Source organism: Miniopterus natalensis, chromosome 17 (assembly GCF_054644295.1).
Source record: "Miniopterus natalensis isolate mMinNat1 chromosome 17, mMinNat1.hap1, whole genome shotgun sequence".
Classification (NCBI taxonomy): domain Eukaryota; kingdom Metazoa; phylum Chordata; class Mammalia; order Chiroptera; family Miniopteridae; genus Miniopterus; species Miniopterus natalensis.
This window is the reverse complement of record NC_142097.1, coordinates 22,250,926-22,320,698: the sequence shown is the minus strand read 5'-3', so window position 1 is coordinate 22,320,698 and position 69,773 is coordinate 22,250,926. Positions and strand designations below refer to the sequence as shown.

General features: G+C 49.3%; 4 protein-coding genes across 4 annotated transcripts; 1 reads left to right on the top strand and 3 right to left on the bottom strand.

The window, feature by feature from the left end:
- Positions 1-12,624: 12,624 nt before the first annotated feature.
- On the bottom strand, positions 12,625-17,467 carry SOST (sclerostin). Its single transcript, XM_087826580.1, has 2 exons — positions 17,188-17,467; positions 12,625-14,565 (listed from the first exon to the last, which is right to left on the bottom strand). The coding sequence occupies exons 1-2, from the start codon at positions 17,405-17,407 to the stop codon at positions 14,144-14,146; spliced, it is 642 nt and encodes a 213-aa protein (XP_087682706.1). The 5' UTR covers positions 17,408-17,467; the 3' UTR covers positions 12,625-14,143.
- A 5,101-nt stretch (positions 17,468-22,568) lies between these two features.
- Positions 22,569-32,984, bottom strand: DUSP3 (dual specificity phosphatase 3). Its single transcript, XM_087826078.1, has 3 exons — positions 32,802-32,984; positions 29,558-29,784; positions 22,569-26,277 (listed from the first exon to the last, which is right to left on the bottom strand). The coding sequence occupies exons 1-3, from the start codon at positions 32,924-32,926 to the stop codon at positions 26,072-26,074; spliced, it is 558 nt and encodes a 185-aa protein (XP_087682204.1). The 5' UTR covers positions 32,927-32,984; the 3' UTR covers positions 22,569-26,071.
- A 1,412-nt stretch (positions 32,985-34,396) lies between these two features.
- CFAP97D1 (CFAP97 domain containing 1) lies at positions 34,397-37,366 on the top strand. Its single transcript, XM_016202119.2, has 5 exons — positions 34,397-34,553; positions 35,098-35,168; positions 35,457-35,575; positions 36,523-36,646; positions 37,150-37,366. The coding sequence occupies exons 1-5, from the start codon at positions 34,430-34,432 to the stop codon at positions 37,204-37,206; spliced, it is 495 nt and encodes a 164-aa protein (XP_016057605.2). The 5' UTR covers positions 34,397-34,429; the 3' UTR covers positions 37,207-37,366.
- A 4,119-nt stretch (positions 37,367-41,485) lies between these two features.
- MPP3 (MAGUK p55 scaffold protein 3) lies at positions 41,486-66,261 on the bottom strand. The gene is made up of 19 exons (XM_087826077.1): positions 66,234-66,261; positions 65,039-65,101; positions 64,656-64,774; positions 64,323-64,400; positions 63,089-63,169; positions 62,730-62,867; positions 59,574-59,655; positions 58,356-58,441; positions 56,932-57,006; positions 53,951-54,147; positions 52,265-52,329; positions 51,020-51,040; positions 50,403-50,444; positions 49,177-49,341; positions 48,992-49,072; positions 46,543-46,636; positions 46,256-46,364; positions 44,757-44,879; positions 41,486-42,433 (listed from the first exon to the last, which is right to left on the bottom strand). Exons 2-19 carry the CDS (start codon positions 65,061-65,063, stop codon positions 42,257-42,259), a joined length of 1,758 nt encoding a protein of 585 aa, XP_087682203.1. The 5' UTR covers positions 65,064-65,101; positions 66,234-66,261; the 3' UTR covers positions 41,486-42,256.
- Between the last annotated feature and the right edge of the window lie 3,512 nt (positions 66,262-69,773).

The window sequence follows — 69,773 nt, the reverse complement described above, 5'->3', positions numbered from 1 at the left end:
CACATAGGTTTACAGTTGAGAGTGTGCGAAACACAGAGTTGATTCCTGTATTATTATTTCTTAATTCTTGTGTTAACTTCCATTCTAACAACGGTAAACCTGCTTTTGCCCCACCCTGTATATTGGTGGGGTTGGAGCCACCCCCAGGTAGGCCAGCCAAAGAGCTGCAGAAAACGCTCGCTCCTGGGAGCAGAAGGTCAGCGGGTTCTTCCAGCTGCAGAATTCAGGTAAGAGGCTTGGATGCACCCAGCCCAGCCTTCTCTTTAAAGCACAAGGGGTGTGGGAGCAGGACCGGGTACAGCTTCCCTTTGGGGGTTTGGAGAGCCTTCCTGTGCCCTCCAGCTTGCATATTTCCAGCAACAGCTAAACACTGGCAATTGTATTTCAGCATTTCTTGAACACCCCTGGGCCCTGGGCACTCTGCTGTGTGCTCCCCTCACTGGATCTGATCCGGCTGTCACTGGAACCCTGCACGGGGTGATGACATCTCTGGGCCCAGCGAGCAGCGCCTCGAGGTTCAGATGGATTTTGCAAGACAAAAACCTAAATCTATTTTGCGGCTGCCAATACACATTCTGACTTCACCACATCCGCGGTCATTCCAACCACAAACACAAAAGGTGCCATAAATTTTTTTCCATGCGGTATTTGATTGTTTCTGGCACCATTCATTTCTTGATAAGTCAGCCAGTCAAAATAGCCAGTCCAGGGCTGGCACGATCCCAAGAGCCCATCCTCCGCCTTTGAATTACTGAAGTGTTAGGTCTTAATTGTTTGCAGCTGTTCCTTCTCATGATCTCTTTTTCCATTGACTTTGATGAGAGAAAAAATCGAGAGAAATACTAACGAAAAAGTTTAATTGCACTCAAGGAAACAGCAGTCTTTTTTCTTTTTTCAGGAGGGTGGTTGCTAGGGGCTTAGAGAAATGGAGAGTTAATTTTTAATAGGTGTAGAGTTTCAGTTTTGCAAGATAAAAGGAGTTTTGGGGATGGCTGGCAATTGCGGTTGCACAACAGTGTGAATGTACTTAATGCCTTTGAACTCTACACTGAAAAATGATTGGGATGGTAAATTTTATTTTATATGCATTTGACTATAAGTTAAAAAAAATTAAATCGATGGACGAGGCACATATGGGTTTGTAGAAGCTTTTTAAAAATAATTTTAAATAATCTTTGAGATGCACAAAGAATATGCTGTCCTTGGTTCAAAATAAGTCACAAGAAAGCATCTTTAAGTGAAGCTCCAGAACTGTGATGGTACTTTCTAGAACTTCACTTTCAGGGTTACATTCTTGTCTGTTTCCCAAGGTGTATCTGCTTAAAGTGTGGTTTCCAGGTGGGCAGCATTAGCCTCACCAGGGCTTTTGCTAAAATATCTTTGGCCCACCCTTCACCTACTGAATCAGACTCTCTGGGGTGAGGGTGGGGGGTAGGGGGGGGTCCAGGAATCTGTGTTTTAACAGCTCTCCAGGGGATGAGCTATGGTCACCAAATTTGAGAAGCACTGCCCTGGAGCAGGGGCAGCGAACTTTTCCTGCTGAGAGTCAGACAATTGATTGAGTCAGATGGTAAATATTTTGGGCTTTGTGGGCCAAGAAGCAAATTTGAGAATGTTATATAGGTACTTAGGATAAACAAATGTTCACAAAGTGGTTACTGACAAAATTTTAAATGTAATCATAATATTTGGGACAATTTTTTGTTACACAAGCTTACTAATGAAAATAATGGATTTTTTTTTATATAACATTTCGCTTCATTGCATTCATAAAATTGATTGCAAATGTTCATCTGTAAAACCATTCCTAGCTTACAGGCTGTAAAAAAAAAAAAAAAAAAAAAAGGGCAGAGGGCTGGATTGGCCCCCAGGCCAAACTCTGGCAACCCCATCCCAGCACAAGCAACCTCCATTGTTCTAGCAGCGTGGCTAGTAGGGAGCAGTTGCCTTTGCCTCCACCCTGGCTTTTCTTTGATCTATTACCTCTCTCCTGTTTCATGCAGTTCCTCTCACCCCAGCCATCAGTGGGAGAGAGCAGGGGCTGCAGAAACCCTCTGATGATGGGGCCCGAGTTAATTCCTGCCACAAGGATCACACTGTGATGTCCATCTCGGCCTTGTGGGATTTTTGAGAATCACACTCCATCTACCCTGCTCTAACATGCAAAGACAGCCTTTGCCATTTCCATTTATCGATTCAGTTTGGCAACATCTAGTAATGACCTTTAAATCCTGTGCAAATGTATTTGAAGTGGCCCCCAGGGATTAAAAACCTGGATGTTCTCTCCCCAGCAACAGCACCGCGGCCCCTCAGATTTTCCGTTCTGCTTGCTATTAAACATTTATCTATTGCATATTTTTATGCACCAGAAAGGGGCCCCTCTCTCAGCCTGTTTGGGCCATGGGACTGTAAAGTGGTGCTTATCTTCTGGAAGGCAATCAGGCACCACAGAAACAGCCCCCTTCTGAAAAAATAAGTAATCCTAAATACAGAAAACTCTGTTTGGGCAACGACGTTGAATGCCCAAAAGTAGATACAGGCTCAATCCAGCACCAACAAGCACCACTCAGGATGTAGTGCTTTCGGTTGGGTTGCCTTCCAGAGAGCAGTTCCATGACGCCAAACAACCTCCATGTGCCTCGGTCTCCCTTTCCTCCCCCTTCCTTTTCTAACATTCCTCTCTTCGAAAACCAGCTTCATCCACTTTGATCAGGAGCCAGCAAACCTGGGTTGTCCTTGTGACCCTTGTGCCCAAGGCAGGTACAGGCTCCCTGCCCTGCCTTCCCCACCCTCTGAGTGGAGCACCCTTGACATAATCAGCGTCCCTGGTTAGGGTGGATTCTCGGCGTTTCGCTCTGATGAGTTGATGTTCGAAGGCTCCGTATCCAGTGGGGGTGAAGACAGAGAGGGGAAAGGGGCTGGCTGGGCTGGGTCCACGGGGCAGGAGCCTGGCCCCAGGATAGGACATAGCACTCTAATGGGTGTGTCAGAAGACGACAGACAACCCTTAAGGAAACGGTGACCCATCATCTCAATGGCCCGGGCAGCCTTTAGGAATAATGGTCATGAAGACTCTGCAGCAACATGGAAAATGCTATGTCATCAGGCAGAAGATATAACTTGATGGACCTGCAGGTAGGGGGGGTGGAGAAGAGGCTGGAGAAATTGAGTGGGGCTGGTTTGGGTGTGTTACCTTGGTTAATCTGGGACTAACGCTTTCCAGAAGCCCCTTTTCCTTATGGGTTTGGGGTAGAGTTGGTGGAAAGAGAAATTTACAGGAGACTTGGAAAATGAAAGTGAAGCAACATCATGACTCCCAGGGGGGGCTGTCACTGTCTGATGCTGTGAGGGACAGAGGCAGAGGTGTCCTGCCTGTTGGCCTTGCTGAGCAATGGCTCCCTACAGACCTCCCCATGAGCTCCCTCTTGGCTCCTTTTGGGCAGCTGGCTGCACTTGGTATCTCAAATGTCTCTACAAGTTCTGACTGGTCACCTATGGCAAGACTTGTCAATGACACTTTCTTTGATCATCTAAATCCCCTTTTAGAATGTCATTTCCCCAGCTCCTCCCACATTTGGGTAGGTGTAATGCCCATAATAAACCCCTATTCTCATATACACTGCTTCCCTGGCTAGACCCTGGTCGATATGGTCCTTATCGTGAGTCCCTTTGGAAAAGCAGGAAAAACCTTCTCAATGAGCATCTCCCCCAAAACACACACACACACACACACACACACACACACACACACACACACACACACACACCACGGCTCCCTTGGGGTAAACCTCTTAATAGCCAGGAGGACTGGAGAAAGAGAGGTCCTCGCATACTCAAATGTTAAGAGAGCTGTGCCCGCCTTCAGATCACCTGCCAGAAGGAGGGGATGGTGGGTCCAGACCTTCAGTAGAGTGGGGTTTCTCCAGGCTTCAGGGCCTCTCTAGAAGTCTTAGAGAGCTATCTATCCTATGGCTAATACTTCTGGATCACAGTCAAGAAAATCAGACCACAGGATGCCTGGGCCTCCACCTTTCCCAGGGGCCTCAAGTTCAAATCAGTTTCCTTTGTGGAGAACTCAGTCCTCCTGGCTGGGATCCTGAGGTGTAGTTGGTTGAATTTATATCCTTAAAGTCTGGCTGCTCTTGCATGTCCAAGTCCCAGGGTTTTCAAATCAGGGTCTTCTCTACAGCCCTGAGCATGACAGCCAGTCCCTGTCCTCATGAAGTTCCCAGTCTTCCAACAGACAGCAAAGTGACCATTAAAGGGCACTTTGCCAAGGGCAATATGAGGGACACTGCAGTCTGCCATGAGAATGCAGGGAAGGGTCCTAACGCATGCCAGAAGCTCAGAGGAGCTTTCCAGGAGGAAGTGATGTAAGCCAAAGGCAAAAGTAGCAGATGATGCAGGAAAGGCTTTTAGGTGAGGGACCAGCTGCATAAAGGCAGAGGTGTGAGAGAACATGGGACTTGGGGGAACCGAGAGGTGCCCAGGGAGGCACCTGGGAGGTTGCCGGACAGTGGGAAGAGAAGAAGCTAGAAAGCCGGGAAGTCTGATCAGGTCTAGCCAGGGGCCTGGTTGAGGTGACGTCTCACCACCCTGAAGCCACAGGAAGCAGAAAAGGGGCAATATCAGATCCCACTCGTACAGGAAGACTGGCTTGGAGGTGAGTCCAGGGGCCAGAAGGACCTCAAAGACCAGGACAGGGGAGAGAGTGGTTGAACCAAGGGGCAGCACTGGGGAGAAATGAATGGATTCAAGAGACATTAGGCAGATTGAAGACAGTAGAAACCACTCAGGTGGTGGCTGGTAAGTTGAATGCAAGGGATGGGGGGGCAGGAAAAGTCATGGGGGATTCCAGGTGTCTGGCTAGAACCCCTGCAAGGGTTGGAGGCACCCAGCTGGCCACTGAGCAGAAGCAGCCATGTGACTGGGCCCCATACTGACCTCAAAGTGACTGGTTGGTCTCCCCAGACAGCACAAAAGGAGCAGGGAAACATGAAATGGATTCTATGAACAGTGTCGCTTATAAAATGAAGTCTCTAATGAAGGCGTGACTGCTGGAAAAGAGGCACAAAGTGACTGAGGGAAGGAAAGCAGCTTGTGCGTAAAGAAACAAGGAACAACCTTGGCTGGTGTCGCTCAGTGGTTAGAGCATCGGCCCGCACACCAAAGGGGCTCAGGTTTGATTCTGGGTCAAGGCCACCCACCTGGGTTGGAGGTTTGATCCCCAGTCCCAGTTGGGGTGTGTGCAGGAGGCAACCAATCCATGTGTCTCTCTCACATCCATGTTTCTCTCTCTCTCCTTACCCCCCTCCCTCCCTTCCACTCTCTCTGAAGATCAATGGAAAAATTATCCTTGAGTGAGGATTAACCAAAAAATAAAAATAAAAATAAACAAGGAAAGGGAGCTCAGAATGTTTTTCCAGGTCTGGGGGCTCTTTCCCTCTCTCCAGGACAAGGGCTGCGGGCCCACCAAAGCTCTAACGTACTTGGGATCTGGTATTTAAAAGCCACGTGTTCAATGGTCGTGTTAACAGAGGTGGCAGAGGGAGTGTGCCGCGGCTCACGTGCCCCTCGCTGGTTCACTCACTCAGCAGGCATTTGCTGAGTACCTGCTATGTGCCACACTCTGTGGCCTCCCCACTGAGCACACTGTGGGGACAGGGGTAGGCCCGCTCAGTCCCTGACTAATAGAGCTTATGACCGGGCAGCAGGAGCAGGCATGACATGGGACCAACACAACGTGACAAATCTGACAAGGGGTGGGAAAGAGAATAGCGGGGTCCTTATCAGGTGGGGTGGTCGCAGAAGGCCTCTGAAGAGGTGCCATTTGAGCTGAAATTGGAGGGCAGGGAATTCTGGACGAGCGGTCAGGCAGCGGAACAGCATTGCCGTAAGTGCGAACCCCGTGCTTTCGAGGAACGAAAGGAGAGACAGCGTGGGTGAAGGGGGGAGCCAGAGCCGGGGGGGGGGGGGGGGACACGGATGGGAGACCAGGCTGGAGAGGAGGTGAGGGCTGACTGTGCAGAAATTGAGATATTTTGGCAAAGCCCAGACCAAGTGGTTCCTTGGGGCCCCTGCCACCCCAGGTTTCTCTGACATTTTAAACAGCCACCCTGACTCTGTCTGTCGGTGAAAGGCTCGGCCAGCGTCTGTTTCCATCTCCAGCTCCCCTTTAAGAAGAGGGGGCACCCAGGCTCTCATCAGAACAGGTGACCCAGAAGATGCCCCTTGATGCCCTGCAAACTGTCCAGCAATATTTTTAGAAAATGTTCCCTTTTAGATTCAACTTCTCTCAGCCAAATTATCTGGGGGAAAATAAGTCCCTACAAATAGCGATCATTGGCGAACGAGGAGAGTCATTATCTTAAATTGAGGCTGGTTTCTAAGAAAAAAGAAAAAGAAAAAACGCCCGTTCCGCTGGGCCAAAAGCTCACCCCCACACACCCCCAGCGCATACGTGAGGCCAGTGGCTGCGCCACCCTCCCCGCGACTGCGACTATGGGGCTCAAGAGGGCCCCTTGCAGGGGAAGGAAACGGCAGAGAGGAAGGAAGGCAAGAGATTAGAGAAGCTGACAGATGTAAATAGCCTCAGAGGAGCCACGCTGTCCCGGCGCTCCTCCCCAGGGAGCCCTTTGTACCAAGGAATCTGGTTGCCTGAATGAAAAATGATATCATTTATTTCTTTAGTCAGAGCTGAGCTGTTTTCTTCAGACATAGAAATAACCTAACACCACAACACCAAATTGGTGGCCAAGTGATAGAGGTATCTGTAATTTGGGCGCTTGACAATGTTCTGGGTAAACAACCATGGACTTGGTTTCTTGGGAGGGGCCCTTCTCCCCTCCAACGCCCGTTGCAGAGCTACAGAGGGACTTGAATGAATGAAAGAAATGCTTTTGAAAAGGTCCCAGAGCCCTTGCCTGCTGCTGAGCTAGAGAGAAGTTGGGACTTCTCATTCCTGCAGCTCAAATCACTCTCCACTGGCCATTAATTCAACAAGTAGTTCTTGAGCGCTGACTCTGGCCGAGCCTGTGCAAAGGCACCGGGGTTACAAATGTGCAAAGGCTGGGGGCCTTGCTCTCAACAGACTCACAATCCGGGGGGGACAGAGTCAAATTGGTAGCCCCTGTACTGCAGTATGCACATGGCTCGCAGCGGTCTACTCCCACGGAAGGGGCAGTGTTTGAGGTGAGACTTGAAGATGAAGAGGGCTTCCCAGACCAGAGGAGTAGGAGGAGGGTGTCCTGGGCAGATGAAATAGAATGCACAAAAGCAGAGGCTTGCAACTACCTGGGCCTTTTGGAAATTAAAAGAAATACAATATTGTAGAGAATAAAGTGCTAAGGAGGCCACTGGCTGAATGTATGCCTGACATTATATCCTTGTAAACAAAAGAGTTTAGAGTTTATCCTTCAGGTAATAGGGAGCCATGGAGGAATTTTGAGCAGGGAAGTGACATGATTAGATTTTTGTATTAGAACATTCACTCCTTTCTGTCTTGAAGAAACTCTTTCATATGTCATATTAGGAGACTAATGCAGGCAACTTCCTTATAGCATTGCTTGTGATAGTGAAAACATTGGAAACAAACTAAATGCCCACCAGTAGAAAAATGAAATAATAAATAAGGGTCTGGTGATGAAATATAATAGGGTTCAATAGTAAAAAATAATCCAACCTGGCTAGATCTTAAAGGCATAATTTTGAGTAAGAAAAGGTAAGTTTCAGAATATGTATAGTATGACAAATTGTATGTAAATTTAAAATCACACATGTTTGTGTATTGGTTATAAATAATATATGTAGAAAAGTATAGAAATGTGGATTGTTGCTTCTGGAGAGGGAGGAAAAGGCATGGGGAAGGGAAGAAATACAAAGAGAATTTTATCTATAATGTTCTATTTGTTTTTATAAAAAAGAAATAATGCAGCAAAAATGCTAAAACATTAAATTTCCTGCATTTAAACATTTTCGTTTGTTAGCCCTGGACAGTTTTTCTCAGTGGTTAGAGGGTCAGCCCTTGGACTGAAGGGTCTCGGGTTCAATTCCAGTCAAGGGCGTGTACCTCGGCTGCAGGCTCAAGTGTGGGATGCAACCAATGGATGTGTCTCTCACATCGATGTTTCTCTCTCTCTTCTCTCTTTCTCTCTCCCTTCCATGCTCTCTGAAAAGCAATGGAAAAAAATATCTCTGGTGAGGATTAAAAAATAATAATAATAAATAAAATAAATTTGTTTTTTAAAAGACAGAAAAGCCTATCTACTAGTGCTGGAGAGAATGGAGGTGGGGGGGGACTGCGAGAAGGAACCCACACAGCTCCTCCTGGATGGAACAGAGCTGGAAGAAGGTCTTGGGTGACCCCCAGAGGGTAATGCTAACAGAAAATGCCCCACCTGCTTGGGCTGCTTTTGGCCTCTGGGTAGAGCTGAGGTGCAGTCCTGGCCTCTTGTCTGGTGTCCCTGGAGGACTTGGAGCTCGGTCTGTCCAGAACTGGCCACATTTCTGATCTGGCTTGACTTCTAGATCGCAGCACTCTTCACAGTCCCTGGATGCCACCTGCTAACCAAGAGGCAGAAACAGGAGGCTTTTAGAATACTAGGGAATGTTTGGCACTGTATACTCAGAGTAAAGATGGTGTGTGTGCACACACGTGTGACTGCATGTGTAAAGTCAAAGAACGGCATGAAAGCCAGTCTGCTAGAAGGGGGTTTGCAGTAGATGCCATGACTAGAGTCTGCTTCACACTTCAGAGAAGTAAAAACAAATCTTTTCAGAAGGAATTCATTCCTACACTCCTTCTTATCCACACCTCAACCCCCTGACCTAGAGAATAAATGTGTATACTTCAACAAATATTTATGTGATCAGACTAAAGCCACTGCCAGGAAGCACACCAACACGTTTGTGTGTGTACTTTCCTGGGCCAAGCTAATCCTTGCTTTTACGCCAGCTTGGATTCTCTGGGCATCCAGCAAAGGAGAACTGTGGACTTTTCTGCAATTACATACAAATTTCATAATGTATGTGTGTCTTAGAAGGAATGCACCTGTCCAATGGGCACAGCCTTACTTAAGCAACTCTGTCATGCACTTTAAGAATCAAGGTGTGCATATCTACATAATTAATAATATGCAAGTTATTCTTCTCCGGGGGCCACGTGGTCTTTAACATACAGAGCCAGAACAAAAAGACATACCCTTTCTTACACACACCTCCCCACTATAATTATAATCACCATGCTGGCTTCCAGATCAGGGTTTGGTAGCCTTGGCATAAAGACACCTGAAACACACCCAAGGCAATTAGTGGTGTCCTTTCACCACCCCGTACATACTTTCCTGGCCTTTGCACTTGCTGTTCCCCCTCCTGGGATATGCATCCCCCAGGTTCTGTGTGGCTCAGTCCCTCACTGCATGTAGGTCTCGGGTTAAATGCCACCTCCTCAGAGAGGTCTGGCCTAGCTCTCTATCTGCTGACCAGCTTTATTTAGCTTTGCACAACTTTGCATCCCTGGGCATTATGCTCTGCATTTCTTTATCTGTCTGACATCTGTCTCCCTGCTGGCACAGACCGTGAGCTTCATGAGGCTCCATAACCACAACCACACTCTTGGAGCCTCGGGCAGAGCCTGGCACACAGCTGGCACTCTGTCAATACTAGTGGAACGATGAATGCTCATGCATCTTTTCCTCTCCAAGTCCACACTCTTTCCTCCGACTTCCTCTCCTGCCCCCACCCTTCCTGCCTCCACTTTAAGCCTCCTGGCAGGAAGATGAGGGTTGTGGTCTGGACTCTTCTCCTTCATCTCCCATTCCTGCTCTCCCTCATGGCTACTTATCTCCCACCTGCAGCTGCCCACTGCCAGCTCTGGCCCTCTTGGAGTGCAGGACCCAAGCTCAGGCACCCCAGATGATTGTAGGAAAATTGGGAATTTGGCAGGCGGGAGGTTGTAAGGAAGGCGAGGCTCAGTCTCCAAAGCAGCCCTGTCAGGCTCACGAAGAGCAGAATATCATTCGGGCCACCTTTCAGCACCCACAGCCCAGCTCCTGTCTTTCCCGTGGGAGTCAATGCCACCATTCTGGGGGCTCAGCCCCTCCCTCCTTTCACTCTGTGCGTCCCCTCTCCTGCCCTGACTGACAGCATCCAACTCTACCCCCCACCCACCTCCTCTCCTTCCTGGCCCCTGCTGCTTCCTTGTGTAATAAACTTGGATAGCGAGCGCCAGCCACATGCCAGGTCCCATGCCAGCACCGCCCCACCCCTGCTCGGGCCCCCTTGCTGCTCTCCTTCCCCTGCCTCTTCGCTCTGCCCCTCTGCATCCTGGCAGCTCAGCAGGACCCCACCCCTGCCTTGCTCCTCTGAAGCCCCCAGGCCTCTGACCTTCAACACCCCAGGGGGAAATGATCACAGACTCCACAGCGCCGCCTTGTGCCCTCATTTTCCACTTGACTCCCCAAGATTATAAGTTGCTTGAGGGCAGGAGCTGCATCTTATCCTCCGAGACCCAGTAGAAGCTGATCCAGGCAAACAGCCTCTTTTCACAGACATCCGATCTTCCCTTCCCTCCTCCCACCACCATCCATACATACTGGTCCATTCTATCCACTTAATCTCCCGAGAGAAGAGATCCTGAATGGATGGAACAACTGCAACCACAATGCCTGTGAGGTGCCCCCTGTACGCTGGGTACTGGGGCTACCCTGGTGGGCAGCGGCAGGCCAGAGTCCCTGCTTTCCAGAACGTGTGCTCCCAGCAGCAGCGCCCCGCCCCTCCCAGCTGAGCCTGTTGTCTGTTCCGTTTCTGATCGGCGCCAGGCTCATAGACCCCATGTAGGTAGAATATAACTTTCCATAAATAACCCCTAGCCCGACCTACAATTTAGCCTTTGAGTTTTTTTCCCTTCGTGGTGAGGGGATTGTAGCCTGGGCTGATCCCTCCTGGATCTCCGGGTCCCAGAAAGCAGCCTCTAGGTATATCTGGTGTGAGACATTGCTTGGAATTCCTGGTCCCCCGCGCTGCCTGTTGCACAGTGAGGACTCAGTACATGTGGAGGAATGGTGGACTGAGTCTTGTCCACCATGACAGCCACACATCTGTAGCCCCAGGGCCTTTGCTTGGGCTGCACCTTCCACCTAGAATGTCTGTGCTCCCTTCTCCACCTGGTGAACCTCTAAGTGGCACCCACCTCTGTGACACTTTCCTTAACCTTTATCCTTTGTCCCCACCACAGAGCCAATTACTCCTGTCTTTGGTCCCATAACACTTTGTACAGAACAGTGTGACCTGATCATTTGCCCACATGCCCATCAGGCTCTGAGCAGCTTCAGTGAGTGTCAGGGCAGGGAAGTGAGCTCATGTCCAGCTGTGGGGAAAACATTTAACCACTTGGTGCTCAGTTTCCTCAGATTCAAACACAAACATGGCTCCAGAGCCCGTGTTTCACCCACTGGACCACACTGCCTCCGGGAGCTGGATAATGTATCCATTTCCTGCCCGCTCTTGTGTTCTGGGCTCTGGGGCACTTCTCACAAGGCATAGATTCCCTGCAGGGCCCCACCTAGGCCTCCTTGGGCCTGGAGGCATCAACACACACTGACACCTAGCACAGACTTGTTGATGGTGATATGGATTTGAGAGGGTTCATTGGGAGTTAAAGTGAAAAGTCACCAGGGAGGACCCCAGCTCACTTTGTGGGATAAGGAGGGGTCTCAGGGTGGGGTTACCCCAAGATGAGCTTGACTTGATTTAAAGCTTTGCATTTGATTGTCCCTCCTTATGGCAACTGAAGAGTATTTCTTGAGTCTCAGGTAGCATCCGGCACTATGAGAGAAGTGCAAGACATTGTCCCTGCATACATCTTCACTAGAGAGGCATAAAATTCCTGTTTGGGAAACAGCTGGGCTGAGCTCCCTGTGAGCTGGTCCTGAATGATACGTGGCTTTGTGTCTATCCCGGTACTAAGCAGGGCGTGGCCAGATGAAACAAGTGGTCCACGAATGGATTCAAATGAAAGACATAGAATCAGGAACAAAAGTAGTGGCTTGGACAAAAGGGCCTGGACATCTGAGGAGAGAGAGATCAGTGGGGATTGGAACAGTGGGGATTGGAAGGTTCAGAGAAGAGATGACAAAGAACATGAACCCTAAAGAAAGAGCAGGAGTTGTTGGGGGGGGCAAACTAAGGAGGTGGGGATCGTCAGTACAGCATGTGCCACTTGGAGTCATTAAGGAAGCTTAGTGAAGTGGGGGATGGGAGTCAAGCTGGTGAAAGCCTTTTATGTCAGACTGAGAAGCCTGGACTTGATCCTTGGGCAAGGAGGAGCTGTTAAGGAATTTTGAGCAAAGCTGTGATGCCACGAGAACAGTGTTTTTGGATCAGTATGAAGGTCTCCCTGCTCCAGGGAGACCAGGCTGAGGTTATGACAACGGGCGGAGTGAAAGGAGGAGGTCCAGGTTTGGAAAGGAAGGGATGAACATGACTTTTCAAAGGAAGGACATAATTGCCACAAGGGCCACCATAGTGCAGTCAAAGGTGTCACAGTGACCAAGAGAAGGATGTTAACTTTGACAGAAATGACTGTGTGTGGCTGACAAATTGAGACCACATCCTCTCGGTAACGACTCATTGTCTTTATTAACAATGCCTCTGGATTTGGAAAGAACAGACTGTATTTCATAAAAGCAATATTAACGTTGTCATTCTCTACAAGAAAAACTTCTGCATAAATAACTTAAGTGAGAAAATAAATATGTAACTTAACTCTTTTTAAAAACCATAACTTTCATTCTTGTGGACAAATCTCACATGAAAGATTGCAAAAAATGACCAGCCCAGCAGGCTTTCACATGGCATGTGCTTCTGATGAAAAACAAAAATTAACAATTATAAACTACACAGAAAGTAAGAGGTGTCTGAAAATGATTTTCAAAAAGTTCTTTGGATGGCAGCTATTAGGCTTTGCAATTTCTCAGCATATGTACAGCACTTGTAATTTCCCCCCAATATTATTTTAATGTAAGATATGCCATCACAGGAAATAGTAAAGAGCCATTTTCTAGACAGAAATGTGTCTGTGAGTGGTAGGCAGGAGGAGGTGACCAGGAATGGTGGCTGCTCCCTTAGGCCTGCAGGCTGTGTCCTGGGACCTTGAGCTTCTCTGTAGATGGTGACTTTAAAGTACGGCCATGGGGGGGGGGGGGCTGCTCTTTGGGAATATGGGGGGGTGATTTCTGCCCCTCCCACCAGCCTTGGGACCTTCTTCTCTACCCCAATTGATGGTATTTCTGCATCCTTTGAGGTGGAGGGAGAGAGGTAGCCAAACATCTGGGGAGGCCAGGCTGGGAAACAGCTCAGCATCTTTCAGGAGTTTGGCAGCCACACGTGGACTCCTTTCCCTTGCCTGTTTTTCATCTTTGGCTGTCAGATCAGAAAATTACAACTCTGAATTCTAGACATGACCATGGCAGTGATTCAATCCAACCTCTCTCTCGCCGCTCATTCGAAACGCACCCAAGTCCTTGGAATCATTTGGCAGTAGATTCCTTGAGACTCTAATCCCAACCCCGTCTGCATTTTACAAATAGGAAGTCAAGGTCCAGAAAGAGAGAAGTGTTGTCCAAGGTCACCCAGCAAGTTAGCGGCAGAGCCAGGACTAGAAACCCTGTCTAGGGGCCGAGTCCTGTGCTCTTGGCACAGCATGACACTACACTTTATGACGGGGCGGAGAGGTGGATGGGGATCTTACCGAACTTTCGTAACCAGTCCCCAGGCTTTTCTCGCTCCCCACGGCTCCCTAAACCCCCAGGCGGGGAAATGCTTCCTTTTCTGCCTGCTCCGAAGTGGGACCTGCAAAGGTAGGCCGCCCGGGTGGGCGGGGCTGCGTGGCTCAGTGTCTGTGACTCTCAGCTCCCTCCCCTGCCCTGCGGGACCCCGTCGGCGGCGGGCGGGGAGTGTGGGGCTTGGCTGGCACCCGGGATCGCAGGGCCCGGCTACCTCCTGCGAAGCCAGACGGGTCGAGCCCCTGCGCCGGGCTGCAGGCATTTAAAATGAAATACAAACGATCAAACCGCGCGCAGAGGGCAGGAACCGGGGGCGCCCGATTCGGGGGCGCCCGCTGGGGAGGCGCGGCGGGCGGGTGGCTCTAGTAGGCGTTCTCCAGCTCGGCTTGGTTGGCTTTGGCGCCCCGGGCGCGGGGCCGCGGCTTCCGGCCCTTCTGCGGCCGCGCGGCCTCGGGCCCGAAGTCCTTGAGCTCGGACTGGTTGTGGAAGCGGGTGAGGCGCTTGCACTTGCACGAAGCCACCAGGCGCACCTTGCGCGCGCGCGGCGCCGCGCCGCCGGGGCACAGCAGCTGCACCCGCTGCGCGCGGTAGCGGTCGGGGATGCAGCGGAAGTCGGGCCCGTTGGGGCGCCACCACTTGCCGCGGCCGATGGCGTTGGGCTGCAGGCGCGCGGGGCCGCACTGGCCCGAGCACACCAGCTCGGTGACCGGCTTGGCGCTGCGGCAGGGCCCGTCGGTCACGTAGCGGGTGAAGTGCAGCTCGCGGCAGCTGTATTCCGACGCATCTGCTGGGAGAGGTGCGCGTGAGGGCGGCAGCCGGGCCGAGCCCCCCGCCCCGTCTGGCCGGCTCCACCCACGCCAGCCCGCCTTTCCCAAACCTGCCTCTCTCCAGGCGCTTTTGCCCCTGTGCATCTGTTATGGAAAAGGCCCAGCTGGTAGAAGGATCTCGCCCTAAAACTTTGGAGCCAAGTGTTTTGGTTGGGTTGTTTTGCAAAGGTTCAAATACCAGCTCCATTGCTGTGTGATCCTGAGCAAGCTACTTAACCTCTCTGTGCTTCCTATCTGTAAAATGGATTGTCCTGAGGATTCTGCAAGTTAATCCATTATATATATAACGCAGGGGACACCGCCGGGTGCACAGTAAAAGCTGGAAGTGTTGACCGTTATGTGTTACTATTATTTCTCTCCAAAGGGGACCTCTTTGCCGGACTTAAGTCACACCTATGTCACGCCTTGTATGCAAGGTTGATACTAGCCACAATTTGCATGTCTCTGTCTTCTCCCAAATTCCTTTTCCAGACACTGGGGAGGGGTGGGGAGGGGATGATGGAGCGAGGAGGGGGGTTAATTGAAGGTAATAAATCCAGGCAGCTGCTACAGAGGAGAGGGGTGGAAGGGGAGGTGGAGAGGAGGAGCAGTCATTAGACTTGAAAGGAGCCAAAGGCAGCATGTCCAGCCCCCTCATTATCACAGAGCACTGAAGCCCAGAGAGGGAAAAGCACTTGCCCGAAAGGCAGAGCTGAATCTTCTGACTTCACTTCCCTGGAGCCCCAGCACTTGGCTCCCACGTGGATGGAAGCTGTGTGCCCAAGCTGGGTTTGGAGTTTCGATATGGGGGGCAAAGGGCTGCTTTGTACTATAGTTACTTCCCTACCAGAGAGGGACCAAGGTCTGACTGAAAACCTACAGGTTCAGCTGCCACAAACATTTATTAAGCACCTGCTGTGTACCAGGCACTCTGCTAGGCACATCTCTTATTTGTGCCATTTGAGTAGAAGACACCTGATGGCGGCGCAGGTTTGCTTTCTGGGTGGGGGTAGATTGGGCTCTGAGGCCTGACTTGGTCCACTGAATTCACTTTGATGACATCTCCTACTGTGGGCTTAAATGGGTGTGAGCTTTTAAAATAGCTGGTCCTCATGTGAGCACCTGTCCACCCCCAAGGGTCTCATGGGGACCATTCCCATGTGACACAAAGGGATGAAAATTAGTCCTAAGATGAAAACCAGAGAGGGGGCAGAGAAGGCCAGGCAGCCACCCCCAGACACCGGAGAGCAAGCACAGCAGGGGCGATGTGGGGTTTGCCTCCCTCCTGTGGCTGGCCTTCTGGTTTCTGGGTTGGTTTGGCATCATCACCCCTGCTCCAGGGCTGCAGGGGTGGTGTGTGGGGGTGGTTTATTTGCCCAGGGAAGGAGGCTTTGGGGCTTTCCAAGAATAGTACCCCAAGGTCAGGCAGTTCCTCTACAAAAGGTGACTTTGTTTTGAGCAAGTGGCTTCCTTGGGGCTTGTGACCTCTCAAGGTTGCCCAGGGAAGTGAACACCTCATACCTGGGTCCCCTACAGCCCAGTGGTTGTGAGGCAGGGAGGGATACAGGAGCCTGGGCAGTGGGCTCCTCTCCCACCGGGCCAAAGGGGGGTGAGGCCCTCACTCTGAAGTGTCATCCCAGCCCCAGCCCCCAGCCATTCCTGCCAGCTGCAAAGCCAGCTGTGCACAGTGCCCCCCAGGCTTCTCTGTGCAGACCTGACCAGGAACCCAGGTGTACCCTCCACTGGGGCCATTGACAGTTACTAGGGTCAGGCTCCTCCCCAGGAATGAGGCAAGGCTGGGTCTGAGGTGGGGACTCAGGGTGGATGCTGGGCTTCCCTGCACAGAGGATGCTGATGCTGCCTTCCCTCCAGGGCCTGGGCCCAGCTACCACCACGCCAGAGGCTAAAACTGTGCCAGCTCACTGGGCAGGCCATGGGCAGGGGGAGCTGATGAGGTGCCTCTCTGCCATGACTTCCCCACTGTTTGGTCGGATTTGTTCTGGTTTTTGGTCCCCAGGACCCCACCCATAATCCCCCACCAGGCTGTCTCGGAATTGGATCAACCTGCGTTCAAATCTCAGCTCTCCTACTCACTATGACTACTTAACTTCTGGAACCTCTGTTTCTTCACCTTCAAACTGGGAGTTCACCTCCTGGGGCTCCCACGTGGTGGGTCCCTGGGCATAGTACATGCCCAGACCACCTAGAGCATCTGGCCTCCTGTAAGTGCTCATAGACGTGAGACTCCCTTGCCTTGTCCCTTTCCCAGGGGTGCTAGCAGCTCGACCTGGCTCCTGAATCTCCGGAGGGGATTCCTTGAAAGCTCCTTTCCCAGCCCTGAGCCCTCACCACCTCCATGCTGCCCCAGGTCCTCTGCCAACCCCCTGCCAGCCTCAAGTCCTTGCACTGGGATTCCAGTGGCATGTTATCCACTGGGCTACAGTGGCATGTTATCCATTCTTCCCCTGCCTCCAGGCAAGACTGTCCCTCCACCCCTTGCTGGCAGCACCTGAGGGTCTACCCCAGTCTTCAACAGGCCCCAAAGGGAACCCTCCCATCAGAGGACCCTTATGCCAATGGTGCTCTCTTCCACCCCGTACCTTTGGTCTCAAAGGGGTGGTGCGGAGGTCTCCCTCCGTTCTCCGCCCGGTTCATGGTCTTGTTGTTCTCCAGCTCTGGAGGGGGCTCGGGGTACTCGCCCAGCTCGGGGATGATCTCTGTGGCATCGTTCTTGAAGGCCTGCCACCCCTGGGCCTCCACTGCACGGAAGGCTGCGTGCACCAGCAGGCAAACGAGACACAGGGCAAGAGAGAGCTGCATGGTGCCAGCTGGAGGAGGGCACCTGGCCTTCCAGTAGCACAGGCTCTAGTCCCCAGCCCAGACACGTTTGCCTTTTTAAAGCCCCCTCTGCCTCGTGCCAGCCAATGACAGGCTGGGGCAGGGCTGGTCCCATGCTTCCCCCAGCCCAGGGGGAGGGAAGGGGAGTGCTCAGAGCAAGCCCTCTCCAAAGACTTCTCCTCAAGCGCAGCAAACTCCCAAATTGCTGCCTGTGCTCCCAGGTGACCAGAGAGAGGGGCGTGTGAGGCCGCCTGCTCTCCAGCACCTCCCATGTGCAGGCGGCTGTGGTGTTCAGACATCAAAATGAGCCCCGGCTCTTAATCTCTACCTCCCTTGGGCTTTCTCAAAACAAACTCTGGACCAGCTTAACAAAGGAAACTGCAGCTCTGAGCCCTCCACAGGGCTGAGCCAACTGATCCCATTTCTCAGGCCAAGTTCATTTGTCACCCCAACAAATGGCCCTACCCCTACAGGTGTCAATTTGGCCCCCATAGACCCAGACAGAAGCAGAAGGATGCTTTTTAAGAAATCTCATTGGTACCAGTTCCACGAGGCTCAGCATTGATTATCCTGGCCAAGAAAGCCCCTCTTGGCATCTTCTCGAAGGCAAGAGAGGAAACTGAGGGCCACCCGCTTGGGCAAGGGGGCGGGGATTCTGGTTACAAGGCTAGGATGAGCAAGTTAACAGGCGCTGGAGATGGAGCTCAAGGAGGAACCTCAGCTCATGCCCCTCAGAGATCCTACACACGGGGACAGGCACTTTCTGGCCAGGACACTCACTGTGGCTTCCTGGCTGATGTTCTAAAAGCAGTTATTTCCCTAGCCAGGCTGTGGGTAGGAGTGGAGAGCCCAAAATCCCTTAGCAACAGCCAAGGCCAAGGTTTTTAGTGCTGATACTTTTTTCCCTTGTCTCCCAGACCCATTACGTTTTTCAAAACCAGCTTTGAGTCCTATATGGAAAATCTTATTGGCGCATACCACGGGCTGCATTCCATGAAGCACCGCAGGTCCAGCCAGCCACAAAGAAACCAAAAGGAATTGCTGCCTCGGCCCCGGAGCAGAATGAGGGGCCTGGGAGGGGCAGAGGCCTGGGGGAGGAAGGTTCACACCTGAGGTGCAGGAAAAGAAAGGAGGGCCAGCGGAAGCTTTCATTGCCGAGGAATTGAGGAGGCAGCCGCTCCTGGCCCTGAAGGAGGCTGAGAAGAGGGCTGCGGCCCAGGTCCCCTCGGTATTTTCACTGGGCAATGAATCAGCGCGCCCCACCTGCAGAGCCTCTGTGAGGCCTCTGCCACCTGCCTCGACTTGTAAGCCACGGTGTCCATCTGCGGCCGTCTGTCCCTCCTCTTTCCATCATCCATCACTCAACACATGAATGCAGCTGCTCTGACAGTTTTACAAGCCAGACAGAAGCCCCTGCAGGAAGGGCCCTCTCCGATACCGCTTCCTTCGTCTTTCCTTCGGGGCAGACAAAAACAGCTGTGGCCATTGTTGGGGGTGATCTATCTCTCCCAACAGAGCCTGTGTGTTGTGAGAAGCTGGTCCTTCATGCCCCCTCCCCCTGTCTGTGACCCTCCGGCCTCGTTTTCCCTTGCTCTGGAATGTGGACCATTAACCCTGTTGTGGCCAGACAACTGCCTTCTTGCCCAGGACTTCGGAGAGGGCCATTCTGATGCCAGAAGTCCTTGAGCTGGCGGGACTGAAGCTGGAGCCCCACCTGCTGTTGGGAGCTGCAGGCCTATCCGAGGGAATCCGAGATGTGGGACCATCCTTGGAACACTTCTGCCACCTGCTGGAGGTGGAAGGAGAAGCCAGCTCCTGGAGGACGGCAAAGGTCAGGATTTTATTTATTTCATTATTTTATTTAGTACTAATGTTTAAAAAAAGAGATGGAAGAATCCAATGGACTTGAATCTCTAAATTATCTCCAAACCTTTGAATTATTGTCTGCCAGTGTAGAGTCATGCTTTCCACAGGCTGGCTGAGACAGCCTGGCTATGATGCCGTCAGCTGTGTTAATCCGCACCTGAGGGCAAGCTTACTTTTTTATTGGTTAATACTCATTCAAAGATATTTTTTCCATTGATTTTTATAGACAGTGGAAGGGAGGGAAGGAGAGAGGGAGAGAGAGAGAGAGAGAGAGAGAGAGAGAGAGAGAGAGAGAGATGAGAGAGACACATCGTTTGCCTCACACTTGTGCCCCATCCAGGGCCCAGGATCAAACCTGCAACCCAGGTACGTGCCCTTAACTGGGAGTCGAACCCAAGACCCTTCAGTGTGTGGGCTGATGCTCTAACCACTGAGCTACACCAGCCATTGATTGTAGAGGTGGGGCAGAGAGAAAGATAGAAACATCAATATGAGAGAGAATATCAATTGGTTGCCTTTTTAAAAAATATATCTTTATTGATTTCAGAGAGAGGGAGGGAGAGGGAGAGAGAAACATCAATGATGCATTGATCGGCTGCCTCCTGCAGGCCCCCTACTGGGGATCGAGCCCACAACCTGGGCAGGTGCCCTGACCGGGAGTCGAACCTCGATCTCCTGGATCCTAGGTCAGTGCTCAACTGCTGAGTCACGCCCAGCCGGGCAATTGGTTGCCTTTTGTATGTGCCCTGACTGGGGATCAAACCCACATCATCTTTGTATATGAGACAACGTTCCGACCAAGCCACACCAGCCAGGGCACCGGCTGCTTTTTTACTTAATGATAATTCACCTTTATATTTACCCAGTCCACAAGCTTGTCATTCAGAGCAAGACAATGCTCCAGGCATTGGCTTACTTCTGTTCTGAGTAGTTTAGGTTATAGCCAATGTTCCCCTATCCTCGGTAGGGATGCTATGAACATCCTGTAAAAATTTTCAAATTAAACTTTTAATTTTGGGGTCCTTGTAAATTTACATGCACTTGTAAGGAATACTACAGAGACAATTCCATGTGCCCAGTTTCTCTCAATGGTAACTTCTTTCAAAGAGGGGCTCTTCATCCGTGCACTTGGAGATTCCTTCCCCTTCGGAGCCTAGTTGCACAGCCCTCCACTCTGCCTTCTCCTTTTCAGCATCTCCTTCCCTCTTCTTTTTTCCTTCCTTCCTCTCAGGGTGGCTGCCCAAGTGCTCTCTACACTAAGAACGTTAAACTGGAAGGTCATCTAGATTATGGGCTTTCAAACTGTTTCTCAAAACCCTAGGCTTCCACAGAGATGTCTCATGGGTTTAAAAAGATATACACTATAGCCCAGCCAGGTGGCTCAGCTGGTTGGAGTGACATCTGGTGCACCAAAAGGTTGTGGGTTCAATTTCCGGTCAGGGCACATACCTAGGTTGTGGGTTCGATCCCCTATCAGGGTGCGTATGGGAGGCAACCAATTGATGTTTCTCTTGAACATCGATGTTGCTCTCCATCTCTCTCCCTTCTTCTCTAAAATCAATTTTAAAAATAGCCGTGGGTGAGAATTAGAAATATATATATACATTTTATTTAAAAATAGAATAAAAATATTAAAAGCATTCGCTTATAATGAACTGGAGCCCACCCATTTATTGTGTTGCCTCTGGTTAACTCATTTTAGTGTACACTCAGAAATGGAATCTCTGCACACTTGAACTTCTCATAAATGGGTCATCAATTGAGGAGCTATGGCTCAGAGACTATCTTTTTAAAAATTAGGCTTGGCCATGCCCATACCCATAAAATTACACCAGTGAGCACAGGACGCTCTGCCTTAGCTCTGAGTTTTAGAATGTACTTGACACTGTGCCATCACAACCGACGTAGACATTAACCGGATACCAAGCAGATTCCAAAACTGCAGTTATCTATAAGTCTCATTTCAACATTCTGTGCTTACTAAAGCAGCCTGGATCTTTAAAATAAGACTATACAGAAATCACATCCATACATTAGGCAGTACATCCATACACAATGGAATGCTGTGCAGCTGTTAAAATGAATGGGACTATAAGAAATAATGGGTAAGCCTGGCTGGCGTGGCTCTGGTTGAGCATCGACCTAGGATCCAGGAGATCGAGGTTCGATTCCCGGTTAGGGCCCATGCCTGGGTTTTGGGCTCCATCCCCAGCCGGGGGCGTGCAAGAGGCAGCCGATCAATGACTCTCTCATTGATGTTTCTATCTCTCTCTATCCCTCTCCCTTCCTCTCTCTGAAATCAATACAGACTTTTAAAAAAAAGAAAAAGAAATAATGTGTAAAATATATTAAGCAAAAAAGGCAAAGTGCAGAACATTTTCCATTCACGAGGAAAAGGATATCTATATACACACATGTATATATGTGTGTGTGTGCTTACATAGGCATGAGATTTTCTAGAAGGATATACTTAACAGTGGCTTCCTCTGAGGAGAGGGGTTGAAGGTTTGGGGTAGGAGATTCACTTTGCATTATAAGCCTTTTGTATTGTTTGAATATATTACTATATATATACAGTATTACCTATTTAATGAAAATGTTTTTAAAATTATACTTAAAAAACTTTTACATCTTAGTACTCTGCCTTAAGATTTTGTGTAAAAACATGTTACCACGAAGCTCAGAATATGAGTTAGTCTAAGCGCCTCTAAGTGAAGACTAGAGAGGCTCTTTTCCTGCCCAGCCTATCTGGGAAAAAAGGCAGCCAACTCCAAGTTTTTTTATTCCAAGGAAAAGGCAGTGCTCATCGTGGCAGAGATCATGGTAATGGTGGAATTTAAAGCATGTGGGGTCAGGGATGTGTTTTGGGACTGCCCATTTGTAGGATAACAAATCCTAAAATGGCACCCAGTCATCTTCATGTGAGGCTACCTTGAGGCTGTCACCCCAGTCCGTCTACTTTCTTAGAACCATCAGTCTTACCTCCCTCATTTGGAGTGGATCATTGCACTCAAGAATATTCCAGTCAATTATACCTCAATAAAGCTGAAAAATTTTTTTAAATTAAATAAATAAAAGAGATTTGCTAACACAGGAAGTTTCTGATACTGGAGGGGTGTTCAGCAAATATCTACTGTATAAACATAATCATCATGGAACCTATGACTAGCTCAGGAGGGCTCATTTTTAGATGATTCTTTTTAAAAGTTAGAAAAAGCAAACACAAAAAGCTAAGCGTAAACACAATCAGCTGTGATAAGGAGCAAAAAAAAGACCATTTCTTGGTAATATAAGACATTTATTTTGGTTACAGTATTAGTATTTTAACACTGATTTGTGATGTAACAGACATTAAACTTATTTTTTAAAAAATTTCATCCTTCCCCTTTTCTGTCAAAAAAAAATAAATCACACTTTCACAATCAAATTACCCTAAAAGCTAACAGGAGGTAAGTTACACTTCCAACCAATCTACTCTCTCAACCGGAGATGGTCTCTAATTCTAATCAGGATAAAATCTTGCCTTGGAAGGACCATCATTGTTGGCTCTTCAGTGATACTTGACACCAGTTTTATGACAGAAAATTTCCTGCGAGAAGCTTATATTTTTATTATAAGATCAGTGCTTATTTTGATTAAAACATTAGCATCTTAACGTTAATTTGTGACACAAAAGGCACCAGCATTCATTTTCGAATCATCCATCACCATGAGTGGGACACAGCGCCACCTGCTGGTCATCACGTTGTTACATACCCTCTGACTTCAGGTGGTGGTCAATTCCAAGTGGGGATTCTCCGAGAATCCTACAATGTCAGAGCCAAAGGGACCTTAGACGCCTTCTAAATGAGTCCCCTTGTTTGGTAGATGGTGATTTCTGCTCTCCAGATAACTCAGAGTGGCAGGGAAACAAACCAGCCTGTGGTATGTGTACTGCGTTAGAATACTGAAGAAACGCTTGGTGCTCTAATTTGGGGGTCTAATAGTCAAAGAAAGGGATCAGGTCAGGGGAGGGAGTGAGGGCACCCTGAGTTCCTATTCCATCACTTCCCAGGGGTAAAGCTGTCCAGAAACAGCTTCCCCTCAGCGCTGGGCATGTGCTGACTCTTACACAATAGAATATGACTTTATTTACTCAAAGAACGAGGAGCTAAATCTTGTGAAGTAAATATGGGGCTTCTGAGACTACAGACTATCTAGAAATCCCAAGTTATCAGCATAAAAGTAGTCCCAAAGAAAAGGCAGTAGTTCTCCCACTGACCTTTTCTCCTTCATAACCCCCCCCCCCAAAAAAAAAACCACACGGGTCTTCAAGAGCTCCTGAGTAGCTGTGGCTGTCCCGGGGACCACTGGCTGGGCACGGGAGGGGAGCCCTGGCCCCATATCCTGAGCCTCTTCCAGAGTGGAGCAGAAAGCTCCGGCTTAGGGATGCTACGCTTCCTGAAAGAAGAGTCACACATTCTAACCCCATCTTTTACTTCCTTTTCCTGGAGCAGGGATGGGTTTGTGCCAACTTTCTCTCACCCGCATCCAGACCTCCCTCGGTACCACAGCCTGAATCGTTGTACCCTGACACAAAGCTAACCGGCCCTTGTACGCATGGGTGGGGTCAAGGGCAGGTGCAGCGTGCCTGGACTCCCCCGGGCTCATTTCTTGAGGAGGAATCATGTGTAGTGTGAAAGAATCCAGCTTCAGGAAGCAGCAAACCTGAAATAGTGCCTCAACTCTGCCTTGAGCTGGGCAACCCTGGGGGTCACACCCTTAATCAATCTGAACCCCAGCTCCTTTCTTTCTTTTTTTAAAGGTAACAATACACGACTATCTACCAGCTAGGGTTATTGTAAGGATCAAGTTAGATTAAGTGGGAGGGTTATCTGAAAACCGTGAGGTACAGTTTAGAGGATGGTCATTTCACTTAGGTGGCTCTATCTGGGCAGCGAGTATCTGAAAAAGAAGACAGATCCTAGTTTGTTCAGGGCTGCTGTGGTCACAGAGAAAGGGGCCGTCCGGGCTGCACAGTGCCGCCCCTGCTAAGATAGAGACTGTTCCACCGGCGAGTGAGTTCCGAAGGCACGCCTGCTTCTCCCTGTCCTGGACCAAAGCTCCTGGTCAACTGAAAAAGGCACATTCCGCACCTCGACGTGTTTAAATTTAAATTTAAAACAATTTAAAATATTCAACAAAAGTCCCTGATATTTCATTTCTGGTAAGACTCCTTTGCAAATCCTTGCAAGTGATCCTACCACAAATTCAGGATTCTGAGAGCTTGATACACCCACCAGAACAACTCCCGACACATATTTGGTGCTTTAAAAAAAAAAAAAAAAAAAAAGCTTAATTCCACAAACTTCTATCAGACACCTATGAGCTAGGTGTCGGGGGCATGGCTGAGGACCACCTCTCTGCCACTAGGGAACCTGAAGACGATAGCACTGTATCACTTCCCATGATGATAATCATGCAAAGTCCTAACAAGACTGTGTTGAATATAAAATCCTATATTGACAAATGTGCGTACACATGTGGGAGCTCGTGCATTCCGACACCATCCTAAAAAAAGTTGTTTCTTTTTGTTTGTTTGTTTGCTCTGCCACCAATAAAGGCTCCATTTGGACACTCCGTCATGTTTCATTTCTACCTGGCTGAGTCACTTTTGCTCCCAAGGGCCCAGGGTCTTTTCTGGCACCAGAGAGCCCTAAGAACTGCCTGTGCGTGGGCAGGGTGTAAGCCTGGGGCCGCTCGTCGCCCTGCTCGTGGTCCTCTGGCTGTGTTTCTGAGACACACACCCCCCTACACACACCCACACGCGCGCTGTAATTGGCCAACTTCCTCCTCCTGTTCTTGGAATAGCAATGGAGACAAAAAGCAGCCAGCACGAGTGGCTTGGGCTCGCCAACGCTATAATTCAGGACAAAACCCTTGTAATTCTCTAAATGGTGGGGTTTTTAAATAGGCTGGACTTCAACACCCTGTTTTCTAAAAAAGAAAAATAAACCGTGCCCAAGGCATCGCTCTTCTAACAAACCAAGTGACTAAGAACAGTCCCAGGGAAATAGTCCAGTGGATTTGGAATGCAAGCCTTACAAAGGTTCACATTTTAGAAACTACTGATTCAGGAGAGACTTCCAGGGGAATCTGTTTGCCCACCTGAGGGCCTCTTTGTTTAGGTATCTTTAATCCTAAAGAAATAATTAAAATGTGGTCTCTTCGTAGGAATTCCACCTACTAACAACTGATGGCTACCCCATGCCAGCTTCAGACTTCATGGAGTGCCTCTGCCTATGAGCAGGGTGTGAGTGGCTGTGAGGAGCCAGGGGGAACAGACATGGAGAGAGGGGGGCCCGAGTTTGCATAGTTCCTTTACAAGGCTCAAGGTGCTGCAGTCCCAACTCCGGAGAGGACTCAGGGATAAGGAGCGGGGGAAGTTAGGAAGGCCCCTGTGAGCGTCTCAGGCCTCACACTTCCACAGGCCTTCTGCCCTGGGTCATCCAGAAGCATGCATGTCACAGGTCTTCCCCATCTGCAACCCCACCTCAGGGAGAGGACACCATTAATTACAGGCACAGGACACACCAGGGAGCAAGAATGTCCTCCTTAGCAAGCTTTTTTATATGCTCCTCAGGGGGAAAGTGGCCCAGGGCTGTGTTGGGACAGATTTGTGGGCAAGTGCCTGGTGATGCTGGGAGCAGGGTACACTGTGTTTCCTAAACATGGCAGCTGGGGACACCTCAACCAGGGCCTCCCCTGTCCAGCCTCTAGAGCAGAGGCAGTGGGGGTGCCCTAGAGTTTCAACTTCCCCTCCTTGACTAGTCTGTCATTGAGTTGGCAGAGTTGGGCCAGGAAACCGTCATTGGGGCCGATCTCACGGTTCTGCCTCACGATGCTCAGGGCAGACTTGACATCCATCTTCTGACGCATCATGAGGTACGCGATAACTAGAGTTGGGGAGCGGCTGTAACCTTCACGGCAGTGGACCAGCACACGGCCTGTAAGAAATGGGGTGACATGGTGAGCTGGGGCCATTCAGTCACACCATGACTCTAGTCAAAACTCACCCAACAAATGCAAATGACAAATACAATGCAAGGCCATTCTGTACCCACCAGGATGGCTAAAATGAGAAACAGGAAACACAAAACGTCAGTGAGGATACAGAGCAGCCAGGACTCTGACAGTGGCTGGGAGGGGGTGCACACCAAGCTGGCACACCACTTTGAGAAACTGAAGCAGGATCTACTCAAGCTGAACCCATGCATCCCCTACGGCCCAGCAATTCCACCCCAGATCCATACCCAGCAGGAATGCGCACCCAGTCACCAAAGGACATGCTTCAGAGCGTTTACAGGCAGCACTATCCATAATAGTCCCAATATGGGGACTCCCAAAGGCTCATCAACAGCACAATGAATAAATAACAAGAACGTACAATCTACAAGTTATCAGCAACAACAGGGATGAAACGCACCAATAGGATGAATATGGCTCCATGGAGCAGGAGAGCAGGCAAACTGATCTATGCTGTTAGAAGTCTAGATAGTGGTAAAGAATTGGGAGCAGAGGGATTTGAGATTGAGCACATGGTGGGCTTTCTGGGGTGCTGGTCATGTTTTGTTTCTTGATCTGGGGGCTGGTACATGGGTGTTTGCAGTGCACTGGTTTACACACTTGTGATATGCCCACTTCTCTATGTGAATCTTGTATTTCAATCCAAAGCAAAACATGGAAACAACCCAAATGCCCATCAGCAGGTGAATGGATAAACAAACTATGGTACATCCATATGACCAAATACCACTCAGCACCGAAAAAGATGAACCACTGATATGCGCAACAATACGGATGAAATGTGAGTGAAGGAAGCCAGACCAAAAAGGCATGCATGCTGTGAAATTCCATCTACATAAACTCTACTGAAGGTACCGGGGTCTAGTGATAGGAAGCAGATCAGTGGTTGCTTAGGAATGGAGGGCGCAAGGGAGAGGTCACAAAGGGACAGAGGAAAATTCGAGGGGTGACGGATATGCTCACTATCTTGGTTGTGGTGATGGTTTCACAAGTATATACATATGTCAAAACTTGCCAAATTGTACTATGTGTAGTTTATTAAATGTCAGTTAAACCTCAACAAAGCAGTTAAAAAATAAAAGGAACCAAACCGTCAAATGGAAAAACAAACCAAGACGGAAAAATCACACACACAAATACACCATCTTATGGCTCATGAGACCCTGCAGCATCTGGCCCCCACCTGACATCATCTCCTCCTCTCCCTCTTCTGTTCCTATCACCCTTTCCCCAAAACACAGCTCTGTTTTCCCAACGCCTCCCAAAGCAAGAAGGAGGAGTCTTCCACTTTCCTGCCCATTCTCTCTCCGGCCAGTGTACCCTAAAGTACTTAAAGTGGGGCTTTCCCTGCCCCTGCCCTGGCCACGGGACCCTCTGCAGAATAGCTGCCTCACCACCTGGAACACACTCAGCATACCCAGGGCTCACAGAGCCAATGGGAAAGGGGAAGGTTCAAAGCCCATCCTTCCAGGCCACAGCCAAATGCTACCTCCTCTGTGAAGCCTCCCTTGATCGTCAGGGCTGGAAGTGATTGTTCCCTCCTGGGCGCCGCTGGCTGTCCCTGCATCTCTCCAAAGTGATGGGCCCCTGGCTCCCCTGAGCCCTGCACACTGTGGAAGGCCAGTGAATCTCTGTTGATTCACTTGGCCAATCAACCTTAGCAGCATTTACACTTGGCATTAGAACCCATGGAATTCATTTTTGTCACTCATTCAGTAATCACTTCAAGTGTTCCTGCTATGTGCCCCACGCTACATCAGTTCTGGAAAGACAGACAAGAGACACAGTGGACCCAGCCCGAGGGCAGGCTTCATGGAGGAGAGGACAGTAGGTCCAGTGCTAAAGCTCACAGTGGGGTTTGCCAGAGGACAGTGTTGGGAGAGTCAGAGAGAGCTTTCCAGACTGATAACCTAGACCATGTGCGCTAAGGCAGGAGGTCACAAAAAGGTAGGGTATGTTCCTAGTTGTATGGAAAGAGGAAACAAAGTCAGCTCTAAGTTTCCTGAATAAATGATCAACCCATATACAAGAGTAACATCCGTCCCCTTAACTGGGATCCTGTTCTTATCTACACAGGAGCTCAGAACAGCTGGAGTGGAGGGGGTAACACATACTTGACCATGAGGACCACAAAAGACCTGACAGTAAAGTCTGCAGATTCTCCAGGCGCTAAAGCTTCCCTCCTGGGCCCCGAACATGAGATGCCCAGAGTCTAATAAACTCTGTTCACTGGCGGTCATTTCAGTGGGGAGGCTGCTGGCACAAGAAGCATCAGTGTAGCAGAGAGCAGGCCAGCATCGGGGGGACAGGGCTGATCACACCTCAGGTTTGGGGTGAGGAGGAAGGAAGAGGCTAGAGGCAGCGTGAAGGTAAAGGCAGCTGCTGAGAGAAGCTAAAAGCAGAAAGGGCACGTGGCCCAGCCTGCCCAGCGGGTATCTGCCCTGGCCTTCTAGGATTTCTCTCCAGCACGCCTTGCCCAGCTGCCAGCGCCTCAGCAGGTCTGCTTCAGTCTTACGTTTGGGAGCTGCAGGAAGCATTTAAAACCTGATGGGAAGATTTGGCTGTGGGCTATAGTTTGCTGACACCCAGCCTAAGCCAATCATGGCTGCCCCATTCCCCTTGCTAGGTACTCGTATCACCCAACTCTCGCCAGTGAGATGTGAGGAGAATTCCACTGGAGGATTTCTGGGGAATGTTTTACTTGCTCTTAAAAAATTAGAGAAACATGAGGGAGAGGTGGCTGCTGCATCTTTTGCTCAGAATGGTAACCAGAATGCTGCAGCCATCTGGGGACCATCAGGAAGTGGCCAACACTGAGGGTGGCAGAAGAGAGAGGGAAAGCACCTAGTGTGATGCCACCATTGAGCTGCTGAATCAACCAGCCTGCAGCTCCTTCACCTCAGGGCTTTTTATCATGGAAAATAAATCTTCCTTACTGAAGCTCTTCGAATTGGGGGATGGCGCTGGAAATGAACCCTCAGTCTAAGTCAAATTAAACACACGGGCCCCGAGGCTGAGGCTGCACAAAAGGTTTGGATATCTTGTGTAACGTGGGGCCACCTGACAGGCAGCCAGAGAGAGACTCAGAGCTCTCAGTCATTCACCACAGGAGACAGGAAACAACAGGTTTGCCAAGAAAAAGTCTAATCAAAGCTGCCTCCCTTTGTTTCCTGGCGGGGCGGGGCGGGTCGGGTCCCTTACCGTTCTTTTGAGCCAAGGCCTGGTCGATGAAGTCTGCAGCCCTTTCAAAGTAGGCGCTAAGGTTGAACTCCTGCGTGTCGTTGGCCTTGATGCCCAGGTAGATGATGCCAGAGTCCTTGTAGAAGTTGGCATTGGTGTTGACGTGCATGAAGGACCTGCCCTCAGCAGCGTTCAGGACGTGGGTGATGCCCAGTTTCTGCAGCTTAGGGATGTCTTGAGCCACAGACCTGGACAAGGGACAGCAGCAGGGGATACTTAACTGACCAACTAACTGGCAGCCCCAGGGGAAGGAAGAAGAGCCTAAGCCTCTTGGCAAAGAGAGAAACCCTCCATGCTCTGGCCCCTGCCAGAGCTTCTCCTCATATGATGACCCTCGTGGCTCTCCCCAGCTATATCTAATTACCAGTAGCTGCCCCAAATAGACTGGGCGGTTTCATGCCTGAGCTGTTCCTTCTGCCTAGAACGCCCTTCTCCATGGACATGCACCCTCTCGTTTTCCACCACCCTCTGCAGGATTTCCTGATTTCCTCCATTCCATTCGGCACCATGCTCCCTATCCTGTGGTGGTGGTATAGCCAAGTGGCTAAGAATGGGCTCTGGAGCCAGGCTGCCTGAGTCTGAATCCAGCCTTGCCACTTACCAGCCAAGCAAGGTTGAGCAAGTCACTTAACCTTTCCGTGACTCAGTTTCCCTGTCTGTAAAATGGGGATGATAACAGTACTTAGCCCCTGGGATTTGTGAGTATTAAATAAGCTATTCTATAGACAGAGCAAGACACTGAGTCAGCGCTACTATTGTAACACTTGATTATGCTCATTTGTTTAATGTCCAGGCTATGACCTCTGTGACCAAGGAACCATAACTGCTTCAGGTCTGTATGCCCAGCACCTGCTATGGTACCTGGCACAGAGTAGGTGCTGAATGGATATGTGGTAAATCAGTGAAGAAGAATAAAATCAGCATGTCCCAGGCAGCCTCCTTCCTTGGATTATAAAGTACATCAGCCCCTTCCCATCCCCCAGAGGGATCCTTCCTACCACAGTCCACTAGCCACATTGCTGACACTCTCTTGGGTGAGTAAACACTTTGGGAGCAATGGCCCCAATAGGACTACGAGGGTTACAACACGTGTGATCTGAATAGTCAAAGGGCTCCTTTATTTCATCTCACAACAACATCCCAATTCAAACAGCCGTTTATACATTACAAAACGTCTTGTCCTACATGATCTTGTTTGCCTGTCACAGCATCAGTCCTGTGAGGAAGAACAGAACTTAAACTCTGGCCTGACAGGACAGTAGCAGGGTGCGCATGTGCTCATATGGGCTGCTGAGTGGCAGAGCTGGGAAGAGACCTCCTTTCTCTGGCACCAGCTGCACTGCTCTGTCTTCCCCCTCAGTCTGCCTCTCATGCCCACCCCACTGCAAATCCCGACACCCAGAAAATGTGGCTCATCTCTTTCCTCTGAGCCCTGACCAGGAGCCCTGATTTTGTTAAGGGGCACCTGATGGGTGGGGTAGCACTAAGTATTCAGTCAATGCTCTCTGCTGGGTGCCCCACACACCTCTGGCTAAGTCAAGGTCAGATTTGCTTAGAGGGCAAGGAATGTGTTTTCTACAGTGGCTGTCAGCACTTGCCACTCTGGCTACAACCAGATGTTGACAGTCTTAGTTTCCGCTTGGGAAGTGGTGACAGCTGAATGTGCCAAACTGCCCAAGAGATCAGGGTTTCCAAGGGTGCCAAGGCTGCTTGCTGCTTGGGTGGCTGGAGAGGAGGTTATCCGCAGAACTTTGCAATTACTAAGGCCTTTGGCTGTGATCCTAGGACTCCGTTTTATCTATCCCTACTCACATCACTTCATGCAATGGTAAAGCAGTGGCTCATTAAAAACAAATAATAAAATAACTTTGAAGTCACTTCCATTCATCTCCCTTCCCTAATACTAATTCACCATTCAATAAGTTTACTATTATCATTACTATCACTACTATGAATGAACATTGTACACTGCCTGACACATAGGTACTCAATATAATGAATGAATGATAGAATGAATGAGACAGTCCCCTATGAGGCTGGGACCTGCCTTATGGACCCCTTCAAGCTCCAAGATGACCCCCATTTCTGTGGCAGTCCTTGGCAGAGTAAACAGCAGGTCCTAGTCCAGGACCAGGGGATACAGACATGAGCAAGACATTGACCCTGTCCTAGCAATCCTTCAACCACTTGCTTGGTTGCCACTATCTCTTCCCGTGTAAAACAAGAGAAGCGGGTAATTCTGGGTTTCTAAAATGCAGCCCCTGGGCCCATGGATCTCAGGGCATTGGCAATTGGGTCCTTGGGGTCTTATGAAAGTCCAACCTGAGTCCTCCCAAGGCTGTACAGACTTGGTAATCTATTCTTTACATTTGGGCTGGCATATCAGCATCTCTCAGAATGGTTAACACTGGGTCTCCCCTGCTGCTGAGAATTTCTTACTAGTAACTTGACTATCAGAAAATGGGAAAACCAATTATTTAAGAACTTGTAAGTGATAAATAGTGCATTTCCTGGTACTGAGAAGGTGGAAAGCCCTTTCTACGTGATGGCTCAGGTCCTTATGGGGTTTATCATCGGATCAATCTAGAATCCATGTAAATCAAACCCTATCTGGAAGGCGGGAGGAGCGAGGAAACCCTGGCCCAGCTCTCTGGTTCCCCCTCATTTGGGGTATTTCGATTCCCGGGTCTGGACTTGCCCGGCGGGTTAAAGTTCCACGCCCGAGTTGTGACGTTAGCTCGTTGCCATGGCAGCGAAGGCAGACATTCCGCGGTGACCTCACTGCAGAACCAGGCAGCTGTCACATGACGCGCCGGCCGGAGAAGCGCCGGGCGACAGAGGGCCACCTGTTTAGTGAACATGGTAGCCCCGACCCCGCCCAAGGCCGAGTCCCTACCGGGGGGCGGTTGCGAGCCGGACGTGGCGCTGGCCGAGCCCCCGGGCTCCGCGCACCCCCGGAAAAGAAAGACCACGCGGCCGCGGGAGGGAACGAGCTCCTCCGCCCCCCGCACGGGAGTGGGCGGCGACTCCAGCCCCCGCCCAGCCCCCGCCCAGCCCCCGCTCAGTCCCCGCCGCAGCGCGAAAGGGGCGATCACGCGCCGGCTCCCCCAACCCGCGACTGCCGACGCCCCCTCCCCAGCTCCCGGGTGGGCGGTGCGCCCCGGGGAGGGCCCGGCGGGGCTGGGACTCCGGAGAGGCGACTCACGCGTTGCCCACGAAGATCCTGGGGGTGACCTCGTTGCAGGGCTGGCTCGGGAGGCTGTAGCAGCCGCTGCCGTCCGAGAGCAGGTCGTTCAGATCCTGCACCGACAGCTCGAACGGGCCCGACATGGCGGCGGCCGGGCCCTGCACGCCGGGCGGCAACCGGCGAGGGGAGAGCGGCCTGGTCAGCTGGGCGGGAGCTCGGGCGCCGGCCCCGCCCCGCCCAGCCCCGCCCCGGAGGCGGGGCACCCGGGCCGCTCGCGCCCGGCTACCGGGAAGGACGCGCGCCGCCCCGCGCCGAGCGAGCGTCCGGAAGACTCCGGGCCCGTCCCCAGGGGCGGAAATGCCGCCCCCCGGAGCTTCGGCGGCGGGGGGCCGGGTCCTCCCCACCCCCCAGACCAGGCGGTTCCGGTATCGTCATAAACTGGGACGTGCAGTAACTTCATCGGATCACATGCGCGGCACGATGAATGTTCCTACACCCGAGTGTCGCTGATTTTTGTCAGATTCCAGGGACACCGGGGTTCCGCTTGTGAGCTCCCCCCTCCTGCCGCGGACCAGCCGCGCTGGCATCACCCAGGAGCGTGCAGAGCGCCAGGCCCTCTGAAGGGCAGTGTGCATGGTGCAGGCCCTCCCAAGTCTGAGAAGCCCAACTCGGGGACGCATTTTTTTCAGCGTTCATTGAGTCAGCCTGGTGCTTAAATAAAGGCTTGGGCTCTGTGCAACCAGGTTTGGCATTCTGATCCTGGGGAATTAATTTCTCTGAGCCTCTTTGCTGGGAGAGAAAACGGGAGGAGGGATAATACTACTACTTCAAACTCCTAGGGCTGTTTGGAAGATTAAATGTGACATTTAAGGAAAGAGTCCAGCACTAATACTGAGCACCGAATAGGTGTTAGTTCTCTCTGTCCATCAGCAAACGTGTGGAGCACCCCCTAGGTGCCACACTCTGGGCTAAGGTGGAGACGAATCCATCTCCTTGCCAGCCCGCTATGAGCCGCAGAACGTCAGCAACTGATTGTTCACGGATCTCACTAGGAGCAAAAGACACGGTCTCTGTCCTCTACCCACTGCCATGAAAATGGCAGATTCAACCACCCATCCACAGGCCCCTCCAAAAAGCAAGTGTGATCCTGGGAATTCAGGAAACCCACATTCTGAGCCCGGCCCTGCTACCAACTTGGATCTTGAGCAGCCTGGCTGCTGCTCAGGACTTCAGTTTCCTCACCTGCTAAGTGAAGAAATTGGATCATGGCTCACCTCCCCTAAAAGCTTATGGACTCACACTTTTAAGGGAAACCAAGACTAATTTATAGCCTAAGGCTGCCTTTCTCCACCCCACCCCCACCCCGCCCCCAGCACACCAAACCTCTTTCTCCTCCTGCCGGTGGCAACTGCCCTCCAGGCAGGTGAGAGCGCTTCCAACTTGCTCACTCCTCATCTCGACTTGAGCCATGGTTAGCTTTCAAAAGAGAAGCCCAAGGACAACCAGCAGCTCTGCTGCTGCTCCTTCACTGAGACCCGTCCCTGATGTCACAACTGGGTGACTATGACAACCCATCATGGAGACAGCTAAGTACCTCACAGAGGGGCCTAGCTGCCTCATTTCTGAAGTGAGCCTAGGAGGAAAAGATGAACAATTCCTTGGATTATCTAGCCTACCCTGTAATCGTCTCTAATCACAGGCAGAGCACAAACTTCAGGAAGAAACTGGACTTTGGCCACTACGTATCTCACAAGAATAGGGTACAAATAGGTATGTGGGCACTTTGGGTTGGACACTGCCACCGGGAGTTCAGGAAGGGTCCACCTTAGAGATATTGACAGTAAACCAGACCAGTACAGGGCTCTGCGATGATGTGGCCTTATCTGCCGAGTTGGGTCAAGAGGACATTAGCATCAGTGACAAAATTTATCTTCCACCAGGGAGTTTATTTGATAGAAATGCTCATTTAAATTATTTAAAGCCAAAGTAAGCTAGAAAGGGAATGGGACGTCAGCACGCAATAGACAAGCTAGTCCTATTGAGAAAGGGCGGGAGAGAGGCTCTGTCATGGGATTCAAAGGACATTTATCTCTGTAAATTTTAATTTTTCTAGCCCTTACCATCCGTTTATTTCTGCTCAAAACTCTTCAAAGATGTCAGTTTGGGAAATTAAACTAAAATTCCTAAACTGGACTAAGGTCAGAATTCAAAATCATAATGTTTATTCATCAGGGTCACTGTCTAGAATGTGAGATTTTCTAAGGCTACTAAGAGGACACCTCTGACATAAAATTGCTCTCTTATCCTTCTTTAGTGAAACCTGCTGTTGATACCAAACCTCCAATGGCGCACACACATCACATTTTAAAACTGAGCAAACTACAGGTATTTGTTCTTGCCACCTGCAGATGTGCCTTACTGATTCTTGTCTGTGTCCTAGAGATCCAGTTTACCAGAGTCTTCCAAATACCCACCTAACCAAAAGATCCGTTAATTCTCCCCCTCCCCACACACATCACCGCTCCCCCCCCCCCCCCCCCCCCGTTCCTTCAGCTCTGCTCCCAGTCTCCGCTGTGGTCCTCAGTTTGCCCTTTCCCACAACCCCAGAGGAGAGCAATGCTGGAGCACAGAGTGGTGATGGTGTCACCATGGAGGGGCGGGCTTTCTCACCAGGGCGAGCAAAAGAGAATCAACAAAATCGAGTATGAAAACAAGCAACTGTGCCAGAAAATCGCCAATGCCCATCGTGGCCCAGCCAAGGTGGATTGCTGGAACGAATACTTTTCCAAGAGGTAGTGTTTTTTCTCTTCACGTCATTTTTGGAAAGTCAAAAATGACTCTCCCCTTGTTCAGTTTTAGTGCAAGGGTCCCCTGAGCGGGAGGAGTACTGAAGGGAAGTCATCTTGAGGAATAACCAGAGGTGAGGTTGAGAATGAAAACTACCAAAAAATGGGGAACGTGCCCAGCATTAAAGAGCTTTTGTATCATCTACGAGACTGATTGCAGAGTCCCATTCAGAGTTTGTCACAGGAAAGCAATACATACTTTTGTAAATTGGTGACCATAGCTGGAGCTATGACACAGCATTTTTAACAATCAGTTCCACAAATATTTCCTGAGCTGCTACATACTCAGCGCTGGGATACAGAGATCAAATAAGATACATACTTCCTAATCTCAAAGAACTCGGGTCTGATAGGGGAGACATTCATATAAATAATAATGCACAGAAGCGTATGCAAGAGAATTGTGTGTGCATGTGTGTGCGTGTGTGCGTGTGTGTGTGTAGGAAGTGTCAAGATGGCCTTTCCTATATCCTTGTATATCTGAAATTGACTTGAAAGCTGAGGTAAGTGAGGTGAAACAAAACTTGTCACCAGCCATTTGAGATTTATCCATAGGCAAGACCTCATCGTAGAAATCAGACATTCTCAATTCTAGTTTCACATAATTCCTAAAGGGCTTTTACAAAATGCCACTTTTTACAAGCCGCACCCCAGACCAATCAGCTAGAATCTTCTAGTGACCAGCAGGGCCGAGAACCACTGGTCCAAGCCTGCCGATGCTATGCCCATTGCCCAGCTGCAGTCCCGTCAGGAAGCATGCGGGGCTCAGCAGGGCCAGCTGGCTCCCAGCGCCCAGGCAGCCTGCGTTTATGACATCATCGCCTCATTGCCCCCATCCCATCCAGGGGCAGAATTTTCTTTTTCACCCATCTCAGGGGGTTGTGTTTTTTCAGCTTAAACAGGGAAACGAGGAACCGGGACCTATTGAGAATCACTGTGGAAAACCAGGGCATTCTGAAGAGGCTTGATGATCGCAAACCCCACTATGACCGCAAGTCGTCTGAGACAGACTGGCAGGCACGTGGGAACTCTGGGCTATTCCTGTGCGTGCACAGGGTTTGTGTTCGGATTAGAGTCCGTCTCAGAAGGGACCCATAAGCAGCTGAGGGCGAGAGAATGAGAAATGCAATAATAAATAATGATCCGTAAGAGAAAAACCACCCAAAGCAAACCACCCAGGAACTAAGGACATCTCCTTGGTAGCAAAGCCATTATGCATCAGTTTCAGGAAAATACCTGCTAGCATCTTCCTTCATCCCGCACTTCATTCAGAAAGGCTGAATGTCCAAGCAAAGGAGATAAAGGGTACACAATCCAGGCGGTGGTTAACATGCTTTATTTAGGAATGGCCCTTCAAGAAGGAAAAAAAGAAAAAAAAGCCATATGCAGTATTTTTAAAACCTCTACTCCATGGCTTTGATCTGTAAGCTTTTTCTAGCCATCCTTAGAATCTAAAACTTCAGCTTTTGCACCAGCACCCTGGCTTTGACAAAAACCTTTCTGATTTTTTTCCCTTCAAGAATTCAAGACGCTATATCAGAAACACAACAAAGTATCTTCTCTCCCGAGATGAATAGGTATGTCTTACTATAGAACACGGTGATCACCCTTGATTCCAAAGCCCTGAGAACTGTATGGAGAGTGAGGGGCCCAGTTAACAGGTGAATTTGCTCTTCTGTATCTATTGGTCATCCATCCAGGGAACTTAGAGCTCTGTCTTTGTTTTCTCTCCGTTTAAGTAGGAAATGCCTGTCTTTTGTCATCAGTTTTGAGGCTTAACATGAGTCTAAGGGGAAGTGATTTGTTCCAAGAAGATATAAACAGGAGGTCTCGTGGCTTTAATGTTGTGCCAAAGTTACATTACAGGTCTCTGTCACTATTCAAAAGTACTGTTGTGTTGGTATTTTGTATTATTGAACATCATTAATAATGACTAAGTTTGGTTTCTGACCCCCTCCCCCGGAGAGGGATAAATGGACACTCAGGCTTTCCAAAGAATAGCTCTGTATAATTGATGTTCCTCTGTTTCTCTCCCTGAAAACAAGGTCACTCACTACGGAACAGACACAAGAAAAGGCCCTAGGATTTCTTAGCTGCTTAAAATCTCAAGACACTCCTAAGTGGTTGAATGCTCAATCTTAGGGATGCTACAATAAAGCTTGAAACATGAAATGAGTAAGTTACATTTAAGGTACCCAATGGCTTTAAGTCTCATCCCAAAATGGAGACGGGATGGGGCAGGCTGAAGAAAAGAGGCTACAAGCATTTTTATTCAGGGCTATGAAAAGTTTTAATGAGAGAGAGAGCTTTTTAAGACATACACCATCACCACCATTCTGGGAGGAAGAAAAAGTGGGGTGAGATGACCCAGCCACAAGATCAGCTCTGTCAAAATGGAAAACAAAAGCACACAATGAAATTAAGGTTCAGACAACACAGAGAATAAGTGCCATTAGTTCCTCTGTGAGTACGCGGGATTGGAAAAGAAGGCTTCGTTGATGTTTTCATGTTCCACGTTCATTTATAGGGAGCAGCAACAGTGAAAATGTCAGAAACATATCAAACCATATGGCAAGACAATGTTGCATGACTTCTATGTCTGGTCGTGCTGGTTCTGAGCCTGACTTAATTTTGAAGCACAGTAAATCTTAAATATTCTCATTATAAATAAACTTTTTTATTTTAAAATAATTTAATTCATAGCAAGTTACAGATAAATGTATGGGATGGGGGTTGGGGCCAGGGCTCCTCCTGCACCCTTCACTCAACTTCCCCCAATGTTAGCATCTTGTGTAACTATAGTACACCACCAAACCAGGGACTTGGCATTGGTACAATGAATAGAACATATTCACATTTCACCAGCTACAAACACACACATTTGTGTGTGGGGGGCTCTATGCAATTTTATCACTTATGTACCTTTGTGTAACTACAACCACATTCAAGATAGTTAACTGTACCATTATCAAAAGACTCAATTGTAGCACCCCTTTTGGCCACAGCCACCCTCTTCCTCTCATCCCTAACCCCTAGCAATCACTAATCTGTTTTCCATCTCTATCATTATGTTATTTCTTGAGTGTTACATCAATGGGATTATGCAGTGTGTACCCACTTTTGAGACTGGCTTTTCCACTCCGTATAATTTCCTTGAGGTTCATCCAAGTTGTGTGTACCAATAATTCATTCTTTTTTATTGCTGACTAATATTCCATGGTATGGATGTACCACAGTTTATTTAACCATTCACCCATTGAAAGACATTGGGTAGTTTTTAGTGTTTTGACTATTATGAATAAAGCTTCTGTGAACATTTGTACACAATGTTTCTGCATGAAAATACGTTTGATTTCTCTGGGATAAATGTCCAAGAGTGCAATTGCTGGGTTGTATGTTAAATCCATTTAAAAAGGAACTACAAAATGATTTCCAGAGTAGCTATATCATTTTACATTCCCACCAACAATGGATGAATGATCCAGTTTTTTCACATTCTCACCAGCATTTGATATTATCACTCTTGTTATTTCAGTCATTTTAATATGTGTGTAGTGACATCTCATGCGGTTTTAACTTGCATTTCTCTAATTAAGTTGAACGTTATTCATATGCTTATTTACCATCTGTCTATCCTCTTTCCTGAAATGTCTACATATCTTTCTAATTAGATTGTTCCTTTTTGAAATATAGAATTTTGAAAGTTCTTTTTATATTCTAGAGACAAGCCCTTTTTTGGATGTGATTTGCAAAATATTTTCTCACAGTCTGTAATTTGTCTTTTTGTCATCTTAACAAAGTCTTTCACAGAGCAAAGTATTTTAATTTTGATGACATCCAATTTATCGATGAAAGTATTCTGGATCTTGACTGTATCAATGTCGATGTCCTGGTGGTGCTTCGTGCTATAGTTTTCACACATGGTAAACTGGGTAAGAGGTACACGGGATCTATCTGTATTACTTCTCACACACATGTAAATCTACAATTATCTCAATATAAAAAGTTTAAAGAAAAAATCAGTATGTCCAAATATAAACTCATTACTGAACTGGTTCCAGTTAATCTCAGTTTGAGGACCACCATTCTTCTAGACATCCAGGTGAGAAACCTGTTACTCATCCTTTATTTCACTCTTTCTCTTTCATGCCTTCCCCTTCCTTACATATTTTCAAGCTTCCAGTTCTATTTCTCAGTCTCTGTGTGTGTTACTGTCCATATTTCAGGAACTTGTGATTTACAACTGGTATTATTAATGCAAAAATATGTCTCTATCACTTTCTAATTTAACACCTTCTGTCACTTGCCATTCTTTCCAGAATGAGCCATACTTTTAAATATAGCACACAAAGTATGTTAATATGCCACCCCCCCATGATCCTGTTCCTCTTGTCTTTGCAGCCTTCATCAAAATAAATTTTTAGTTTCAAGCAACAGAAACTGACTTGCCTGCTTTAACATTATATTTTCAAATACATACATTTTTAAGATATGTGGCCCATCAAAATTTTGCTCCTACTTATCAGTGCCACATCATTTATGCCACCAAATGCAGGATCCCACATCCAAAAAATGACAGCAATTGTCAATTTATTTAATAACTACAGGCTAGCATACACACAAAGCCCATTCTTGAGTCATACAGTTCTGAACCAATAGGCGTTTTCTATCTGGTGGAGTTAATACGGATCAATTTCTTCTTCTAGTTTGTCCTGCCCTTTGAATTCAGTTTCAAATCACTCACTCCAAGGGGCAGCCTCCCCTCCTGCCCTGGCTCTACGTGGGACAGCTCAAGATTAATTTCACTTGATAAGAACCCAGTACTCCGTAAGTGCAAAGAAGTCCTCACCCTTTTGCTAGAAGGGTCTAAAGAACGTGATCCCATTAAGTGAACCTACCAGGTTAGTGAGACGGAAAGTTGCAAATGTGTCCTTGTGTAATAAGGTAAAATGGAAATTTCTAAATGGGCAGCAGGTCTTCACCCTTAACCTGGTCTCCTCATGAGGAAAAGACCTTGACATTTGCACGTGTAAGAGCCTCTTTTCAGTATTAGAAGCTACAGCCACACTGCATATTACTGTAAATTCTAGCTGTGAACACATTCCTCATAAGTCAGTTATTTAACAGGTAGCCTCAATGATGGAACCACAGAAAGAATGGAGTAGTGTGGGATAGTGGTTAATGGCCATCTCTGGGATTAGGGAGACAGGGCTCAAATACTACAGCTCTGCCACTGACTTAAAGCTGTGTGAGCTTGAACGTGTTATTTAAACTTTCTAAGCCTTGTTTTTCTTATAAAGGAGATGATAGACTCCTACGTTACAGGCTGGAGTATTTGTCAAAGTAATGGGCCTAAAGGCCTTAGCATAGCTCCCGGCACAGAATAAAAACTTACATACACTGGCTATTAATAAGAAATAAAATTCTCTTAGCAGCTAAGATATCTCACAAACCCTGTATGACAAACCGTTTTGCTCAGAGACAACGCATTAGGCCCACACTCGGAGTCAATATAATTTGATTTGCACAGTCAGGACTGACGTATCATGGTTCAGACACAGTTTGGACAAGAGGGATCATCTGGTTTCCCATGATCTAGCACGACAGGAGCCCCTGGCATCTGAAGGTAGGGACGGGCAAGAACCAGGACAGCTGTCAGTAACGAGAGGGACAGGTGGTGGAATAGAACAAATCAAAGCAAGGACTCAGTTGTAGGAGTTTGTGGGTATTTAGAAAGGAACAAGAAGCCTTACCTTCCTCAAAAGTCCCTGAAAACACCCCTATACCAGAACAGTACAGTAATTCATGATGACGGTGAAGTACGCCTCTTCCACAGACGTTCATGTATGCTCACTACTTAAGAAGGCAGCCAAGCCGGTGTTGCTCAGTGGTTGAGCATCAACCCATGATCAGGAGGTCACAGTTCGATTCCCGGTCAGGGCACATGCCCGGGTTGTGGGCTCGATTCCCAGCAGGGGCCATGCAGGAGGCAGCCGATCAATGACACTCATTATTGATGTTTTTCTCTCTCTCTCCCTCTCCATTCTTATCTCTGAAATCAATAAAAAAATATTTTTAAAAAATAAATAAAATTTAAAAAAAGAAGGGAGAGAACCAGTTTTCCAGTGCCAGACAAGCACTCACCATCAACAAAGTGAAACTATTTTGATGCTTGAAGACAGGGGAACATCAGTTGCATGGGAAAATTCCCTTGGGTTAAAACAACTCAACTTCCAACAGAGCTGGATATATGAAATGTCACCCTCTTCATAAAGCTCACATCCCTGCAAATCGGTACTCTATAAATTCACCACCCCCTCCCCCAAAAGACAGTGGCTACTTAACTTTGGTACAAAGAATCAGGGTCAACTTGCCTGTGATACTTTAATGAATGAAATGTGTTATTTTGTGATATGCCCCCTTTCAACTCATGTTTTCTGCTCCAGAGGGGTGCAGTGGAAAACAACAGACAAAACCCAACGAACAGCACTTCCCACATATACTCTTCTTGATGATGCAGTTAATGGAAAATTCTGCCTCTCTCCACCCTTGCGATTCCTTGATGGTAACATGGCTGGACTAGGTGGTCTTTCAGGTCCCTTCCAACCTGGATGTTCTCGGACCCAGTTACCTGACCCAGCTAACAGGAACCCAGTGAGTGTCCTTGCTCAGCCTCTCGACGAGCCCCCTGAGCTGGCTGCATGCGCTCTGGAGGTCCTGCCTCACCAGCACGGCGTCCACCAGGTGCCCGTAGTGCTGGTCTATGAAGGCGGCAGAGGCCGACATCTCTCGCTGCTCTTCATCCTGCAAGGAAAGGGGCAGCTACGGAGCAACAGGGCGGTTCACCCCCAAATAAGAACCCTACAGCCTGCGTCTTGGGCCATGTTCCAACCTCTGATTTTGCAGTGATGACTGTGGTCCATGAATAATCTGTGTACACACACAACAGAGTGGAATGACAATATCCTATCAAACTTCCAAGGAAGTTAACGGGCAGTAGACAAAGTCATTGTTCAGTCATTCATTCATTCAAAAATATCTACTCAGGACCTGTTAACTGCAAGCCGTGACATGAAGTGCTTTGGGGGGGCGGGTGGGGGGGAAGGGAGGAAGGATGCTGATTCTATATCTGTGTCAATATCACACTTCCTGTTCAAAGGTATTTCCAAAGGAGTGGTACCATTGTGTTGCACGGCAATTGGTTAAATAATTACAGGAACGATCTATAAATAACAACAATATAAAAGTTTAAAAAAAAAGGGGAAAGCATTTCTGGAATCAACTGGCGGGGGGAAGAAGGTTAATAAAGAGCTCTAATGCCCTCTGAAGACTCTTACATTCATGCTATAGAACTCTGTTCTTTTCATATCCTCATACCAGGGCCAAACACTAGCACAGGGGACAAAGTAGAGTTACTCAAGAAAGTGCTGGGCCCTGACCGGTTTGGCTCAGTGGTTAGAGCACTGGCCGGAGGACTGAAGGGTCTCGGGTTCGATTCCAGGTCAAGGGCACGTACCTGGGTTGCAGGTTCAATCCCAGGCCCCAGTTGGTGCCCACGCGGGAGGCAACCAATCGATGTGTCTCTTTCACATAGATATTTCTCTCTCTCCCCGCTCCCTCCCCTCCACTCTCTCTGAAAAGCAATGGAAAAAATATTCTCGGGGACCTGAAAATTAACAAAAATAAAAACTAAAAAAGTACTGGGACAACACTGGTCAAATTCCCCATTTCCTTAGGGTACCCACTTTCTTTAATCAGGTTGTCCTCCTGACACCTTACACTAAGCTATAGATAGCCAGCCAGTGATCCCTTCTTTGCCAAACCCACACGTTTGCTCCTTCATTCAAAAAACCTCTAATAAGTAGAATTTAAAGCAGATAGTTGACTAACAGCTTGGTTTGGGGAAGAAAGTGGAAGATCCACTCTAAGTAAAATTGCAAAACAAAGTTTGTCACTGGCCTTCACCCACCTCTTCTTCATCTCTTTCCAGTCCTGTGTTGCCTTCTCTCCTCTGCTTCTAGGGGCTCAGTGTTTGGATACTGACACAGGGGGGTGAGCTGTCCTCCCCAAAAGAGACCCATCTTCCAAAACAGTCCCTCCCCTCGCCCTCACCAATCAAAACCTGACTTACTTCAGTGAGAGCACCAGCAGCTTCAGAAGATATGTTCTAAAGGGCTGGGAAACAGTGTTTACATGTGACCACAAGGACGGCTGAGGCCGAAGAGAAGGGTGAGATCATCCCTTATCCTTACTTCTTTCCCCCAGGAGGTCAAAAACTAGATGAAATTGGGAGAAGCTTCCCAATTCTATATTGGATCTTGCAGGGCTCCCCTGGGACTGAAAAGAACTTCACAGGTTCCCAGTGCTGCCCCTGATCTTCAACCCCACCTCCCCCAGCCCTCACACACCCCTTATAGACCTGTCTGCTCCTTTTGGAGCTTCCCCTCCTCCAGGACCCCCGTCGTTCATCCTGGAAGCATTTAGCTATTTGAGAAATTACAGAAGGAACATTTTTGCCACTAAGTACCTCGATCATCTTAATAAATATTTGCATCTTGAAAGAACTTAAATCTCTAATGGAGTAAAATGCGTGACATTTGTTTTGCAGCCACAAATCCCCTGCATCCTTTCCCTGGCCTGTAAAGGTGGACCGTTCAACCATCTGCAGCTTCAGCAAGAGAGTCACAGATCTGAAACAGCAGGCACGTGGGAAAGACTCCCCTCATGCCGCCAGTTGCCCCCACGTTGGATTAGCTCACTGGATCTGAACTTGGTTTCCATTAAAGTGTCAATTTAAAACTACTTGGGTTTGGCTTAGGAGTTCAGCAGATTTGTGTGGTTTGGCACACTCAGATCAGGTCCCTGATAGATGTCTGTCCCTATTTTCAGGGAGGGTGTTTCTGTGCGGGAATGGAGGGTGGTGTGGAACCCAGGCAAAGCCACCCCTGTCTCAATTGGGAGGCACTTCCGGCTGCCCCACCTTGAGCCTTCTGGTCACTTGACCAAGTAAGTCTGACCAGTAGGCAAAGTGGGAAGATGGTCTTCTGCAGGAGGTACGAGCACTGTTCTCTAATGGTAACAGGCGCAGTTAGGCCTTTAGAAAAGAAACGATCAATGTTAAACTTACAAGTAGGGCTGCTGTGTCCTCACAAGCTGGGGACGTGGGTGGCATCTTCCCCTTTTCCTGAATTGCAGGCTTTACAAATATAACATAGGGCTTGAACTCTGAGGTCCTCAGCTGTCTCAGTGCCTGAGGGAAAAAGTTCAGGAATATTATATACTTTGAAAATATTTTACTGTGAAACAGACTTTCGAATGCTCAATAATGGCATGCTTCATCAAGTGACCTCGATGGTAAAGGTTCTGATTGCCTGGTCATCTGACAATGAACTTCAACTGGGGAGACCAACCGCTCATTTTCCTGCTCTCCACTTTGACTCTGGGCTCAGCTGGGCCCTGAAGGCCTACTCGCCGAGAAGGGAGGTTCCATAGCCTCCGCTCCAACAGTTGCCATCTCTCTTGGCTCTGACCCCACGAGCTCTAATTAACCTTCTGATGCCCTTCTCTACTTGCCCAGTCCTGATGGATGAGCCAGCAGGATTCGATGTGTATCTATTTAGTCACCAATTTGGACTACACTAATGCAGAGTGCATGCCATCGCACAAGCCTCCTCATGATATTCAAAGAACAAAAGGTTTGCAAAGCAAATGAAGAGACCAAGAACTCGAAACAAACTGTACAGGCTTTAGGAGGTTTTCACTATGCAAATCGTCCTGTTAGTGGCATTTTATCTTAAGGGCCTCTATTTGGAAACACTGGTATTAAACTCCTATGTGGACAATCTGCAGCCAAAACAATAAAATCACTTTCCAAATAAAATCTTGACATTTACACTTTTAATTTTGACTACCAACTTCCAGTAAGTCCAAATTACTGAGGGTTTTCCTTATATATATAATGTGCTTTTTGGAATCTGTTTCAAGCAAACTTCTATGAAATAAAGCTTATAGCTTATATCATAAAATTAGAGTTCTTTTCTATAGAGGAGTAAAAAATCCCCAAGCTGAAGTCAAAGCTTAGAAGTGTTTCTCAAAGACAAAGTTAAAAAGATGGGTAAGCCCCTGCCGAGTACACAGTTTTTGAAGCACTTCACAGGGTCATGTCTCCTTCCCTTTTCCCCTTTCAAACTACTCTCCTGACTGCCTCCCTCAGTGGTTCCTAAGCCACTGATTTCACTTGTCCTGATCAAGGAGGAGGTGCCCTGACACCACTGAGCCCCAACTTCCACCTGGGCACTGACATCTAATTCCCTGTCCCATCAGAATTGGCCAGTCAGCGCCACCACCAACTTGCATGACTTACTCCACGCAGAGATTCCATCCTGGGTCTCTGGCTGCCAAGAGGGTCCATGAGCTCCCTACAATTTTAATGCAGTTTTTGTGTACAGAGGTGCATATTTTGGGGTGCAAAGCTTTCATTAGATTCTCAAAGAGAGACCCCAGGAAATTTCAGTATCCAGTGCTCTACACTAAAAATTCCTTAGACTGAGGTTCAAATATTCTGTAAAATGTACAATCCCCTAGTTTATAAATTCCATTAACAAAACAACTGGCCCAGGAACTCACATCTGGCTCCACGTCCACCAAGCAAACTTTGTTTTTGGCCATCACAGCCTGAATGGCGTCCAAGCTGGTTCCATAGAGATATTCCTTATATTCACCATGCTCCAGGAACCTAAAACAACACCGAAGGAGAAAAGGCCTTTAGTTCCTGAGCTTGCCTGAATTAGCAAGGAATACAAGCGGACTTCCCACCATGACTTCTCTCCCACCCCTCTGCCTTTCCTGGAAGCCCTCCCAGGGGGTCCAGTGGAACATTGGACAGTTGCAAAGAGCCACAACTGCACACGAACCTGTTGTGATGTATGTCGGCTTCAAATGCTTGCTTCGAGACAAAGTGATATTCCACCCCCTCCTTCTCATGGCTCTTTCGGGGCCTCGTGGTATCTTTTAAAGAAAGAACAAGAAGAACCAGGCAAAGAGATGTCATATCACGGTGAGGACAGCAGCCCTTATTCAGAGCTCACTGCTGATCTGTATATAAACCGTCTTCCATTCATCCCATGTTCCTGTGTCAGGCACAGTGCCCTTTCCAGGCACATCGCTGATTCACACAACTCTCTGACGCAGGCAAAAGGAGGCCTCCCACTGTGCAGGGGAAGAAACTGAGGAGTGCAGAGAGGTGACACGGTGCCAATGACCCAGACCGGCAGGTAGCAGAGCCAAGGTCTGAACTTTCTGTTTCGTGCCAAGCGTCTGCCCTTACCACCCTGCCAGCCTGCCTCATTGATGCTGTGGCTTTTAAAGATCGCCGAGGAGAGTCCTAGTCCTAAACATTCATTAGTCCCTAGCCCTAATTGCTTTTTAAGAGCAGAGGCCACAGACACAGATGACCCTGCTGAATGCTTTTAATTCTTTATTCAATTATATCTCATTTTGAGAGAGAAGGAGACATGAAGACAGTCCCTTTATGGATGAGATGTGCTTCAGCAGAGCTGGCTCTCACATGATTTTACAGCACAGAGTGTTTTCTGATGGATTTCCATAATAGCAGTGAAATGATGTTCCCCGAGAACACTCCTGGGGAGAACCAGGTCCTCCGCGGAACAAGCGCACACGCGGAGCAACACGCCGCTTCCCCCAGAGCGTCCCAAAAGGAAAGACGGGGTCTGGGAGGACAGCGTTTTCTGCCCTTGGGGGCCACGCAGGGACATGCTCTGTATTCTTCATGTGGCATCTTTGGCCAAACTCTGGCAGAGCCGCTCAGGTCACTTTTCTGACCATGTTATTTCCTTGCTCTAAAACTTTTATTCACCCACTGATTACATTCTAAAGGCCTCAGATGAGTGTATGACACCCTCGTGATCTGCCCAGCCTCCAACTCCGCTTCATTTCCTCCACACCAGCTTCCCCAGTCCCTAACACTGTTGTGCCAGTCACACCTTCATCCCTGCGCACGTGTTGCTCCTTCCTTTCCTCTCTGCCTAGAAAACTCCTATTTACCCTTCAAAACCCAGCAAAAAGGTCACTACCTCTGGGAAGCCTTCACTGACATCCCAAGTTCCTAAATGCAGGGGGGAAAGTCACCTATCTGTGTGGTACCTGGAAGCAGGTAGGACTGACCATCCAGGTACCCTTCCCCCAAGGGACTGACCTGAGGGTTTGAAAGGGTCAATGTGTGAGCAAATTCCACATGCCCTGTTTCAGTCCATCCTCTCAGCCTGAAAGGCCATGGCCCCCTGAAATCTGCCAGGCCCAGGTGTGTTACCCGAATGGCATCCCCATCCTTGTCATTTTGGGTTGGGCTCCGGAAGACAATTCTGACAACCCATAGACTGGGCTATGGGCCCCAAGGCCCAAGGGAGTGGCTTTGTAGCTGTCCTTCCTCAGAACCTTCTGGAAAGGTCCCATTACTGCCACCACAGCATTCCTTCTAGGAGGCCACCAGGTGCCCACACTGTATCCCACTGAGGCCAGAGGGATGGACAGAGAGTCCCACAGAAAGGAAAGGGACAGCCAGGAAGAGGCAGGCTGTCATGAAGCCTGGGTAAGAATGTGACTGGGGCAGGCTGCCTGGATTTGAATCTTGGCTCCACCACTTACCAACTGTGTGACATTGGGCAAGTTACTTAACCGCTCTGAGCCTCAGCGTCTTCCCCTGCATGTGGAATGATAACCCGTCTTCTCAGTGGCACTGGGAAGGCTGGCCAAGTAACTCACAGGAGAGCTCCTGGTATGGCTCCTAGCACTCTTCTTTCTCCTGTTCCTCACCACATTCAGAACGAGGACCTCCTGCCTGCTGGATTTCAGCATCCGTGGCTGCCTCTAGACTCAGGAGGCACCCCGACGGCCCAGATCCAGCTACAGGGGAGAACCCAGGCAATACTGCTCACCAGGCTCTCTGGCTTCCCCGCCCTTGCTCTCTTACCCAAGCAGACAGCAGGGGCCAGAGGAGTCAGAGCCATTTGGAAGAGGTGGCAGGAGTGTCCCCATTACTGGGGGCCCCTTGGTGTTGGTTTAAGGTTGCTACTTTGCCTGCAGTGTGCTTTAGACTCACCTGCCATCCCAGGCAGGAACCGGGCAAGTGTCCTCCAGCGTCTGCCTCAGAGGGTCCTAGTGGACCACTGAGAGTGGGTCTCTCCCATCATGTCTAGGTCCATGACCTGCCTATAGCAGGCAGTGCTTGCCAGTCACTCAGACCCAAAGTAAGAATCAGGATGGATATGGGGAGTCAAGGCCCCATGAAATATTCACGTGTAGACACACACCCCTCCCCCGACACACCCACGTGGGCCCTCTTACGTGGGACAGCAACACCAAAGTGCTGTGGGTTCTCTGCCACCACCTTCTGCTTCAGCTCGTGCAGTCGGGCTCCCAGAGACCCTGGGAAATGAAGGGAAGGCTGACCAGGGACCCTGCGGGGCTCCCTCCCCACTCCTCCAGGGAGGAAGCCAGCCCACTCCCTGGAGACACAGTACATCACCTACCGATCAGCACCACCAGGCGGGGCAGCTTACTGGGCTGGTGCTGGTACCTGGTCACTTCTTCATAGGTCAGCAGTTCGGGGGACTCGGCTACTGCGGACATCTTTCCTTCCTGCGGGCTTCCCAGTCTCTCCCTGCGGCCCAGCCGGAAGCTCCTCCGAAGACCAGCTTTGGGGAAAGAGCAAGGAGCACCATGACATTTGTCCCAGGGTCTCCCACTAAAGACTTTTTCTACCTGGCCCAACTGGAGGTGAGGCTGAACCCCACTGGCCTCTCCCGAACTCCTCCTGCTGTAGGAAGGGGTTGATCAAGACACAGTAATATGACGAAAGGGTGACCACCTGGCATTCAAAAACAGGGTTCAAGGTCACTGTTTTACTTGGCATATGACTGACCTCTCTGAGCTTCAATTTCCTTGTCTGTGAAGTGGAAACATAAATATAGAAATGCAATATGTGGACCGGATCCTGGATCAAGGGAAAATGCTCTAAAGGGTATTGTTGGGACAACTGGCAACATTTTACTATAAACTGTATGTTAGATAATAGAATTGTATACATGTTAAATTCCCAGAATTCCATAATTGCCCTGGGTTATATAAGAGAATGTCCTTGTCCTTAGGGAATACATGCTGAGTATTTAAGGGTGAAGGGACATGATATCTGCAACTAACTCTCACATGACTCAGGAAAAAAATGTATATATGTAGAAAACGGAAATGATACAGCAAACATGGCAAAGAACAACTGGTGAATCTGGGTGCCGAGTATATGGGAGTTCTTTGTACAATTCTTTCAACTTTTCAGTAAGTTTGAAATTACTTCACAATCAAAAGCTAGAAAAACTCTTTGTCTGTCTTTAGGTCTTTGAAAAGGCTGACCAAAACGAAAGTGAAGGTACTTGGGAGACTAGTAAAAGGCTCCCCTGCTGCATTATGGTGACATAACTACTGAATAAACTACAGTTGAGATCACGAGAATAACAGAGTCAGTATTAACATAAGGCCTATGTCAGGGCTCTGCTCTCAGCGTCTGGTGAACGCTGAGGTGGGGGCCCCAAGAGGCAGGTCGGCCCCTCTCTGCTGACAGAGATGGAGGGGAAGCGTGGGTCCCACAGGCTCAGCTGCTCAGATCACTCTGCTTTTGTCTCTCCCTGACCCAGGAGCCCGTGGGGGGCTGTGTATGAGCGCAGAAGCGAATGCTGGGGGTAGAGCCACATGTGCTACTTACCCACATAATGCCCTTTGAGGTACCCCTCACAGTCACAGGTCTCTGGGAACCAAACAGAGAAAGAGGCCAGTGAGCCATTCTGGGCACAGACCCCAGCCCAGAGGTACCCATCCCCTGGATGGCCAGGAAGAGCCCCCTGGGATGGTGTCTCGGTGGCTCAGGAGAAATCCCATGTCCTGGACACCCCAGAAAAACAAGTTATTCTGTTTAACTCAGTTCTCCATGCTTAGGCCCCAAACAGCCTTTCCAGGCCCTAGCAGGGGTTTTGGGCCAGCAGGCCCCATCCCGGTCCTTCTGAGTCAGGAGGGGAAATTCACTAGCCTTGCCCCCTCCTGTCTCTGGCTTCCTACCCAGCCCAGCCACAGTCAGCCCAGCCAGAGTCCTGGGAAGGCTGAGCCCTGCATGCCAGGCAGGCAGGGAGGGGTCCCGTGCCCACCAGCTCTGCAGCCTCAAGGAGTAGGCTGGACAAGCTGGCAGAGCAGAGAGAGGTGTGCAAAGAGTAGAAGGGCACAGCCACCCCAGATTGGGGCGGGGGTAGGGGAGGAACAAGCCCCTCCAGCCCATTCCACAGAAAAGGGGCCTTGTCTGTGCACGCAGGGGACAAATACCAGGCCTACCTTTGTCACAAGGCTGATCATCTGCGGTTTGCACAAAAGACAGATGGAACAGCGTTAGTGAAGGGGAACCAGGAGCCCCTGTGGCTGAGAGGCAGCCATGGCCTCGTGTGCCTGAGGAGCCCTCCATCTGTCCCGTCTTTCTCTCCCCCAGCAAACCTGTGATCTGAGCTGTGGTGCATTATTAAACCAGGACCTGCTCTAATTAGTCTTCCTGTGTGTGTCTCATTAGCAGCCCAAAGAAAGCCAACTCATCGCTGGCGTAAGCAGCCTCAGGGCCAATTTATTCAGCAGCCCTTCTGACTGAGAGCACGTCTAGAAGAGTGGCCGTGGGCAGTGGCCACCATGCCAGGGGAGCAGCTTCCTCTAGGATGCCTGCAGTGGGAAGGCTTCCTCTCCATACCCTAACTGGGGCCTCTGATCACAGGCCCTCTGAAAACGTGACCCCGGTCCCATTCCCTTGACCTCATGAACCTCCATTTTCCCATCTTGGAAAAGGAGATGCCCTGATCCCACTGCTTCATGGGGCTGTTGTGACAATTACAGGGCAAGAAGGTAGGTGGATGTGTTTTCTAAAAGGTAAAGTGCTACACAGAGTAGAGTTGGCAGATAAAATACAAAACACTGTTAAATTTGAATTTCAGAAAACCAAAGAATCTGTGTTTAGTATAAGTATAGCCCATGCAATATTTGGGACAAATGTATTTATACTAAGAAACTATTTGTTGTTTATATGAAATTCAAATTTAATTGAGCATCCTCTATTTTTATTTGCCAAATTTGACACCTAACAGGAGCACAGGATCACTCATAGCCTTCTCCATTCCCTCCCAAAATCAGAGGCTCCTAAATTGACGGGATCAGAGTACCCCTTGGGAATCTAATGAAAGCTGTGGACCTTCTCCCAGAGATAGGAAAACAGACTGAGAGACAGCCACACACACACACACACACACACACACACACACACGTTTGCACACAATTTTGGGAGAGGTGTTAATATGCCCCCTAGTGTCATCTATGAGCCCCAACTACAGAAGTTCCTCTCCAGGGACTAGCTCCCCCCAACCTAACCCCCATTTCCCCTCCTCGTCCCTCTCCCCACCCCTTCCTTCCTCTGTAGGCCTGGATGATCAGAGAGGTCCCTTGGTGCTCCGTCCAGCCCAGTATCTGCTTCTTCCTGGCACAAAGTCCCCAAGTCCTAAGCCCAGTCCCTCCCTGAAGTATCACCCCTGCCAGTCTACTCACAGGGAGGCTTCTTGAGGCTCTGGGGGCTCGGCAGGGTGCCCGTGGCTCTCCGGTAGCTTAGGCGCCTATGGACAAGGAGACAGACAAGCCCATGAGCTGGGCCATGGAACCAGTCACAGGAAGTCTCTTACAAAGCTTGGAGAAACTGAGGCTGCACCCTATAGGTGGGCAGAGCCTGGCACTCCAAGGGTGTCCTACTTCACACTGAGTTCCAGTGGGGAGGGACACTTACAGGTGCTCACTGGTTCACAGGGGAAAGAAACAGTCTCGCCCTGGAAAAAGCTCACCCAGCCCAAGATGGTCACCCATAGGGACCCAGCCCAGTCCCACGGTCAGCAGTTAGTTGCTACTTTGCTACGAATGACTCTCAAGGAAGGGAGGCCCCTTCTCCTTTCACCTGGCCTTCCCATCCCTGAGGAAGCTGGAAAATAGCAGGACTCTCAGTAGAGGCTGAGGGTGAAAGTGAGCCTGATTTAAAACCTCTCTCCCAACAGAGACCTCAGCCTGACACTTTATCCAATATGGTTGTTAGTGGAGAGGTAGCTGTCAAGGCCCCATCTCTGACCCACGAAAATGCCCAGGGCTCTCGGAGGTGTTGAGATTTCCACATTTAAATGAAGCTAAAGAGCATTCCCCCCAAGCCCTGTGAAACCAAAGATGCAAATGGGTCTGAGGCTCCCCTGAGGAAAGAGAACAGTGGTGCTCAAGCTGTAGCACCTCAGAATCACCTGGAATATCTGTGAGAACACAGAGCTCAGAGTCCACCCTGGAGATTCTGATTTGGCAGGGCCCCAAAGCCTGTGTTTATCACAGATTCTCAGGGGATGCTGCCACCCCTGGCCTAGGGACCGCACCATGAGGGACACTGAAACTGATGAATGAGGCCTGTCATGATTGTCCTCTGCACCCCAAAAGATGAAAAAGGGTTTTAAACCTCAGGGGAGGCGATGCAGTCTTAACTGCCAGCCCCTCTGACCCAGAATTTACATGTCTGGAAATCTATCCTAAGGAAATAATTTGAAATACGAGGCGCAGTCTATGGGCAAGATACTAATTGCAGCCTTGTAGCAGTGAAAAGCTGGAGAAGACTGAAAAGTAGGGAAGGAGCAGCTTTCTGGCTAAACTGTAAGCTCCTCCAGGGCAGAAACCAGGGGTTCACAACAGCCCACAGGATGCCTGGCACAGGCCAGCTCCGTTCATAATAAATACATTCATGCTGCCTATGAATAAATGGTGTAGCTCCTGATGAAATATTACACAGCCACTAAAATCACACAATAACTAAGAGGTAATATGTGGCAAATGCTGGTGTCAAACTGTATAGTAAAAAAAAAAAAAGCAAGATCTCAGATTCTACATGCAACACTCACGTAAAAAGTACAGGAAAGAAATAAATTAGGCTCTTCAGATAATGGTGAGACTTTGGGTAATTTTCTTTTCCTTCTCCTCCTCTTCTGTATTTTTATATTTCATTTGTCAACTTTCTCTAAGTCTGTGTTATATGATATACATTAATTTAATAACATAGATTTCTATATATTTCTTTAAATCACATCAGTCATCGCCACTGGTTATGGGTCAAGAAGAACAAACACAAGTACAATTGGTACTTACCTCTAGCTGTGGTGGCAGAGATCTGGGGGCTGCCACTCCAGAATACCCCCTTATAACACACCCCAGACCCACCTTTCCTGGAACTGCTTGGAGGGAATGAGGCCAGCTCGAAGGTTGGTGTCCCCCACTCGCTTGGCCTGCCACCACGTGGGGTCATCCTGGCTCACCACCTCCAGGACCTGCCTGCGCTGGAAGGGCAGGCCTGCCTCCTGGCAGGGAATGGCCCGGTCCTCCCGCGGGTTGTAGTGGAAGAGGGCCCGCATGAACACCTGCAGAGGACAGGCTCCGGTGAGGGGTGGGGACCCTTCATCATGGAGACATAGACATGTCTATGCCATGGCAAAGCCAAATCGCAACTACTGTTCACAATCGGGATGAATAAGCGGCCTCGAGAATAGAAAGTTAATCAGAAACATACCACACAGATTTTCTTATTGTTCTTCCACCACGTGGATATGACAGCCAGGAAATCCCTCAAGAATCAAAATTAATAGATGGGCCCCGTGTCTGAATTTCTTCTTCTAGCCTAAACGTTTCTTTAGTTACCTGATCTGCTTTCCTTAGCATACACAATGCAACAATTAGTCCTGGGAACAAAAAGTAAAGGCAAGCACAGTCTGTAACTCAAATGTGATTTTTGATATGCTAACTGCCCCTAATGAAGTCAGCAGCCATCTGCTAAATAAGTAATCTAGATGTTTTGGTAAGGACACAAATATCAATAAAACTACTCTTACTGATTCCTCGCCATCATTTTTCAGTGGGTACTTGGCACCCACATTTTAAAATATACATATATCTTTATTGATTTCAGAGAGAGGAAGGAAGAGGGAGAGAGAGAGAAAAACATCAATGATGAGAGAGTCATTGATCAGCTGCCTCCTGCACGCCCCTGACTGGGGATCGAGCCCGCAACCCGGGCATGTGCCCTGATCAGGAATCGAACCGCGATCTCCTGGATCGTAGGTTGATGCTCAACTGCTGAGCCACGCCCAGCCGGGCGACATCCACATTTTTTACAGTTCAATCCTGACTCACCTGTCACATACTTGGCAAACCCCCAACTCTCCCCTTTACCCTGAAGTCACCCCCTCTAAAGAAGACAGTGAGAAGACACAGAATTTTGTCACACTTCCTTGTTCTCTGCTGTAATTCAATAGCATGGATTTATGTATTTCTATTTGGGCCCAATAACTTTAACAGCAACTAGACCAAAAAAAGGCCAGACGGCTTCTTTAGACCAGTGATTTTCAACCATTTTTATCTCCTAGGACACATAAACTAATTACTAAAATTCTGTAGCATACCAAAATATATATTATTTTTTGCCGATCTGACAAAAAAATAAGTATAATTTTGATTCATTCACACTGGATGACTATTGTTGTGTTGGCTGTTGTCAGTTTTTTATTTGACAATCTAAGGGAAAAGAGGTCAGTGCCCCTGACTAAATAGTCAGGTACTACATGTTTTAAAAATTCTTGCAGCACAGCAGTTGAAAATCGCTGCCTTAAACAGATCAAAATCATATTCCCTTATGTGTCCACAAGAAAGATTCAGTTAGACAACAGTAAGAACTTTCTGGCCACAAATGTGGCCAGATACCCTCATGAAGCCACATGAAGTCACAGATGTTACCAGGGCCCCAGGTACTCAGAAGATAGTATAATTTTAAATGGTCAAGCTTCTGCTCAAGAAGAAATATTTAGGAAGGACGGGCTAAGGGACAGGGACAGAAAAACCAAGTTCTCTCCCTATATCAAGTTAAAACCTTCGGCAGCTGCATATGGGGGCCACATTATTGTCCCAGGAAGAACCACTTCCATCAGGTTAAGAGTTCATGGTATGTATGCCCTGGGATTCGATGGAAGAGGGCAAATAAGAAACAAGCCACAAAAATATTATTTCTTCATTTGCTTAAAAACACACACAGCCTGACATCAAAGACACTGTCCATTCTTAATCCCCACTCAACAAAATATCTATTCTGTGCCAGGTGCTGGAATGTCCCCTCTTTCTTGCACTTAGTACTGAAAGGAAGGGGCTGGGAATCAGCTTTTTTGAAAAACTGGCATGCTCCCTTCTACCTAATGATGAAAAGTATGTAATTTATGTTCTCCTTTCTGCCTTGGATGCCAGAGAAGTTCAGATCCAAATTTATTTGAAGTCAAATAATGCCCTCTTCTGTCCTCTCTACCACCACCTCAGCTCGGGTCTTAGCAACCTCTCAACGGGGCTTTTACAACAGCCTCCAACCAGGTCTCCCCGCCTCCATCTCCACCTCCCCACCCTCCTCCATGTGGCTACCCTCGGCAGCTTTCTAAAACACAAAATGGGGTTGCATTGCTCCCCTCTAAAAAGAAAAGAAAAAGTCTCAAGGTCATTCAGAACACAGCCCTAACCCACCTCCCCCACCCCAGGGATCTTTCTCACCGAGCCCCAAACACACTCCTTTCCGTCGCTCTGAGCCCGCTGCCTGAACCTCCTTCACCTCTTCTTCCCCAGGGACCTACTCAGCTTCACCGTCCTCCAGCCTCCCTTCCTCATGCCTCCTAGGGGACACCGTCCAGGGCACCTGGAACCCTGTACCCAATCTTTCCACAGCACTTATCACACGGCAATAAAAGACTTGCTCCCCGGCCTCTCCTTCTGAACTAGGAACCCTCAAAGCTCCTAGTCGACCCCGTCGCCAGCATCTGGCAGAACACCTGGCACAGCGAAGGTGCCACGCAAAGGTAAGCTCCACAAGGAATTAAACAAATGGCAGTTACTTAATTGGTCCCAAAGCCAGCACATTTGGTACCTTCTCCTCTTTATGGCCCCGATTTTCTATTTCAATTAAAATTCATTAGTAAGCTAGGTCGAATCTGGTTTTCAAAGAGGCACGGAACAAATAAATGAATCACTTTGTGACGGAACTGCAATCTATTGAGCACATGTTCCGAGGACCAGATGTACGATCTCTTCCCAAATGACCGTTTCAAAGGCTGGGCTGGAGCCCTCCCCATACCTCCAGCTTCTCCCATACCCCCAGCTACACCCCCTCCCCATACCTTGCTCTCCTTTAAACGGTCCTCCTCCTGGGTGGCTGGGATGATTTTCAGGGTGATGGACCCCTGGGACTGAGCCTGAAAGGAGAGAGAGCACAGGCTAATCACCTCCCAGGTCTAACCCTCTAGGAGTTCACATCTTCCCAGGTCTGAAAGCTCACGTTCAGAGGAAAGTCAGACTCACTACCTCTCCTGTGACCCACCCTTCTATGGTGGCACCTGTTGAATTAACAAAGCAAAACTCAAAAACCAATACCTGCATTTCAGACAAATGCGAACCCGAGGACAATGCATGCACTGCATTTGAGCTCTGCACCCTCCTGCCCTCTAGTGCCCCACAGGGCTGCCCTTCTTTCCTTCCTCTTGGGTTATTTTTAATAACCCAGTCCAGTTTCCTTTTCCTCCTTCCTGCCTGACTTGGGGCTTGTTCCCAATCAGTGTGTCCCTCTTTGGGTCCATCTTCCCCGACAGGCTCTCCAGTCCCAGGCTACTCCTATCTTCCCAGGGGTTCCTCTTCCCTCTGCCTGACAGAGACCCTGCATCCCCATGTAGGGGGACCGGGAGGAAGAATGCCATCAGCCCATGGGAGCACCTCTCGCCCACTGGTCTCCCTGGCCCTGCATCACCCTGGAACACAAGGAGCTCAGTGCCAGAACTAGACAAAGGACAGTGAGATGCAAAGACTGAAGGGGCTGCCTGCAACCAGGGCCCGACAGTGGGGCCTTAAAGAGCCAGCCTCCTCTCTTCAGATCTCATCCTGTTTCTGCTCCAAAACCATCAGAAGTTAGCAAGGAGTATTCTGTCCGGGGAGGGTGCTGAGGATTCAGAGGACAGAACTGATTGGGGCTCATTACAATTTCAGTTTAGACTTCAACTTCCAGAATGGGCTCCGGAGGCTGTTTGCAGCCCAGCACAGGTGTGAAGCGCTGTATCTTCTTCTAGATGTTTACATCCTAGTGATCACCACACACAGGATGAGAAACCGCCCTGCCCTTACTTCCCAGGAAAGGAAACTGAAGCGCAGAATGATCTGATGACTTGCCCAAGGTTGCACAGCCAGAAAGTGGCAGAGGCAGGATTCAAACCCAGGACTGGCTGACCCCAAAGCCCTTGCTTGGGTCCTCCCTATGCTGCAACTTCTTATTCCATATTCCTCGGCCCCAGGGTTCTCCCAGAAGGATCCTCAGGAAAGGGAGCTAGAAGTCCGGGGGATGACTGTGCTGAACAAAGATCTGCGAGAGGCACATGGACTAGAAGCTCAACTCCTCCTGTCCCCCACCCTGCACCCTGGGCACTCTGTAAGGCCACTTTGCCTGCAGCCCTCCATGAAAACAGGGAGACTGAGCCAGAGCCACCCTGGCTCCAGGAAGCCCCCTGCTTGGGTCCCTGAAGCACCACCAAACCCCCAGCATGCGTGCAGCACGGACCAGAATCTGGCTGATCTCGTCAGGCCGCTTGTGCAAGACTGTGATCCCGTTCACTTCCCGGAGCTCGTCCCCAACGTGGACCAGGCCTAGGAGACACAGGAGCGACCATCAGCACAGAAAAGGTGCTCAGAGCTCTGGGCACCGCTGGAATTGGGATGAACTGAATCCCTACTGCGTGCTGGGTGCCTCACTTGGCATCACAGCCTTGCAACCACCCGGTGGAATCTCCAGTTTACAAGTTGGCAACTGAGACTCAGAAAAATTATGCAGCTTGCCTAAGGCCACACTGCTAAGAAATACTGGAGCCGGGGTTCAAACATGGTTATTTTGACATAGAAAGATTGTGTTCTTTCTGCTGTAACTTCTGCTTCTTGAAAAATTGCATTAACTCTTCACCTTCCTGGGTTTACAGACACACTCTAAGAATGTCCTTCTCAAATCTTAACAAGAAGACTTAAGAGCACTGGGAAGGTATCATCAAGAGTATTGTTAAACACATCTGCTTGGTGGCCTCCGCTTAAATGACAAGTGTCTCTGCATTCTGGGCCCTATTTGCTACTGAAAGTGGACACTGGCCCAGCAGCATTGGCACCACCCAGGAGGCAGTTAGGGGTGCAGAAACTGGGGCCTGCCTAAGACCTGCTGAATCAGAACAGCCTTTAACAAGATGCTGGCACTGGGGGGGGGGGGGGGGTGTTTGTGTGCTTGCTCATGTTTGAGAAGCTCTGGTCTAGGATTTTCCACAACAATGATCCTCAGACTTTTGAGGTAATACCCCCCCCCCCGCCACCAGCAGGCTTGCCTCCAACTAGTTCTTCCCCACACATGATTTGCAAGTTGTTTTCCACTCAAACAAATATGGGACATGAACACCCTGCCCTCAGTAACAGTGGCAACTGGGTGGTAAGGAAGGGTGTCCCTGCTCCCCAGTTAGGAATTACCCACCAAGCCCATGCTCTGTGCTTAACTACAATAGTCCTCAGGCTAAGCCAATACATGAGTCCTTCTGTTCCCTCCAAAGTACTCCATGCCTGAGAGACTTTTCAAACAAAGTTTCTACCAGGCTTGTGAAAGAGAATTCCAGCTCTGCTCCCCAACTCCCAGTACATCCCAAACAGGTGACGAGAGAGGAGGGGGAAATGAGACCTGTGGCCAAAGGGAGGGAGGCTGTGGGATGAAGGCCATCACATTGGCCAGGTGGGCACTGATGCCACTTACCACTCCGGTCTGCTGCGCCCCCTCGCATGATCCTGGCCACCACGACAGCCCCTGAGTGCTCATCCCGCCGGATGGTGGCACCCTGTATCAGAGACAGAGCAGGCAGGATCCTCAGCACCCCCAAACCTCAGATTCCAACACTCTGGACCCAAAAGAGCCTCCCCATCCCTCCCTCTGTCATCCCAGAGGGCAGATCAGTGGGGACCTTTCCAATACTGAGGGCAAAATAAAACTGACATCTCTTATTAGTAGAGCACAGCACTTTACAGTTTAAACAAAGCACAGTAACACAGTGCCAATCTCATTTTGGAGAAGAGGGACAGGGGCCCAGAGAAGGTAAGGATCCTCAAGGTCACCCAGCCGAGAAGGAGTAAAGCTTTTCGTGATGCTGAATCCAGAGTTTTCCCTAGCACACCACAGCCCCTGCCTCTTGCAAAGACATTTAATAATGAGGAGAGTATGTGCAAGCAAATTCTCATCCTGCCTCCAACCAATCACAGGGCTACCGGGCCTTCTGTTGCCAAAGGCAATCAATTATGCCCCAGCCAGAGCTTCGGGACTAGGACTTGGTCCATGAAGCACAGAAGAGAGGCTCTCGAGGGTGAGGAAGGCCTAACGAGCCCTCAATTTCACGCACCACGCAGGCTGGACAGGGTAGCAGTCAGGTCAGGAGCTAAGCTCCAGAGTTGGACAGCCCTGGGTTGGAATACACTCTGCTGTTTACTAAAAGCACGAGGCCTTAGCAAGAAAGCCCCTTATCCTCTCTGGGATAACCTTTAACTCACAGGGTTGTGCAAGGATTACATCAGGTAATACATGCAAGGCGCTTAGCACACAGTAAGAGCTCAATAAATGCTGTTTATTATTGGCTATAACTGCAAACACATCAGTGCACTTATTTTTAACTTCGTTCGTGTCATTTGAAGTACGTAAGATAAATATTGCTGGAAAGAGAGGCCATTCGCTGAGAACCCTGTGGTTTCTTGCCCCCAGACCTTCATGCTTTCTAGCGTCTGTGTCCATCCTTTCCTCCTTCCCCCATTTCAGCGGAGGGGCTCCTCCTATCTGGCCTGGTCCCCCTGCCTCTCCCTCCCTCTCTTACATCCTCACTGCCCCTTCTCTACTGGCTCCTTCTCCTGGCCCTAAAAATATTATCAAGTCTCTCCCATCATAAAAGGCTGCACCCCCATCCAGCAAAAGCCAGTCTCCGTTGCTTCGGAGCAGCTTCTTAAAGGAGCAGTGTGTGTCTGCTCTCTCTGCTTCTTGCCCTCCGAGTCACCAAGCCCAGCAACCTCAAATGCACCAGCAAAGGCACCTGATGACCCGCCAGGCGCGCCACCCTCAGTCTTGTCTCCTCTGATCACCCCACTGTCTGGCTCTGGTGCTCACCCTCCCTCCGGAATTCTGTCTCAGCCTGGGCCCTGGTGACACCTCTCTCCCAGTTCTCAAAGACAAATCATCTCCCTGGCTGAGCCTTCCTCTATCTGCCTTGTGAGTGTCTTCTTGTCTCACTTTGAATGCTCTTTACCCAGGAGGTGTCGACCTCTCAGGTGTGATTTTAACTCCTTCCGAATGCTGGGGGCTGCCAAATTTGTATCTCTGGACACATAATCCTACCAGCTCCTGAACATCTCCACTTGCAAGTCACATAGGCCTCTTGAATTCAATGGGCCCTAAGTTTCTCCTTAATCTCTCCCTAGAACTGTGGCTCCCATCGCCCAATCAATCATCCTAGCAGGATACCTGGACAGTAACCTAGGTGCTTCCCCAGACTCTTGCCCAAACTGTGGCAGTCACAAAGTGACATTAATTTTATTTCTGAAATATTTCTTGGATTTCTCTTTCGTATTTCCACAGGCCTAGGTCAAGCCCCACTTCTGAACTCTCACCTTCAAGTTGGTTTTCTGCTTCTGTGCTCACTCTCCACTCACTTTCTACTTGGTAGCCAGTGGGATCTTTCTACACTGCAAATCTAGTCAGGCTATTTCATGCTTAAAACCTTTCCATGGCTCCCCTTTGAGGTCAAGCTAAGTAACTTTTCATGGACAATCAGATTCTTTATGATCTGTCACTCATCTGGCCTCACCCCTGCTGCTCCTTACCTCAAACTTGGCTTTCTATGTCCACACCAACAGCTCAGAGTTGCCTGAATATACCATACTTCCCATGGCCCTGCTTGTGCAGTCTGCTGTGTACAATGCCCTTCCTCTCCCTATTCCTTCTGGAAGATTCCTGTTCCTTTTTTGGGAGTTCAGCATGGGCATCACCCCTTCCAGGAAACCCCCAGTCACTACCCCCTATGAACTCCCAGAGGGCAGGACTAAGTCTTAATCATCTCTGAACTGCCTGCACCCAACAGGGTGCCTGGCACCCAAGAGGGTACACGATGTGTTTGCCAAGTCACCGCTGTTTTGAAAGAAAGGAAATAGAGGCAGAGGAGAGATCCTGCTCTGTTTGCAGAAGGGGCTCATCTGAGGTCATTTGGTGAAAGTTGACTCTAAAGAGTGCCAGCCAGGGTATTCTTCAGGGTAAGCACTAGTTCTCCGGACTTCCCCTGCTTCCCTCCATCTAATAAACAGCCCTGCCCCTTTGCTTGGTAAATCAGTGATGAACCAGAGCCAAAATGATAACCATCTGTCAACTGGGGAGAACAGCAGCTGCCCTGTGCTTCCTGGGTACTTAGAGCAAGAACTGGCAAACTTTATGTAAGGGCCAAATGTAAGTATCTGAGGCCTTGAGGGCCGCATGGTTTCCTTTGCAACTACTCAACTCTGCTATTGCCATACAAAGGTAGCTATAGACAATATGGAAATGAACAGAACGGCTGTGTGCCAATAAAACTTTATTTACAAAAGCTGGCAGTAGGCTGGGTTTGGCCCTGGGACCATAGTTTGCCAGTTCAGAGCATGATAATCAGAGCTGCCCCTTTTCCTTTGGGAAATAACAGTCGTGCAGGTCATTTACTGCAAAAAGGAGCTTGGCTGCAGTTGAGGGAGGCTGTATCTACCTGAGAAAGGGGTACTCTGTGCACAAAAGTGTTGCAGGGACTAGTGACAGCCCTGACAAAGCTGTTGTCACTCACTCCAAAGACTTCAGGAGGGTCCCTTCCCAGTTTTCTGGGTGGAATAGGAAAGGGGATAAGGGGGTGCCACATACCAGGGGTTCCTTGTTCTTTACCAGGCGGACAATCTTCACTGATTCTTCATCAAAATCCTCGTCAATATTATCAGGCAGAGGGGGGAGAACAGGGTCGAAATTTTTCTGGGCAACCGTATCATGTACCATGAGCATGGCCTGTCAGGAAAGCAAGAGAAATGAAAGGCTGGCCCAGAGCTCACAAGCGTCAGGGGGCCTTGGCTGGGCAGTGGTCTGGGGATCTTGGATTTCATGCCAGAGACAACCACCCCAGACACTGAGACTGAGGATCCCTCACTCAGAGTCTCCTTTCCTCAGTCTCAGGACTGAACACTCAGGAGACAGGCTGTGTGGGTGGGCAGGGACTGTGGCGTGACTACCCTGAGGTGGGGGGTGGACAGCAGCTGGAGCAGCTCCCTCTCGTCGCTGTGCACGGAGGTGGCCTGCAGCTCCTCCATCACCTGTAGAGCAATGAGACAGGCGGCTGTGGGTGCTTCAAGCCAGCTGAGAGTCACCACGGAAAACCCTGCTCCCTGCACCTCAGAACCAAGGGCCCTCCCAGCAACTGCTACAGCACCCAGGGCACGTGGGACCTCAGCCACCCAGGCTGACCCTCTCAGGGAAATCACACCAGGGATCAGAAGAGCTTGAGCAGCTCCACAGGGTAATCCTGATGGGTGCTAATTTATGAAGCCCTTACTGTGTGTCATTTGCTTTGCACGGACCTTCTCACTTAACTGTCACAATGAACCAGATGTAGCGGGCACTGTTACTTTGCCATTTTACAGATGAGAATTAAATGAGAGATGAAATCTTGCCGAAGGTCACAAAGCTGGTAAGTGGCACAGCCAGGACTGAACCTGGCTTATTATCTGTGCCCTCACCACGGCACTATTTTATAAGATGAGGAAAGTGGGGCTCTGAGAGGTTGAGTGACTTGCTTGAGGTCACAGAGCTAGTAGTAGAGGCGGTGCTGTGCCTGGGAGCCTGCACTTAACATGCTCATCATATCCCATGGAGGAGAAAGGCATGGGAACTGCACCACAGGGCTGCACCCTTCCCTCAGCAGGCCATCTCCTGGGGCTAGGTGAGTTTATTCAGGAGCAATCAACAGGGACAGCTTTCCCCAAATTATGCAGCACAGAGGACAGGTCCACAAGAAATTAGGAAGCATTCCTTTACAAAATGAAAAGCCTGCGCCAGTAAACAGGGACAAACTGCAAGTCCCTTGCCCCCAGGACTTCACACTGGGCCTCCCCAGACATAAGGTCTTGTCTGACCTATTCATATTGCCAGTCATCAACAGTTTGGGAGCTGTGGAACTGATCCAAATGCTCTCATTTCACAGCTGGGGAAACAGACTTTCTCAGGAACACACAGTAAGTGGGCGTCATCGTGTCACCGTGTTCCCAAGCCCAGTCCAAGGCTCACGAGTTCCTCTGGGCCTGTTAGGAGGCCCAGGGAGGAGGAGGGGGAGGAGGAAGGGAGACACTCTTCACCTTGGGGCTCCCAAGCCCCAATGTCCCCTGGCTAAGCAATGGTGACGAGGCAAGGTGATGGAGCACTCTGGGGTGGGGAGAGGGCTGACACTGGAAGGAAAGGCCTGGGGCTTACATCCTCGGCGAGGGCCACGGCGCTGTGCAGAACCGGGGTTGGGCTTTGCCTCTCGTAATAGCGAAGCTTCTCGTGAATCTGCAAAGACAGCCGATTTCTGGCTGGGGCCTCCCAAACCAGCTGCTTAGGTTTACCCCAGACACCACACGGCCCGCCCACAGCTGTAGGGCTGCAAACTGGGTCATCCAAGGGGCAGTGTAAGAGAAAACCCTGCACAGTGGACTAGTGAAGGCCTTCCTGGGGCAGGGAGATGGCTAGGATGACCTCCACAGCCACAGCTAGCGAGGAAGGCCTCTAGGAAGCCTCACCAGAGGGGCTGAAACAGGGCTTTACCTTCATTAAGTAACTGAGGCTCTTCTCACTGAAAACATCCCTCAGGAAGCCCATCTCTTCCTTGTGGTTAGAGTCTGGTCTGAGTTGAGAGGTCAGCAGCGCCAGGGTTTCATGCAAGCCTGAGGAGAGGGTAAGGAAAGTGGAGTATAGCAAATGCAATGGTACTTCCATTGAGACCCCCGGTGGGAACCCCCAGAGGACCCTCAAACAACACTTCAGCTTCTCGTGAACATTCCCCAGGCTCTCATTCCCAGGGCTTGGAGGCAGGGCAACTCCTGAGAGCCTGCGCTGACAGCAGCCTGCTTTCCTTCCAGCCTGGCTGCCAGGCAGGCTGGCTTTTGTCTTCAGGGCCATGGAGGCCCAGCCCCGGGGAACGCACTCACCAGAGTCCTCGGACAGCACCGGCATGTCTGTGCTGGTCAGATCCCCAGCTCTGCCTGTGGATTCTGGGAGAAAGAGAGGGGAGGGGAGTGATGCTCCTTCAAGCATATTCATTCAACAAACAGTGATTACACATCTACTGTGTCTGTCAGTGGCCACTATAGGGACAGATGGGGATGGGAACCAATAACTATCTGCTCACTTTTTTCAGAAAGGAGAGAACTGAGATTTGCTGAGTGCCCCCAATGTGCCAAGCATCGTGTCGGAGGATTTCATATGACATTTTTCTTAATCTGCAGGAATGAGTTCTGAGGAATGAATACTAATATTACCATTTTACTGATGAAGAAACAGAGGCTCGGAGGAATTCAGTAACTTGTGGGTCAGAATCCGAGCAGCCCCTGTCTGACAGTGGTTCTCCCTTCCACAGCGTCCCCTTCTCCTGTGTCCTCCTAAGAGGCCTCGATCAAGTCCCTTGCCTGTCACACCTTCAACAAGTACCTGGATGGGCCTACAAACTCCCTCCTTTCCCTCCATCCCCAAGTCCCAACCCGAAGGGAGCCTCCCCCTAGAACAGAGCATACAGAGGAGGTGGGGAAATGAGAGCCCCCTTGCAGAGGGCCCCCCAGCGTGCTCTGCAGCACGTGGTCCTCAAAAAGTCCTCCTTCAGAAGGGGACTGGGAGAGGAATGATTCATTCATTCTGAAAACATGGGGCCAGCCCCCTCTGCGTCGGAGCCCAGTGACACTAAGAAGCATAAGAATGATACCTGGCCCTCCAGCCAACGCCCCCCCCTCTAGACTCACCCCCCCCCCCCCGCTCCTTCTAGCTGAGCACCCCCTCCCCTCTCCCCCCGGCGGCCCCGCACAGACTCCAGCTCGCTTTCAGAAGGAACCTGTGGGGCGAACAAGGAGCGAGGCCGGGCGCAGGAGAGGCGAGACCTGGGGGGCGCCGGCGGGCGGGCTCGGAGGGCGCCGAGCGGCTGGAAAGCAGCGGGGCGCAAGGGGGTGGGGGCGCGGGCGGGAAGGCCGGGGCCGTGGGGCGGGGACCGCGCTCCCCGCTGACCACCAGCTGCGGACTCGGTCGGCCGCGAGGCTGGCGTGGGCACGAGGGCGGGCGTCGGCCCACCCCCCGCGCCCGCGCCCGGCCCCGCCCGGCGGCCCGCGGCCCCTGGTGCGCCCGGGCGCGGGGTCCTACCTGCGCGCGCCGAAACCTCCGCCGGAGCCCCGGAGCCGCGCGGGGCCGCGCCTGGGCCGCCGCTCGCTCCGCCCTCCGGCCCCTCCCTGCACGGCGGCGCGGCGGGGGCAGAGCCGGAGCAGACGGGGCGCGGGAGGAGGAGCGGGAGGCGCGGAGGCGGTCCCGGCGTCTGGCACCGCCAGCCCCCCGCCCGCCCAGGCTTCGCTCTCCGGCGTCACACCCCCTCCCCACCGTCCTCCCAGCCGAGCCCCGAGGAGCCCTCCGCCTCTGTCCCCCCACTACCCGGGCACACAGCCAGCCTTCCCTGCTGCCCCCACCACCCACACATACCCACCCCCAGCGTGTTGCGGGCTGGACGCTTGTTTAACATATAATTAGATTTTGCAAACATTTGTGGAGCGCCCTCCAAAAGCCAGGCACTGTGCCAGGGGCTGGGGGTTCAAAGACGACAAGGACAGAGATCCTGGATTTGAGGGACTCCCAGGCCGGGCGGGGGACGGGTCAGACGCTAGGGCAACTCCCTATAACAATGGAAAGAGCCAGAGGAGATTTATGGGTGCACGCTGCCCGGGGGGCGCCGGGGAGGGAGAAGTTGGACTGGCAAGACCACAGGCTCAATTCTGCTCCGGTGCAGGGGTGAGGGGGTGGCTTGTGTGCAGCGGCCCCTCCGGGGGGACAGGCTCGGCGATGGCCATGACGATCACTGACCTTTATGGTGCGGTCTCTACGTCCCAGGTACTCCTCAGATCCCTTTGCGTCACGTTAACCCCTGAGGTCGAGACCGTTATCGTCTCTGCTCTGTAGCGGAGGCAACTGAGCCCAGGGGTGGGAGGCTGTGCGTGGAGGGGAGGGCAGGAGCCCCCGGTGAGCAGCAGGTGGTTGTGGGTGTTAGAGGGTGAGGAGGGGTGAGTTCCCTCCCCGCTCTCCCAGCAGCAAGAAAAGCAAAGGAGAGGAAATGGGTCCACAGCCCGTGCCACCCCACCCCAGCCTGCACTGTCAGTGGCAGAGTAGGCCATGGTGACATTTTCCCCCTTACTCAAACATCTACCCCAGGGCTTCTCCAAATGCAAGGTGCCTAGGAGTCATCTAGGGGTTGTGTAGGGCTGAAGCCCTGCCAGATTCTGCATTTCTAACAAGCTCCCAGGGCATGTGATGTTTCTTGTCTTAGGACCTCACTTTGAATAAAGACAGACTACAGGAGACACAGTTTTACCTGTGGTACTTAGTCTTAGCTATCAAGGGCCATCTGAGATAGGGTCAAGTGATTTTAGACAGGGACACCAACAAATGATGCTGGGACAACTAGACATTCATTCATCTATGCAGACTGAAGCCCTACTTCATACCACGTAGACTAAATTGATAAAACTTCCAGAAAAGTATAGGAGATTATTTCCTCAGTCTTTCAGAAGGCAAAGATTTCTTAGAAAGGATATGAAAAGCATAAAGCCTAAAGAAAGTTGATACATGAAGTTCTTCAAAATTTAAAACTTTTGTTTATCAAACTACACTACCAAGAAAATAAAGGAGCCAAAGATTGAGAGGGAATATTCATAACAGATATGTCTGACAAAAGAATTGTATCTGGAATAAAAAAAACTCCGGTAACTCAGTAATAATCATAACCCAGATAATTGGCAAAAGATGTGAACACACACCACAAAAGAAGATGTATAAATAGCCAATAAGCATGTGAGAAAATGCTTACCCATATCATTTGTGATCGGGGAAATGCACATTAGAGCCACAGGCAGGTGTCACCATACATCTACCCTATGACCCAGCAATTCCACTCCTAGGTATTTATCCAAGAGAAATAAAGCCATCTGTCCACACACCTGTACAAGAATATTCAATGCATCTCTATTCATAGTAGCCCAAAACAGAAGACAATCCAGATGTTCATCACCAAGAGAGTGGATAAATAAAATGTGGTATATATGTACACTGGTATATTCACTCATCAGTGAATAAAAACCAACTACTATTAAATAGATTATCCCTACCATGCAACATATCAAATGTTTTATACTGAATGAAAGAAGGCAGGCATGGAAAATACATACTGTGTGATTCCTGGGGTGTTGTGATCTTGATGCTATCACTGCACTCACAGACCTTGACCTGGCCCAGAGACCCATTTTATTATTCTTATACAAATTATCCTAAGTACTACAGGAGAAACAGAAATATTAACAGGCTAATTTCAATAGAGTAGAATTGTCAAAGAATTGTTCCCTTGAAAAGCATCAGATAGTTCTGCAGGAGAATTCTAGTAAACATTTAAAGAACAGATATGTTTAACTCTTCTAGAACAGCGATTTTCAACCAGTGAGCCACAAGAATTTTTACAGCATGCAGTATCTGACTATTTAGTCGGAGGCACTGACCTCTTTTCCCTTAAACTGTCAGATTTTTAAAAATGACAACAGCCAACACAACAATAGCCACCCGGAGTGAATGAATCAGAATCATACCTATTTTTTTGTCAGATTGGCCAAAAAGATATTTTTTGGTGTGCCGCAGAATTTTAGTAGTTTATGTGTGCCACGAGATGAAAAAGGTTGAAAATCGCTGTTCTAGAATATACAAATAAAAGGAAATTTTCAAAATTCTTTTTATAAAGTAAACATAGCATTGATAGTAAAACTTGTCATAGAAAACAAAACAAACAAAAACCAACCCTACAAACCAGTCTCACCTATGAAAAAAATCCTAAAAACTATGTTAGCTGACAATCCCTCCAGGACACCAAAGCATAGCACACCGTGATCAAGTGGAGTGTAATCTAAAAATGGTTTAATATTTGGAAACTGAATGGTTTAATATTTGAAAATTTATTACTATGACTCCACATAAGGTAATCTATTAATAGGATAAAAAGTGAAAAATTAATATTATCTCCATAGGTGCTTGAAAAGATATCCATACACAATTTTTTTAAATACCCTTCAAAAATGAAGGTGAACAAAAGATTAAACATAAAGTACCACAGGATCCGGCAACTCCACTCCTAAATATATATGCAAGAGGAATGAAAATAAAAACATAACTTGTACAAGAATATTCAAGCAGCATTATTTGTAAAAACCAAAAAGTGAGGGAAAACCAATTGTCCATCAACTGATAAATAAATAAATAAAATAGGGTGAAACCATACAATGACAATTATTTAGTAATAAAAAGAAATGAAGTACTAATACATGTTTCAATGTGGAAGAACCTCAAAATATTTTGCTATGTGAAAAAAAATCAGTCACAACAGACTGCATATCATATGATCCCATCCCTATGAAAATCCAGAATACTCAAGTGTTTAGACACAAAGACGAGCGGCTGCCTAGCTTGGGGGATGGAGGCGGGGAGGGACCGCCAATGGGTACCAGGTTTCTTTTTAAGATGGTGAGAATGCTCTAAAATTAGATTATGGTGACGGTTTTACAACTCTGTGAAAACACTAAAAACCAATGAATTGTACACTTTAAAGGGATGAATTTTATGGTGTGTAAATTATATCTTAAGAAAGTTGTTTTCATAAAA

Bases quoted from the DNA above. Each gene is read 5' to 3' on its own strand.
- SOST (XM_087826580.1), bottom strand. From the start codon at position 17,407: ATGCAGCTCTCTCTTGCCCTGTGTCTCGTTTGCCTGCTGGTGCACGCA. The intron at 14,566-17,187 runs GTACGGGGTGGA...CTCTCCCAGCAG, and splicing joins CCACCCCTTTGAGACCAAAG to ATGCGTCGGAATACAGCTGC.
- DUSP3 (XM_087826078.1), bottom strand. From the start codon at position 32,926: ATGTCGGGCCCGTTCGAGCTGTCGGTGCAGGATCTGAACGACCTGCTC. The intron at 29,785-32,801 runs GTGAGTCGCCTC...TCCCTTGTCCAG, and splicing joins AGGATCTTCGTGGGCAACGC to GTCTGTGGCTCAAGACATCC. The intron at 26,278-29,557 runs GTAAGGGACCCG...CATTTCTTACAG, and splicing joins GGCCTTGGCTCAAAAGAACG to GCCGTGTGCTGGTCCACTGC.
- CFAP97D1 (XM_016202119.2), top strand. From the start codon at position 34,430: ATGAACAATTCCTTGGATTATCTAGCCTACCCTGTAATCGTCTCTAAT. The intron at 34,554-35,097 runs GTATGTGGGCAC...ATCCTTCTTTAG, and splicing joins CAAGAATAGGGTACAAATAG to TGAAACCTGCTGTTGATACC. The intron at 35,169-35,456 runs GTATTTGTTCTT...CTTTCTCACCAG, and splicing joins TAAAACTGAGCAAACTACAG to GGCGAGCAAAAGAGAATCAA.
- MPP3 (XM_087826077.1), bottom strand. From the start codon at position 65,063: ATGCCGGTGCTGTCCGAGGACTCTG. The intron at 59,656-62,729 runs GTATGTGGCACC...TCTCTGATACAG, and splicing joins TAAAGAACAAGGAACCCCTG to GGTGCCACCATCCGGCGGGA. The intron at 49,342-50,402 runs GTAAGTAGCACA...CTTTCCCCAAAG, and splicing joins CCTCAAAGGGCATTATGTGG to CTGGTCTTCGGAGGAGCTTC.